This window comes from Castanea sativa, chromosome 7, assembly GCF_040712315.1.
Source record: "Castanea sativa cultivar Marrone di Chiusa Pesio chromosome 7, ASM4071231v1".
NCBI lineage: Eukaryota > Viridiplantae > Streptophyta > Magnoliopsida > Fagales > Fagaceae > Castanea > Castanea sativa.
This window is the reverse complement of record NC_134019.1, coordinates 38,893,779-38,965,867: the sequence shown is the minus strand read 5'-3', so window position 1 is coordinate 38,965,867 and position 72,089 is coordinate 38,893,779. Positions and strand designations below refer to the sequence as shown.

General features: G+C 33.5%; 5 protein-coding genes and 1 long non-coding RNA gene across 6 annotated transcripts in view; 2 read left to right on the top strand and 4 right to left on the bottom strand.

Moving 5' to 3' along the window:
• The window catches only part of LOC142643011 (epimerase family protein SDR39U1 homolog, chloroplastic), a 5,826-nt gene extending 2,670 nt beyond the window's left edge, over positions 1 to 3,156 (bottom strand). The window contains exons 1-7 of the mRNA XM_075817532.1: positions 2,975 to 3,156; positions 2,807 to 2,860; positions 2,294 to 2,360; positions 1,572 to 1,631; positions 1,144 to 1,262; positions 459 to 503; positions 230 to 308 (exon numbers count right to left, since the gene is read on the bottom strand). Of these exons, the coding sequence (XP_075673647.1) occupies positions 230 to 308; positions 459 to 503; positions 1,144 to 1,262; positions 1,572 to 1,631; positions 2,294 to 2,360; positions 2,807 to 2,860; positions 2,975 to 3,052 (502 nt within the window). The 5' untranslated portion in view covers positions 3,053 to 3,156. The remainder of the gene's footprint in view (positions 1 to 229; positions 309 to 458; positions 504 to 1,143; positions 1,263 to 1,571; positions 1,632 to 2,293; positions 2,361 to 2,806; positions 2,861 to 2,974) is intronic.
• Positions 3,157 to 4,340: 1,184 nt separating this feature from the next.
• LOC142642362 (small ribosomal subunit protein bTHXm) lies at positions 4,341 to 4,906 on the top strand. The gene has a single exon (XM_075816717.1). It carries the CDS (start codon positions 4,409 to 4,411, stop codon positions 4,697 to 4,699), a length of 291 nt encoding a protein of 96 aa, XP_075672832.1. The 5' UTR covers positions 4,341 to 4,408; the 3' UTR covers positions 4,700 to 4,906.
• A 20,977-nt stretch (positions 4,907 to 25,883) lies between these two features.
• LOC142644430 (uncharacterized) lies at positions 25,884 to 27,924 on the bottom strand. The gene is made up of 3 exons (XM_075819047.1): positions 27,529 to 27,924; positions 26,582 to 26,883; positions 25,884 to 25,979 (listed from the first exon to the last, which is right to left on the bottom strand). Exons 1-3 carry the CDS (start codon positions 27,857 to 27,859, stop codon positions 25,884 to 25,886), a joined length of 729 nt encoding a protein of 242 aa, XP_075675162.1. The 5' UTR covers positions 27,860 to 27,924.
• A 2,247-nt stretch (positions 27,925 to 30,171) lies between these two features.
• LOC142643084 (NADH dehydrogenase [ubiquinone] 1 beta subcomplex subunit 9) lies at positions 30,172 to 34,714 on the bottom strand. The gene is made up of 6 exons (XM_075817629.1): positions 34,414 to 34,714; positions 34,210 to 34,251; positions 32,754 to 32,835; positions 32,183 to 32,238; positions 31,271 to 31,350; positions 30,172 to 30,380 (listed from the first exon to the last, which is right to left on the bottom strand). The coding sequence occupies exons 1-5, from the start codon at positions 34,543 to 34,545 to the stop codon at positions 31,303 to 31,305; spliced, it is 360 nt and encodes a 119-aa protein (XP_075673744.1). The 5' UTR covers positions 34,546 to 34,714; the 3' UTR covers positions 30,172 to 30,380; positions 31,271 to 31,302.
• Positions 34,715 to 38,012: 3,298 nt separating this feature from the next.
• LOC142642689 (uncharacterized) lies at positions 38,013 to 40,400 on the top strand. The gene is made up of 2 exons (XR_012845709.1): positions 38,013 to 38,147; positions 40,064 to 40,400. It is a non-coding gene; the product is annotated as an uncharacterized LOC142642689 (long non-coding RNA).
• A 1,143-nt stretch (positions 40,401 to 41,543) lies between these two features.
• Positions 41,544 to 49,383, bottom strand: LOC142643257 (kinesin-like protein KIN-7E). The gene is made up of 16 exons (XM_075817801.1): positions 49,013 to 49,383; positions 48,605 to 48,828; positions 47,619 to 47,866; positions 47,000 to 47,089; positions 46,806 to 46,906; positions 46,588 to 46,701; positions 46,433 to 46,514; positions 46,295 to 46,362; positions 46,126 to 46,191; positions 45,882 to 46,006; positions 44,871 to 45,207; positions 44,069 to 44,170; positions 43,500 to 43,982; positions 43,003 to 43,386; positions 42,231 to 42,550; positions 41,544 to 42,116 (listed from the first exon to the last, which is right to left on the bottom strand). The coding sequence occupies exons 3-16, from the start codon at positions 47,836 to 47,838 to the stop codon at positions 41,795 to 41,797; spliced, it is 2,814 nt and encodes a 937-aa protein (XP_075673916.1). The 5' UTR covers positions 47,839 to 47,866; positions 48,605 to 48,828; positions 49,013 to 49,383; the 3' UTR covers positions 41,544 to 41,794.
• Positions 49,384 to 72,089: the final 22,706 nt, after the last annotated feature.

Below are 72,089 nucleotides of genomic sequence, written 5' to 3'. Positions count from 1 at the left end.
ATAGGGTGCAGTATAGAAATTATTTTGAAACACAAAAGAATAACATCAATTCCCTGGGAATATAAGTTCCAGATACATATCAAAGAATGATCTATAGTTGGGCACTTGGGCAACCCCATACATGCTTTAATCACTGATAATATATGCCAAATAAGTTAAAGCAGAAGAACAATAAATGCATCTTCAATAGAATCACACAAAACTAGAAAAATTGGTGGTTGACGCAGACCATAATAACCAACAGCGGTTGCACTAACTAAAACTGTAGGCCGAACTGCATCTGGTGCATCATTTATTAAATCTACAACCTTCAAAATTAATTGAAATGGTCAGATGAAGAACTGAAAATGAGAAATTGTAACTACTCATCACTTTTTGCATTCACCCCAAAGAAGACAAAAAAAAAAAAAAAGACTCTTCACATATGAACAGATTGGCACTGGACAATGACAGCTGACCTTTGAGGTGACTCTAATCCGGCTTTGCTTTATCTCCTTCTTGATCTGGAGCAGAGTAAGAAATTAGCAGATTTTTCACTGGCTTCAAGGGAGATATGATAGACTATGGTTCTATGATCAATATCATTATGAGATATGATGGCACTAGCATTATTGCTGAGTGAAAGTAATCTTAAAAAAATATAATTGCATTACAGGCCACAAGAATGATGGCCACCGCAAATAATATTCAGTAAAATACATGACAGGTTTTCACTTCTATAAAGGCCATGGAAATCCCAATTTATCAAGTAGACGTAACTTGTTCTCTCTATAAAGCCTTTTTGAAAAAGATGTGATCTAGGTCTCAAATGCAAGGAGATAAGCAAGATAGAAAGTGGTAGCAGACCTTACAATTTAGACCCAAAAACAAATTATGTAAAGATAGGTAAGCAGCAGATATTTTAAAGTAGCATGCAGCCTCTCTTAATGTATCTACCACTTATGTGTAACTCAAAAGGTAAAAGGTCATTTACTAGCCACACTAATAATTCTATTATCCTCATGAGAAGGATCATGCCCCTCATTAAGAGCTTGCACACATGCTTCTAGAGGCATTGGATTAGCTACAGTACTAGGACCAGGGGCATCTCCCTAATGATTCCCTATCATATGAAATCAGGTTGCATGAGCAAGTCATACTGACCTCAGAAGACCATCGTGTACTTATGGGCATTCCAGCCAAGTTCACAACACCATTTGAACCTTGAATGCAGTCTTTCCAGTCTGGCTCCTCAGCAATCACTATTCCTGGAAAGTCCCTGACTACAAATGCCAGGACATATTTCAAGAATTAAGCCAACATATTCTAGAAAGAAAATATACTCAACCTTTTTGTTGTTACAATTAATACACAGATATATGTACATGAAACAATAAATAAGAAACGAAAGCAAAGTTTATGTTCTTCTGAAAATGAACTGAATATAAACAAATAAGAGCATTTCCCTCTCTATTGTCAAAAAAACTTTTCTGTTATACAAGTTTTTAAAACATTCATCATTCAGATATTTCCTGAATTTTACAAATTTTAAGCAACAATCAACTGGCTTCAAATATTCATTACCTTCTTACCCGGAAAAATTAACTCAGCCTTAGATCTTGAGCGTGTCAAGACATGAATGCGATGATTATCTGCATTGAAAAGTATATTAAAGGAAAGATTATAGATAGCCTGACTATAAATATACATATCACGCAGAAGCTCAAAATGATATAAGTAGAAAGAAAAAATAACCAAACAGATCATCTGTAGTTTCAACATTGTAGACAGAGTTAGGAAGCAATGTAGCCTATTGGGTGAAATCAAGAACCAATTTGATGCAACCCAACCTTGAATCGCGTTGGTTTGTGGTCTAAATGCACCTTGTTCCCTTCTAGTTTAGAAAATGAAAACTTGAACATTCTATGAGATATAAGAAAATGTGAATCATATGCCTATCCTATATGTGATGTGCATGGTAATAATATTTGGGAGTTTAATTAAGGTACACAATCAAAAAAAGCATTTGAATAGTAGTTTACTTTCACCAATCAGCTACCAACAAAAACATTCAAATCAGGTGCTTTTAAGTGCCACATAAAGCATGAAATGTCACAAGGTCATTTAGCCAGATATTGCATAAATACTATAATGGATGAACGTTCATAACTGCAAGTAGAAATGATCATCACACAATGAGTCACTGTGGACAAATAAAGAAAGGAATTGATCAAAAAACACAATCAACCAAGGTCAATGCGCCTAAATTTGAATATAGATGTAGGATTACAAATACGTCAGATATATGTTTTACCCGCATGCAGCCTTTGCACCAATCTTCTACCAATAAAACCTGTAGCTCCGGTCACCGATACAGTCATCTGATTTGCCCACAACAAGCTGTAGAAGGTAAATTATATCTCCAAAGAACCAAGATAAAATTGCTAAACATATAATTGTTGCAACTCAAGTATATTTTACCAACCAAAAAAAAAAAAGAAAAAAAAAAGAGAGAACTTGCTGAAGTGTGTGAATGTTCTCACTCACTTTAAGCTGTTAAGGCCATCACAAACCCAACTTGCAAAGTGTAATTATGGGAAGTAACTATATCAATCACAACTTTTATACCCAGTATCTAAATGAAAATGGTAATGCAAATTATTGAAAATTACAACTGCCAGTAAAGAAGAACAAGTCCAATTCTCAATAAATCAGAATATAACTTCCACACTGAATAAAAAACTAGGACAGTGTGACATGCTATAATACTTTGATTCTTAAAGTAACAAACTTTTAATACTTAAAACCAAATATTCAAACAGTTTACCTTCTGGGGTTGATCAGAACCACACCAAACCTTGAATCTCTTAGTCTCACACATCTTAACCACCAAATAAATAAATATAAAAGGCATTGTATGAGCAAATAATAAGTGATAACTAATAAAGTACAGTGAATAATGAAAAAACAAAGAAATGCAAATATGGGTACTCACAGAGGAGGGTTGAGGAATGTAAAGAGAGGTAGAGACTGTGTGAGTCCATGAGAAAGTAGTAGCTCTGCAAAGCTCCATTATCGAAACTGACTTTGAAGTTTGAACTATGAAGCTCTCTGAGACTCAAAAAAGTTCAAGTAATATGCTTTCTGTGTATAATATAGACAGCGAGGTCGATAAGATAGAAGAAAAAAGTGATTACTTGTACACGATTTCTGTGATGTGTTTTATTTGGAACCACAGCACTCACAGCCCACATGTCCATCACCCATTTTGTGTTTGAGTTTCTACTTTCTACTATGACATATACAACTATGCAAGTCGTTTTTGGCTCTTACAGACTACAGTATAGACTGTATATATACATACAAAACAAGTCGTTTCCTAGTCAAACTATGAAACTGGTTTGAGTTTGATTTAAACCAACCTGAACCTGAACCTGAACCTGAACCTGAACCTCAATACAAAAATGACAACTTTATAAACATGGTTGATTTAAATTCTGTTAGTAACTACATGGCAATCATGTTTAAAGTTCTAATAGAAATTCTATGTACTATTTTAGAATAAAAATAAAACATTAAGAACACATTTTAGTTAATTCAATTAGTAAAAGTATCTCTATTTTAAAAATAAAAAACAGCGAAGATCATTAAATTAAATAAAGAACATATATTGTGTTTAAGAAAAACATTTAACCGTCCTTCAATTTTTTATATAAAAAATTAATTTTTATTTATTTATTTTATAGTAACACATAAGTTTATTAATTTGATGAGAAATAACAATCATAAATTCGAAATGAATATCCTACCTTCAAATGCTATCGTATTTAACTATTTGTAAAAATAAAATCGACAAAGTATAGTAAAGAAGATAAAAGATGACAAAAAATTAGGTGGCCATCTTTTATGAAGTAGCATAATTTTTACAATATAGTTTTAGTAAAATGACTATCTTTGTTAAGAACCTGACATCTTGGTTTTTGTTATAAATTGATGTCTTGAATATAAATCTTCTATTATATTTTTGTATTCCATTTTATACTTCAATATTCTGTATGCCATATTTTAAAATTTTTTTTTTTTCATTTGGAAAAAAGGGGAAAAAAAACACTCATAAGTTGATTGAGAATTGAGTTTGGGCTACCACCGCTCCCCCTTGGTGCGGTAGTTACTTTTCAAGTATAAATATTTATGAGGTGTGGAGGTAAGGGTCGGGTTCACACGCATATATGTAGAAATTCTTTCTTGTAAAAAAAAAAAATTTGAGTTTGGGCCTTTGGTGTCAATTACAAAAAAGTACTAGAATAAAGAGAGGCCTAGCCTGGCCCATAACACAACCCCTACCGTTTCGTTTTCAGTGTGTGGAGGAGAGCTACAACAACTGTGAAAAGTGTAAAGTGTGAAGTGTGAAGCTTTCAGGACAAAGAAAATGGCTATGATGCAGTGGTGCGGCGCACTAGCACGGCGAGTGATGATGACACATAGACCACCTTCGAGCTCCCTAACACCACCACCACCACCATCATCATCATTATCAGGATCGGGAGTAGGAGTGCCGATTGTGTGTGGGCGTGGGGACAAGAAGACCAAGAAGGGAAAGAGATTCAAAGGCTCGTACGGAAACTCGAGACCCAAAAAGGAGAAGAAGATTGAGCGTATCAAGGACCGAGTTGAGGTTCCCAGGTCCACTCCTTGGCCTCTCCCTTTCAAGCTCATCTAACTTTCTCTCTCTTTTAGTTTCTGGGTCTTTGAGTTTAGGGTCTGAGGGGTTCTTCTATTATAATCTATGGTTTTCTGTTATCAGATTCTGTACATTTTGTCATAAAGTTGTGAAGAATCCATTAATGAATGTTTCATATGTTTCAAACTTGTTTTTTTGATATTGGGTTCTCTTTGTTTTAATGAGATATGATGCTTTATTGTTCAAGTTGTCATTTTTATTCATACAGTTATGAGAGACTTCCATGTTTAGATTGCTATTGGTGCTATTAGAATTGGTGATTCTCCTTTAGTTCTTTACTTAGTTGTTAAGTGGTATGAGTAAGAAACTAGGAAATGAGGTGACAATGAGTACGGTCTTGGGTAGGATAGAATGGAGAAAAAAGAATACATGGGGCCGTGGCAAGGGTCGATCGACCCTAATTTGCCTGTTTAAGAGCCATAGTCATCAACCCTAAAGTTTTGGGAATAAGGCTTGGTTGTTGATCTTGCTGTTGTATAGTAGTAGGTCAACAATCAAGAGGAGGTTAACTAGAATTTTTTATTTGCATTTCATCGAACAGCTGAGGAATGATGTGGTGAACTTGGGAGTGCTATATGAGATTATGAACTGGGATAGGCTCTATGTTAAACAATTTTAGAGGGAGTGGAAATAGAATCTTGGTTAATGAATCATTGATCAACATTGATATGGTCCTTAAAGTGTGGAATGGGAGAACAAGATTTGTGCTGTTAACTTTTCATAGTAGTGGTAGGGTTTAGTTGGCTTAAGCAGTTAGGATTATATAAACATCCTCTAAATGAATTTGGAAAACTATTTTGTGGTGCATCCTTTCTTCTTTTGGCCAACTATATATATATAGGAGTGGAGAGAGCCTGTATATACTTTGTGCTAGACATCATATGAGGACTATTTTAAGTAAAGTTTGGCTCTCATCTTGTAACCGTGATCTGATAAGTAATTATAAGGTCGTGTATGTGTAAAGCTACAGCAGTCAGAAAATAGGTTGGGATGCCCAAACAAAATCTGAATTTTCTTTATGTAAGATAGTTTCCCAAACCATGGTTGCCAAGAGCCTTATAGCTCAACTGGCTAATCTTGGTGTTTCCAATAGAGACATCTAGGGTTTGAATCCACCTCCCTTGTTGTAACTATCAAATAAAAAAAGTTTCCCAAACCATGGTTTGACTTTGTTTTGCCTAAACTCATAATTGTTGAGAAGTGCAAAATCGTATGGATACAATCTTCATTGTGCATCTTTATCAATTGGATCGTTTTGTTGTATATTCCAATAAGAATTTGAATCATAAGGAAATAAATCAAGTAAGTATAGCATCACAATAATACAAGATGCTGTATAAATTTGCTTGTCAATTGTCAAAGTCAAACCAAACATTTAACATTTGTGTTGTGGCCTTTATCGATGCTGCTTCCCCTTCTCTCTTTCCCCTTCTCTCCAATGTTATTGCAAGTCCAAAGATGACATATATGAAACCAAAGACAATGCTGATAACTCCAATCGAGAAAGTTAGGAAATGGTATTTGCTGTCTCCTCTAGGTTCCATTGAAAGTCTAATTCCGGTGTAAACACCCCCACAAAAGTATGAAGACTGCGATCACATTCACAAGGATACAGCCAGTCATTTCATGGTTTGTCGTCTCTCTTGCTGCTTCGTTGTTCATGTAGTGATATTTTTGTTAAGAAAATTTGAAGAGATATATGTACAAGTTGGGATGTGAATGCAAATAGTGGAAAAAGCTCACGGGATATACATATGGAAATGATACTTTGTTTGGTTTCATTAATGGTTGGTCTAAAATGTCATGAAAAGAATCCTACACAAAACTCTTGGCTGCTGGTTCTGTTTCATTTATGCTTCTACCAACTTTTCTATCGGTGAGGTTGTACAGGACAATCCAAACTAGATCTACATTAATGATAATTTTGGTAGTAGGGAATTCTAAATCCCACAAAAGTAAGCTTGTGGTATTTATCTTGGCTCTTTTGACCTCTTCTGACCTAATCCTTAATTTTTCTTTCTGGATATTTCTCAATGCAATTCATTTACTAGAAAATTATTGTAAAAACAAAAAGGTTGGACAAAATATATGAGGCTCCTGTTTATGCGGGATCTGAATTTACTGATGAAGGGAGAGTGAAATGAAGGGCCAACTTAAAATGGGGCTCCTATGAGTCCTGACAAACTAAAACAGATGCCAGCTTTTCGAGTTGCTACCTTGATGAGTGCCATTTTCCTCCTCTTTTTGCTGCAATTGTTCTGTCAAATTTAGAAACAAGTCTGCAAGAATGGGAATTCCAAGAGCCAGAAACGAAGCCAAAGAACATGATTACAACTCCTAACATGGAAAGCCCACTAGCTATACCATTCATACCATTGCATGACTTCATGAGCACTTACTCTGGAATTAGGGCAGCCTGAGTTCTAGAACAAAGGCTAATGATCTCCTACACTAGTTTCTTTGACTGTTTTATAAAGTATGTTATGTAAACTGCATTACATAATCCTGTCACCAATCAAAATTACTCAAATTTTAGATTCAAACTAATAAAAATAGAAACACAAAATGGAAAACCAAAACCAAAGATATATATATATATATATGGGATAGTGTTGACATCTAGACAAACAACACCATAGATGAAGCGAAGTAGGTAACACAGATTAGACAATTAGAACACAGTGGCAGATCAACCAATAAATCTGGTAATGTATAGGCAAATTATTGCCACCCTCTCTCAATCCAGAAAGTAATTTTCCTGCTAACTATATTCCTCTATCCTGTTTTTACCACTGTTCTGATCATCGGAATTAAGCAATAACTTTTGTTTTCTGGCTCTTCTAACTCCTCACCCTTGTTAGTTTTCACATTATGTACAACAAATTGATTCTTTAAAATTCTAAGGATTACTCGCAAGTAATATAACACGAATAGGAATCCACCAACATATGTTGTCCCGGCCTAAGAAAAAAAAAAACCAACCCTGTAAGCTTTTCAAGCCAAATTATGTGCAAATTTCAGTTTCTTGCTGTGCCATATTCTGATATGGTGACATTTTGTTGTAACAATATAATATATTATGTTATATCAGTTAGAAGTTATGTATCCAATGGGATCTTGAGTTTCTAAGAGTTAAACATTAACGCCTTAAAAGAGTCTTTTAGCACGAAACTCGTATAATATGTTAGACGCCACTATGTTTTTTTTTTTTTTTTGGTTGAGGAAAAGATCATTGCATATATAATTAAAGAGCTAGTAAATCAGCTACAAGAATATTATTAATGTTTGGTGGAATATCCTCCATCTAAACTGAAAACAGAAAAGAAATTCTTGCTCTCTTGTCTAAGGCTTAAGGGATGTGTGTGTGTGTGTATGTATATATGTACACATACACACACATATAGGATTGGGGTGGGGTGGTAATGGGCAAACCTGAACAAAGTACAGTTAGGTGGGTTTTGGACTAAACAGTTTATCATGCTATGGAATTTATGTATAAAATGAGGTTGTTAACGTTCTTTAGGACAAGATTGAGGTCCTCAAGTTCACTCCTTGGCCCCTTTCAAGCTCACATATATATATATATATATATATATATATATATATATATATATATATGCTTGGAAGTATTGGGTAGTGGAAAAGCTTGATCTGGACATTGGTGATAGGGTACCTGGCCCATTCTAAGGGGTTGGTCCATTGGTGATAGGTTACCTGGCCCATTTTAAGGGGTTGGTCAAAAGTTTATGATGAATGACAAGACTAGGAGTTCCTATTTGAAGTGCAATATTCGTTTGAATAGGAATATGTTTTGTACTAAAGTTTTTAACATAGGGTAAGTCAATAATATGTTTCTTTCTATGCCAAAAAGCATTAGAAATATAGGAGCAGTCATCATTTATTAAGACTTTCTGAAAATTATTAATTTTAGATTTTAATAAGTTGTCAGAAAGTTGTTCAACAATTTTCTTGTATCTAACTTCTTGCTTAAGGAAGTTAAGGTGTTTAACTTTAGCATGAATAAGATTAAAAGCATCATCATTATAAGTTTCAAACTTTGAACAAAATTCAAATTTCTATCCAAAAGGATCAGTAGTAATACCATCATCTTCAACAAAAAAGGGATATAAAGAAGCAATAAAAGGCAGTCTAAGTATCACCTTATTAGTCATGTTTTGATATATATATATATATATATATATATATATCATAGCAATTTCTTTTTCAAATGTTGCGGACTCGTTATTTGTTTTTGGGTTCTCTTTGTTGAAATAAAATATTCATTTTCAAGTGATTTCCTTGATGCTCTTCTTGGTTGTGAAGAAATTTGACATGGTCTTTTTATCCCATTCTTTTGGGGAAAAGATTGATATATTTATATGTTGCAGTTTAGTTTGAAGGCGTATAAATGAAAATATCAGTTTCCTTCAGCTTCCTTGGTAGCTAAATCAGATGTAAGGAGATGAAGTATGTCATGTTTTAAAAAAACAGGTAACTATTTCTGTGAAACCTGGTTTGTTTGGATTTGATTAGATTAGATTGTATGTGTGTGTGTGTGTTCAAGTCTCACATTGAGTGTATACTAAGGTTGAACAGAGCTATATAACAGATTATAAGGACCTCTTATTGTAACTTGACTAGTCTTTTTAGGATATAGTGTAGACATGACCTATGCTTTCCCATTGAGTCTCTGCACGAGAGCACAACCCTTAGTCATAAGTGATTGATGGAAGTCACTGAAGCTTGGGAGGACAATATTGAAAGCTACTATGCTACTATGTGCTCGACATAGAGAACTATTTTATGTATGGATTTGCTCCCATCTAGTAACAGTGATTTGGCAAGTAATTAGAATTTTTTGGAAGCTAAATACAGTTGATCATAAAATAGGAAGAGATTCCCAAACAAATCTAGAATTTTTTTAATGCAAGATAGTTTCCCAAACCATGGATTAACTTTGTGCATGGCCTGAAGAGTGAAGTCATAATTTAATTAGTATTTCAATAAGAAGGGAATAGTTCAAGTTTAGCAATCACAATAATACAATATGCAGTACAAATTTGTGCTGTCAAACTTTTCTTGAGAAACGTTAAACAAGACACTCAACATTTGCGTTGTGCCCTTCATGAATGCTGCTTCCTTTTTTCTCTTTCTGCTGCAAACTGCTTGAGAAATCTACTGCTAGCACAAACATTATTAGAATTACAATCGAAAAATACAAGGAACACTAGAACAAGGTGACAAATCCAACTAAGACTCTTATTATGACATGGTAGATAGTGTATTGGCCGTCTGGGTCTCCTATAGGTACCGGTACAAGAATAAATGCAGTGTAAATGATCCACAATAGCGTGAAGACTACGATCACGACCACAAGGAGACAGACAATAAATTTACGGATTGTCATCTCCCTTGCTGCTTCATTGTTCACACAGTAATATTTTCATTGAGAATACTTGAAGAGATAATTTTTTTTTTTTAATAAAGTACAAAGTAAAGCAGATATATGAGTGCAGATGATGGAACAGCTTACAAAATATACCTATGGAAAAAAGACTTTGTTTGGTTTTGTTAGTGCTGTGTATAAAATGTTATGAATAGAATCCTACACAAAACTCATTTATGCTTCTACCAACTTTTTTTTGTATCGATGGGGTTGTAAAAGTAGACAATCAAACTAGATTTCCTTTAATGATAATTATGCTAGTAGGGGATCTATATGGTTCTAAATCCCACAAAAATAAGCTTGTGGTATTCATCTTGGCTCTTCTGATCTATCCAGAATTTTTCATTCTAAATATTTCTCAATGCAATTCTTTTAATAAAAAATGATTCAATAATACCTAGTAGATAACTATATAAGGCTCCCGTTTATGCGGGATGAGAATATAAGAGCCCACTGGACCCACTAGAACTATATATATTTGGGCTGTTCAAATACACCAAAGCTTAAAAAGGATTGTTTGCAGGATTTGTGGGTTTCACCGAATTGCCATTGGGCTATTCAAGTTTTGTACCAATTAGTTGGGTGGTCTTGGTCCACCTCTTCATGCGGAATAGTTCAAAGATGAGACAAAGCAAATGTATTTTGCCTTCTCTAATGAGGTAGCTTGGACAAGAAGAAAGAGATGAGAGAAAAAAGGGAAAAGGCAGCAATGGGGCGATAATATGGTATGCATTAGGATCCGTTTGAGATTCGTTTATTTTGCTGAAATTGAAAACTTTTGCTGAAAGTACTGTAAATAAATGTAAAAATTTGCTAAAATAATACAGTGAGACTCATGAATATTACCAAAAAGTGCAGTGAGACCAATGAATAATACAAAAAAATAAGCTGAATAATAAAATAAGTTAGCAAAAATAATCTTTGCCCAACAAACACTTAATAAGACAAATTATAATCGGCATAGATATTTTTTTTTAAAAATGAATTATATATACACACATATATAGATTAGGGTGGGGATGAGTAAATGCTAATAATGTACAGTTTGGTGTGTTTTGGACTAAATAGATTATCATGCTATGAAACTTATGTATAAAAATGAGGTTTTTATGTTCTTTAGGATAGGGCTGAGGTCCTCTAGTCCACTCCTTGGCCCCTAGGGGTGTGCACCCAACCCATCAACTTGCCAAAACCAACTCAACCCAACCCAACCTGGCGGGTTGGGTCGGTTTTTAGGCCTTAGTGGGTTGGGTTGGGTTGGGTTACAAAATTTTTTTTGATAGCGGGTCGGGTTAGGTTTGGGTCATAAAATTTCAAGCCTGCCAAACTCAACCTGACCCACCCATATATTTAATATATATATATATAAAATATATTATATAATTAATAAATTTTTTAAAATAACCAGCTCTTCCTATCCTATATAAAAGCCAATTAGTTCACACAAACCCTAGTAAATTACTATTGTTGTTTAGTCATTAGTGTTGTTTGCTTTTAAGGAGTTACATTGATACTAATCTTTGGGTTTTTTTTAATATATTTATATTTATATTTTTTTCTACTCAATTTAATAATAATAATAATAATAATAATAATAATAATAAATTTGTCCAACTCATAGGTTCAACCCGACCCATGTGGGTTGGGTTGGACTTATGTAATGGGTTGGATTGGGTTGATTTTTTTTTTTAACCCACCATGATAGGTTGGGTCAAAAAATCCCCTTAACCCGACTCATGCACACCCCTATGCCCCTTTCAAGCTGCTCTCTCTCTCTCTCTCGTAACAATTTCTTTTTCACATGATGCTGACTTGTTATTTGTTCTTGGGTTCTCTTTGTTGAATTAAAATATGCTTTATTTTTCAAGTGATTTCATTGATGCTCTATTTGGTTGTGAAGAAAATTGACATGTATTATAAGTTAGTGAGTCTTTTTATCCTATTGTTTTGGGTACATTTTATACATTTATTTGTTGTAGTTGGTTTGAATGCGCGTAAATGAAAACATCAGTTTCCTTGGTAGCCAAAACAGGAGACCCCAACAAAAAAAAAAAAAAAAAAACAGGAGATGAAGTCTGTCATGTTTTAAATCCGGTAATTGTTTTCGTGGAACCTAGATTGCTTGGATTTGATTAGAGCACTCATACCAAGATGAAATAGAAGTGAGGCTGGGACAGTGGGGAGTGAAGATATATATATATATATATATATATATATATATATATATATATATATATATATATATATATATATATATATATATATATATATTATTTCCTTTATGATTTTATTGTTGTGTTAAATTTTTAATAGAGTAATGCAAAAAATACAATAAAAATTCTTCTTAACGAATTACAAAAACCAATAAGTTATCAAAATCGAGTTGAATTGTTAAATAAAATAATTGAAAAGAGTAAAGACAAAAAAACTGAAAATATTATAAGAAATAATAATTAAAGTTTACTTAAAAACAATAATTAATAACTTTATTATAGTAAGAGATAATTGATGATTTTCAAAATTTAATCTTAATAATGATAATTAATATTTTCTCATTACACAAAGAAGCAATATGCCCACCATCTCACACCCTTGGTGAAATAGTTATTACACAAGTATAAGTTATTATGGAATTTGGGGGGTAAGGGTTAGGCTTTAAGTCTCTAGAAAAGAGTTTCATATGCATATACACTTAAATTGAGGTAAAAGTGGGATTTTTATCTTATAGTTTATACTTTATTCCCTTGCTAGTACTTTGGGTAACTTTTTGATAAGAAAATCATGTGTACAACAAGATTCATCTCTTACCTAAGATTTATCTTCTAAGAGAACTCGTGTTGACTTGAAAAATCTTCTTTTGAATCATGACTTACAAGAAAAGATATATCCTATTATCTTAACGATCAAGATGAAATAAATAAATATTATTTATAAAGAGGTTATTTTCAACATGAATTTGAATGACCCCTTAAAAAATATTTCTAGAGCCACCACTTGTTGTTTGTGAAAAAAAAGAAACAATAAAAAAAAAAAATCAAGAAAATTGACATTTTAATGAAATATTGTGTAAAATAGATAATTTAATGCGGGGTGTTTTAAAAAGTTAGTATGTAAAATATAAAAAGTAAATTCTTATGTTAAAATAAACAAATTTTTTTTTTCCACGAATTGATGTGAATGCTTTGAATACTAAGGTTGAACTAAGATTATAAGGGCATCTAATTGTAACTTGACTAGTCAGGACATAGTGTTTTTCTTTTTCTTTTTCTTTTTAGGATATAGATGTGATCTTTGCTTCCTTATTGAATCTCTGCATGAGAACACAACCCTTAGTTGTAATTGATCAGTGGATGTCACTGAAGCTTGGGAGGACAATATGAAAGCACTATGTGCTAGACATAGAAGAGCTATTTTATGTACGGATTTCCTCCCATCCTGTAACAGTGATTTGGCAAGTGATTATAAGGTTGAGGATGAGTATCTTTAGGAAGCTAATACATTTGATCATAAAATAAGAAGAGATTTTTTTATTCAAGATAGTTTCCCAAACCATGAATTGACCTTGTGCATGGCCTGAAGAGTGAAGTCATAATTTAGTATTTCAATATAAGACGGAAATAGTTCAAGTATCATCACAATAATACAATGTGCATTACAAATTTGTAATGTCAAACTTTTTTTGAGAAACGTTAAACAAGACACTCAGTAATATTTGTGTTTTGGTCTTCAAGAATGCTACTTCCCTTCTTCTCTTTCTGCTGCAACCTGCTAGACAAATCTAGTGCTAGCACCAACATTATTGCTAGTCCATACATCAAATAGCATATACCGGGGAGCGTGGTGACAATTCCGACTAAGTTTCTTATTAGGAAATGGTATAAATCGTCTGGGCTGTCGCCTGTAGGTTCCCCCGCAAATTCAAGTGCAGTAAAAATGATCCACAATAGCATGGAGACTATGATCACGTCCACAAGGATGCTGACAATAACTTCACCGATTGTCATCTCCCTCACTGCTTCATTGTTCACATAGTGATATTTTCGTTAAGAATACTTGAAGAGATTAAATAATAAATGTACCAGTAAAGCAAAGATATGAGTGCAAATGGTGGAAAAGCATACAGGATATACCTATGTAAACAAGACTTTTTTGTTTGGTTTTGTTAGTGCTGTGTATAAAATGTCATGAAAAGATCATGCTACTGGTTCTATTTGCCAGCAGTTATTTATGCTTCTACCAACTTTTTTGTATCGATGGGGTTCTAAAAGTAGACAATCCAAATAACTAGATTTCCTTTAATGATAACTATGCTAGTAGAGAATCTATATGGTTCTAAATCCCACAAAAATAAGTTTGTGGCATTCATCTTTGCTCTTCTGACCTATCCAGAATTTTTCATTCTAAATATTTCTCAATGCAATTCATTTACTAAAAAATGATTCAAAAAAACCAAATATATAAGGTTCCCGTTTATGTAGGATCTGAATTTAATATAGGATAAAGGGAGAGAGAAATGAAGGGCTAAATTGATATGGTGATCCTATTTGTATGGTTAATCTTTGCAAACGAAATAGATGTGTCAGCTTTCAAGTTGCTACCTTCATGATTGCCATTTTCCTCCTCTTGCTGCTGCAACTTTCCTGCCAATTCTAGATACATGTCTCCTAGAATAGGAATTTCAACAAATAGAAACACGAAACCAATGAGCATGGTTACAAATCCAACATGAAAATCTAGCAAACTAAACAGATATGTCAGCTTTCAATTTGCTACCTTGATGGGTGCAATTTTCCTTCCCTTGTAGCTGCGACTGTCCTGTTGGAAATTGTAGATACATGGTTGCTAGAGTGTGAATTTCAACAAACAAAAGGACGAAACCAAGAACCATGGTTATAACTCCAACATGGAAATCCCACTCGCTACCAGTATATGTTTTAGTTTGAGTAGCAAGTTCAAGTCCATAGAGAATGCTCCATATGAGCAGGACATTGGTGATCAGATACCCGGGAACACGCAGGGTGATTGCACGAATAGATATGGTATTGTCTTTTCGGATCATCATCTTCACCTCGTTCCCTGCTCCTTCACCATCCATCTTAGCCAAAAGAAAGAATAAAGCACAAGGTAAATGAATCCTAGAGAAAAGAAAAATTGATGGAAGCTTTTTGGAAAAGCCTGCTCTTTAACACAAAATGAAAATGGGACTAAACTATATGGTTATCTGTGAATACTAAGTTTAAACTAACCATAATGGTAATGGTCATCCCTTCTGTTATTGAGTCTTTGTAAGGCGGATTACCTTTCTTATTCTTCTTGTTTGTAAGGCGGATTACCTTTCTAATTCTCCATGTTTGGTTTAATGTTATTGCAGATTATATATAAAAAAAAGTTTAGACTAACCATTTAGGTCTATTGTTATGAATATAGTTTGAGAATTGAGATTGAGCAAGTGTATTTTCAAAACTAGAAATGTCTTGGTCCATTTCTGTTTTCCATCTAGAATGATATTACTATTAATGGTATTTAGTTTTATGAGATGCAAGATATTTGGCACAATTATGATTATATGGGGTAAAGCCTTAGTGAGATATTGGCTCAAAGGGGTTAAGGAAGGAACTGCATTGGAGGGAAATTCTCTGACTTCTTCTATGCACCAATTTGGCATGCGGTTAGGCCTCTCTCTCTCTCTCTCTCTCTCTCTCTCTCTCTCTCGGGACACAACAAATTTAATTAGAACTGTTGTAAAATAAAGGAAATATAATGAAAAGAAAAATGAAATATGAAGGTGAGATTATATTTGAATTGCTTCTATTCTAATAGTCATTCTAATGGTTATCCACCACAACATATTATTTTTGAAACTGATATAGAATATATATATTTCCCTTTGCTCTCGGCGTTTCTCAAAACGCCTCTAAGTGTGTCCCATAATGACAGTAGTAAGAAAAAAGCCTTAGAAGTCATTTCTTATAAGGACATCCTCATATACTTCCCTAGGTGATATGAGATTTCATGGATTGCAAGACCCCCTTTTGGGCCACTACAATCCACCCCCTTACGGGCACGTGCGTCCTCACATGTGGGCTCACACTTTTGAGGTTGTTACACTAGTTTTTTCTCTTTCTTTTATTCTATAGAGAATCCAAAAGCATGAGGGTTACATGATTCAACTTGATGGCCTATGTCCATGGAGGAATAAGAAGACAAAAATCGAACATAGAACCTCTTATACGTGAGTTTGTTGAGCATAGTGATCCATCCAATGATGTGGGTGTGGGTGGGGGTGGTGGGCTCTTCACTACTATAGTACTATTTAATGCTTTTAGGCATAGCTAGCTGAGAATATAAGAGTCCATTTGGCCCAATAGAACTAAATATATTTGGGCTCTTCGGAAACACCAAAGCTTAAAATGATTGTTTGCAGGATTTATGGATTGCAACAAATTGCCATTGGGTTATTCAAGTTTTGTACCAACTGGTCACATATCCCCTTGTTGCGTGTAATAATTTTTTTAAGATGATCTCATTAAATATTTTATTAATACTATAATTTTAAGTTAATAAAAACTTTAAATATACCTTTTTTTACCTTCACACACACACATAGTGAATATTTACACATACCTATAAGAAAACTCTACATATTCCACTATTTTTTTATGTATAAAATTATAGACTATTACTCCTTAATGATAGTAGCTAATTAATTAATTAATTAATTCTATATATATATATATATATATATATATATATATATATATATATATTTAGTGATCTTATTTGTAATGTTTCTTACCATTATCATGTATTTACTAACTGATGATTTGCATAACAAAGACGATAATTGAGAGGTAGCATTATTCATTAGATTTTTGAAAGTAATAGTGTATGAAAATTATATATATATATATATATGTATGTATATTATAAATAAAGTTAAAGGAAATATCAAAAGATGATTTTTTAAATTTTATAACTTTATTTCTTATGTAATTTCTACTACTATCAGAGAACATCTCTTTTTTAGTTATGATTAATATGGTTTCCATAGTTAGAGTTTGATTAGTTTTAAATTTAAATTTAGTTATATAATTGTATTTAATTGTTAATTGTTGATTTAAGTTTTTAAGTGAATTTAACAGTTTATGTTCATCTCATCCTTCTCTATTGAACCTTGTTACAATGGTCGTTGTTGTTCAAGGAAGTCGGTGGTTGTTGAGGAGGTTAGTGGAATTTTTTGGTCACTCGTTTTTTGCCATGCCCTTTATCTATTGAATTTGCAAATCACTTTAGGAAGTTCATCCTAGATTCTACTATTCAAACCCTTATTATCAATTAGAGTAAGAAGAAAGAAAAGATTAAAAAAAAAGGTAATGAACTCATAGGTTTATAAAGAAGTGGTTAATGATTCCCTTCAAGTTCAGCAATTAAAATTTTGTTTCATAAAGAGTATGATCAAAATGTCATCAAGTTCAGTTTTTTTTCTTGTACTCTTTCTTCTTTAGAACTTAATGAACTCTTAGGTGCATAGTTTGTTAGAAATTAGCCAATGATTGTATACCACAACACTCCTCTCATTTGGGAGAATTTTATAGTCTTTTACGGTTTTACCCATAAAACTCTAAACCTTGCATACAAAACACATTTTAATTCCTACTAAAACCATTTCTTCAGGAACCTGGTCCAAAGCTTGGTGTTGTTTCCAACCAACCCTACGTGTGCGAAGACCTAAATGTCGCTTCTACCACTCACCTTTACCACTGCCGCTACATACACATCCATTCTCAAACCTATCACATCAAACTTATCTACACACTATACCATACCATCTTCGACAACCCCATTAGAACTCTATTTTGACAAATCGATGCAAATTTCATAGTATTTTATCAAAACATAGAATTTCTTCACCTGTAATGTGGAAAACACCACCCATGTGGCGGAGTGCATTGAAGATATGGCAAAGTGCTACCGTTTCCAAACAAGTTCCAATAACCATGCAAATTACGAATTGTCGAGTCAATAATTGCAGCGGAAACCCCAAGAAAGAGATTATCGAGCTCCGAATCAATAATTTCGTGATTAATTCCCCCCTAAAAAAATCATTGTCATATTACACTAAAAATTGAAAAAATACAACATAACAAGGGTAAAGAAAAACATACATTCTCCAAAAGATGTTCATGAACATTTCTGATGTAAAGTGGCAAAGTACAGCTATTCAGATGGTTAGAATATAGATTTCCATAATTCCCTGCATAGTGCAATGTATTGTAAAAAGCACCCAAAACCTTTCCCTCTACAAATCTAGAAAGCATGGGTGCGGCTCCAGGGCCACCACACCCGCACCGAACACTCGGCGACATGCCGATTCGCACTCAACACATCAATTTGCATCCTTTTTTTCTTTTTCTTTTTTGTTTCCCAATTTGCATCAATTCGATCCAATTCGCACCGATTTAGGCTGAGTCGTGCCAGTTCAACGTCAATTTAGGCCGAGTCGCGCTAATTACGACTGAAATTGGCCAAAATACATGTTAAAAAAATAAAATAAAATAAAAACTTGAGTTGATTTTTTATTTAGTTATTAACTTATTATATATTCATCAAATTATTTGTATGTTAAACAACTTAAATTGAAATTACTTAATTATTTGTAGTTATTATTGCTCTTAAATTGGTATATATTCACCATTCTATGAAAATATATTTGATAATTTGTAAATAAAAATATATTTAATAATTTGTTAGTAAACGTATCTTATCACACCCGCACCCACACCCTACTTTTTCAAAAAAATACCGAGTCCCACACCCGCACCCAAACCCAAATCCGTACCCGTGCTTCATAGCTACAAATCTTATTCTTGACCACCAATTTTGAAATTTGTAAAATTCAAGTGTAAAACAACTTGTAAATATGTCTGGATTTAGATCATACAAATCCCTCATCATGCGAATGAGACTGCATCTATCTGAAGAGTTAAAAACAATGACGTGGTACAACTGGCTCACAAAATAATTTCTAAATCCTTCCGTAACAGTGAAAATTTCAGAAAAAATAGACGAAAGTAAAAAGATACTTTGTTAGGGTAAACTTTTGAAAAAGCTGTCCTGACTAATGTTGCTACCATCCACCGAAAGTGGTCTATATCACTTTTTTGACCACCATTTTCAAATGCTTCTTTATTATCTAGAGGGGAGGATTCATGGGTCACATTCAAATCGGGTAGAACGCAAATTCTTTGAAATAAATTACCAGAGAATTTCCCATTTTCATGAAAAGAAATGACAATACCTGCGATTCCTAAAAACAATTTCCTATTCTTTGACTTGAAGCAAATAACTCGATTCCATCTGTTGTATTTCCACCACAAATTTTCTTGGTAATTGTTGTTTTGCGATTCATTTAGAAATTCAAGAAATGTCTGTAAATAAAATATGTAATTAATCAATTTTCATAAAAAAAAAAGTTAGAAACAAATCCTAAAAGAACATAAAACTTAAAACTTACCCATCCTCGAGCTCCTTCTATCATGCCGTCAATGTTTTCAAAAGGGACTTGGCCTAAATCAACGTTGAATTGGCGCGACTCGGCCTGAATCGGCACGAATTGGCCTGAACTGGCTCAAATCAGGAAACGAAAAAAAAAAACGCAAATTGAATTGGCCTTTCAAGCTCATCTCTCTCTCTCTCTCTCTCAACAATTCCTTTTTCACATGTTGCTGACTCCTTATTTGTTTTTGGGTTTTCTTTTGTTGAAATAAAATATGCTTTATTTTTTAAGTGATTCCCTTGATGCTCTCTTTGGTTGCGAAGAAATTTGACATGAATATATATATATATATATATATAAACAGAGACCTCATGTGAGAGTGCATGAGGTCCTGCACGTGGCACTCTAATATTGCATTTAACATTTTTTACCTTTTTTCTTTAAGTTTTTTTTACTGTTACTCAATAAATCATAGTAACTTATTTTTATTATTATATAAATTTAGCAATTTTTACCTCTTTTTATTAAGTTTTTTTTTTTTTTACTATTACTCTATAGATCATAGTAACTTATTGTATTTAACATTTTTTTACCTTTTTTCATTAAGTTTTTTTTACTGTTACCCAATAAATTATAGTAACTTATTTTTACTATTATATAAATTTCGCATTTTTTACCTCTTTTTATTAAGTTTTTTTACTGTTACCCAATAGATCATAGTAACTTATTTTTACCTTTTTTCATTAAGTTTTTTTTTATTGTTACCCAATAGATCATAGTAACTTATTTTTACTATTATATAAATTTAGCATTTTTCACCTCTTTTTATTAAGTTTTTTTTTTACTATTACTCTATAGATCATAGTAACTTATTGCAATTAACATTTTTTACATTTTTTTCATTAAATTTTTTTACTGTTACCCAATAAATTATAGTAATTTATTTTTATTATTACATAAATTTAGCATTTTTACCTCTTTTTTATTAAGTTTTTTTTACTATTACCCAATAGATCATAGTAACTTATTTTTACTATTATATTGATATGAGCTGTTCTTGACAATTAGACCAACTAAACCAAAAGTTATTCACTATAAAATTGATTACCTTTTAAAAGTAGACCAGACCTTATGAAAAACTCAGGCCCAATTCTTACCTTACATATAATGACTCAAGTTTAACCATTCCCACGTGTAAATTAAAGCAAAAACTCTTACCCTTTTACAAACTCTTTTCTTCCTCCCCACGTATAAATGATACTTATAGAAAATCTCATTCTCATAAAATATCTCTTCATTTTTTCCCAATTTCAATTCAATATGCTTTTGTCTATTAAGAATATTCTATGCAATTTATGCAGACAAATTCTATGTCATCGACCAGTGCAACAAAAATATATATATATAAATCTTGAGATCCATCAAGTTGCTGAAATAATTGACAAGTGCATATTTCTAAAATTTATAATAACAAAAAAGTATAATAAATAGAATATACTATCTCACAAAATGCCATTAACTTAATATTTTCTTTAAAAAATTCAATGATAGGAATGGTTAAAAACATGATCCTATACAAGAAATACCAAAAATACATGCAAAACAATTTTCATGGAGGATTTATCTTTAAATAATATGAAGACAGTAAAGATAAAATGCATTGAATGAGATCCTACAAAAAAGGTTTGTTAATACATATTAATTTATGTAAAAAAATAATAATAGATCATATTATTTACATTAAAAAACTAATGCATATTAATTTCAAAGTTCATTGCAAGATGTGAATTGCTAGGGTATTGCAATAATAAGTAACATTGAGGATTGGTATTACATTTTGTGCCTACTTTGTAAAAGGAATGTCAAATTACAAAAAGGATCATTTTAGTGTGCAAAATGTAAAACAAAAATAAAGTTTTCTATCCCAAAGTTAGAGGCACTCACATTAATTACATACTCTCCAAATATTTATGATATATTTATCTCACTATAACTACTATGTGTGTGTGTATATATATATACACACAATTGCAAACTACTTTAGATACAAGATTCAAATTGAAGTTTTTAATGCAACTAACAAAAAAAAGTTTGTGATATTTGATCGAGATGCCGAGAAAATCCTAAATAAATCTACAAGATTGAGATCTTGCTGAAAAATAAACTAAGGTATACCTTATTTAAATTATTGTAAAAATATTGATATTGGAGAAGGAATCCCATGTGATTTCAAAAAAAAAAAAAAAGGAAAAAAATGGATTTCTTTACTCCATTTGAATGAATTCAATCTAAAAGATGGTTTTGAAAATTACATAGTTACTAAGATTTTTGATGCACATTCAAATGATAAAAAGGTATGGAAGGAAAAAAAAAAAAACACAATTCAACATGTTATGTTAATTCTTTTTACCGCACTATTCCAAAATTAACAAAAATAAAAAATTTACAAAAAAATGTCACATCATTGAAATTTAATATAAATGCAAATACCTATGAAAAATCTTAGCGACAAAGTCCAAATTTTGTAAGATCTAATCAAGAATCTCTCAGTGCCAATTCATTAGTAATTAACACAAATGATGCAACAAAAGAAAAATATAATGAAAGCTCAAAAATTGAACAAATATGGATGGACTAAATTTCAAATGTTAAAGATGGAGAAACCGATGATGACAACAAGCGTCACCATACCACAATAACAAAGCATTGAAGAAGAAAAAAAAATCGTAATGAAGTTTTTTATTACATCACATAATAAAAATCAATAATATAGAATGAATTAATATGTTTTTATCAACTTTTATTATACAATATTACTCCAAGTTGTTTTCATTATTGCTCATTACTTGAACAAAATAATTATAATAGATATATGTGTATAATTTATAATTGTTACTTTTTATGATGAACTCATTACTTACAAAATTTTATAATAAATATACTATAATATGTATAATATTTTTCAAAAACAAAGTTACATAAAACATTATAACATTATCCGTGCATCGCACGGAAAACTTACTAGTGTATTATAAACTAGTGAGTCTTTTTATCCCATTGTTTTGGGGAAATTTTGTACACTTATTTGTTGCAGTTAGTTTAAATAATTGTAAATGAAAACTTCAGTTTCCTTGGCCATAGCCAAAATAGATGTGGGGAGAAGAAATATTTCATGTTTTTAAAAAACCGGTAACTGTTTTTGCGAAACATGGTTTATTTGGATTTGATTAGATTAGATTGTATGTGTGTGTTCGACTTACTTTGGGTGTATACTAAGGTTAAAATGAGTTATATAAGTAATTATAAGGACCTCTAATTGTAACTTTACTAGTATTTTTTACGATAGATGTAGTGCAGATGTGACCTGTACTTTTCTATTGAATCTCTGCATGAGAGAACAACCCTCAGTCGTCAGTGATCACCGGATGTCACTGAAACTTGGGAGGACAATATTGAAAGCTACTATATGTGCTAGCTTGACATAGAGAGCTATTTTATGTATGAATTTGCTCCCAACTTGTAACAGTGATTTGGCAAGTAATTCATTTGATCATAAAATAGGAAGCTAATACATTTGATCATAAAATAGGAAGAGGTTCCCAAACAAATCTCGAATTTGTTAATGCAAGATAGTTTCCCAAACCATAAATTGACCTTGTGCATGGCCTGAAGAGTGAAGTAATAATTTAGTATTTGAATAAGAAGGAAGTAGTTCATTAATACAATATGCAGTACAAATTTGTAATGTCAAACTTTTTCCTGAGAAACATCAAACAAGACTCTCAAGATTTGTGTTGTGTTCTTCATGAATGCTGCTTCCCTTTTTCTCTTTCGGCTGCAACATGCTAGACAATTCTTCTGCTATTCCCACCCCAAACGCAAAATAGCAGAAACCGATGAGCGCAGTGACATTTCCAACTAATTTTTTTATTAGGTAATGGTGTATAGAGTATTGGCCGTCTCTTATAGGTTCCAATGTAAGTCCAAGTGCAGTTGAAATGATCCACAATAGCATGAAGACTATGATCACGTCCACAAAAAGACAGGCAATAACTTCACAGATTGTCATCTCCCTAATTGCTTCATTGTTCACATAGTGATATTTTAGTTAAGAATACTCAAAGAGATAATAAAAAAGGTACAAGTAAAGCAGAGATATGGGTTCAAATGGTGGAAAAGCTTACAGGATATACCTATGGAAACAAGACTTCGCTTGGTTTTGTTAGTGCTGTGTATAAAATGTCATGAAAAGAATCCAACACAAAACTCATGCTAAAGCCTATAGGTTCAATTTGCCAGCAGTCATTTATGATTCTACCATCTTTTTTTGTATCGATGAGGTTGTAAAAGACAATCCAAACTAAATTTCCTTTAATGATAATTATGCTAGTAGGGGATATGTATGGTTCTAAATCCCACAAAAATAAGCTTGTGGTATTCATCTTGGCTCTTCTAGCTAACCTATCCAGAATTTTTCATTCTAAATATTTCTCAATGTAATTCATTTACTAAAAAATGATTCAAAAATACCTAGTATATAACTTTATAAGGCTCCCATTTATGCGGGGTTGAATTTACTATAAAAGGATATAGGGGAGAGAGAAATGAAGGGCTAAAATTGATATGGTGATCCTATTTGCATGGTTACTCTTGGCAAATGAAACAGATATGTCAGCTTTCAAGTTGCTACCTTGATAAGTGTCCTTTTCCTTCTCTGGCTCTAAGTCCTCTTGTTGCTCCAAATTTTCTGCCAATTCTAGATACATTCCTGCTAGAATGGGAATTTCAATAAACAGAAACATGAAACCAATGAACATGGTTATAACTACAACATGAAAATTTGGCAAACTAAACAGACTTGAAATTTTTCGAATTGCTACCTTGATGATTTTCCTCCTCTTGTTCCTGCCACTGTTCTGTCGCAAATTCTAGAAACATGGTTGCAAGAATGTGAATTTCAACAAACATAAGGACGAAACCAAGGACCATGGTTATAATTCCAGCATTGAAATTGCACTCTTCACCAATATATGTTTCAGTTTGAGTAGCAAGTTCAAGTCCATATTGAATGCTCCACATTAGCAGGACATTGGTGATCAGAGACCCGGTTACACGCAGGGCAATTGCACGTACAGATATGGTATTGTCTTTTTGGATCATCATCTTCACCTCATCCCCCGCTCCTTCACTAACCATCTTAGCCAAAAGAAAGAATTAAGCACAAGGTAAATGAATCCAAGAGAGGAAAATTGAAGTAAGATTTTTGGAAACGCCTACTCTTAACACAAAATAAAAACGGTACTAAACATTATGGTTATCTGTGAATACTAAGTTAAGCCTAACCTTTTAGGTTTATTGTTATGGATACGGTTTGAGAATTGAGATTGAGCCATTGTAGTTTCAAAACTTGAAATGTCTTTTTGCCATTTCTGTTTTCCATATAGAATGATATTACTATTAATGGCGATTTAGTTTTATGAGATGCAGTATGTTTGGCACAATTATGATTAGATGGGGTAAAGCCCTTGTGAGATATTGGCTCAAAGGGGTCCAGAAAGGAACTGCAATGGAGGCAAAATCTCTGACTTCTTCTATGCACCAATTTGGCACGCGGTTTAGCCTCTCTCTCTCTCTCTCTAGCGTGATACAACAAATTTAGAACATATGGTTTTTCTGTTCTTTATTAATTCCTGGTTTTTCTCTTTCAAAGCATCAACCCCCCAAAAAAAATTGATCATATATGATTTTCCTATAAATTTTTCCGCTGGGATCTCTAAAAAGTGATTCATTCTTAAAATTTATTACCTGCTTCGTCAATACCAAGAAATATTTTTAGAGTTCTATTAGTAATGGGTGAGAAGGAGTTGAGATAAATTTTTATTTGATATGTCAAGTTCATCTAGTTATTCGATACATTTACTAGTAGCCTTTAAGACTCATGAAACCCACCAAAAGTAACACTTCAATTGTTAATCAAATCAAATATAATTTAAAGTTAGCTTTTGTTAATGGATAAGACTCGGATCAATGTAGCATTGGTGTCCACCAGGATCGGAAAATCTTCTTCTGGAGGGGGAAGACAAATAATAGAATTAAAGTTATTCATTAAACAAATTATGCTGAACTTGAAATTATGAAGCATGTTAAGCTAAAACTTTGGTTCTTTCAATAATCCATTTCAAGGGAAAACCAAATACACATCAATGGGCATCTCAATGCGTTCAAGGTTCAAAACCACCATTTCGCATCACATAAAAATACATCAAACTTAAAAGACACTGGCATTGATCATCATCATCGTCATTGATAATCTCAATCTGCATCAGTAACAGAATCACAAAGCCAAAATCAAAACAAAAATCTTATGCAAATGAGAGAGAGAGAGACCAAGTCCTTCCATTAGACCATTAATTGTGGTACTACATATAGGATACGTTTGTGTGCGCGCATGCTAACATAAATTCTTAAGGAGACTGAACATCAACACACATGTATATCTAACATTATACACTTCCCAAACACTTCAAAGATTATATTAACATCTTCTAGATTAATATATATGAATAGCTATTTTACAGTGCATCCTTTCTTCTTTTGACCAACTATTAAATATATATTAATATATCTGAAATAGGAGAACTGAGATCCTGTATGTAAAGTTTTGCTCCCATCTTATAGGAATGATGTGGCAAGGAATTATAAGGTTGGGGATGCATATCTTTAGAAAGCTAAAGCAGTCAGAAAATAGGATAGGATATGGTTTTTTGTAATGTAAGATAGTTTCCCAAACCATGAATTGACTTTGTTGCATGGCCTGAACTCATTCTTTATCGAATCAGAAGTAAATAAATTGAGAAGTATATATTGGCAATAATACAAGATGTAGGATAAATTGGTAATGTTAAACAAAACACTTAACATTTTTTTTGTGGCCTTTATGAATGCTGCTTCCCTTTTTCTCTTTCTGCTGCAACCTGCTAGACAAGTCCAAAGCTAGCTCCAGTGTTATTGCGAGTCCAAAGATGAAATATAAGCAACCGAAGACAATGGTGATAACTCCAATCGAGAAAGTTAGGAAATGGTATTTGCTATCTCCTCTAGGTTCCATTGCAAGTCTAATTCCAGTGTAAATTCCCCACAAAAGCATAAAGGCTGTGATCACATTCACAAGGATACCACCAATGACTTCACGGTTCATCATCTCCCTTGCTGCCTCGTTTTCTATGTAATGATATTTTCAATAAGAAAATTTGAAGAGATAAATGTACAAGCAGAGATGTGAGAGCAAATGTTGGGAAAAGCTCACAGGACATACCTATGGAAATGATACTTGTTTGGTTTCGTTAGTGCTTGCTGTATATAAAATGTCATGAAAAGAATCCTACACAAAACTCTTGCTGCTGAATTATCAAAAAAACAACTCTTACTGCTGGCTAAGTTTGTCAGCAGCAGTGACTTATATATCAAGAATATTTATAATATTATCTAATTCATTTATGCTTCTACCAAATTTTCTATCGAATAGAGGTTGTACAAGACAATCCAAAAAATCCTATATAAAATTATAAAATATAAAATAAAATAAAATAAAATAAAAGTTCTAAATCCCCAAAAGTAAGCTTGTGGTATTCATCTTGGCTCTTCTTTCCTATCCAGAATTTTTCTTTCTGGATTTTCACAATACAATTCATTTACTAGCTATGGATAAATAGAGAGAGAAGTAGAGAGAGAAATGAAGCGCTAAATTGATATGATGATCCTATCTGCATGATTACTCCTGGAAAACTAAATATATATGTAAGCTTTCAGGTTTTTTTTTTTTAATATATATACAAGGATGTAAGCTTTCAAGCTTCAAGTTGTTACCTTGATGAGTGCCATTTTCCTCCTCTTGTTGCTCCAACTGTTCTGTCAATTTTAGTGTCAAGTCTGCTAGAATGGGAATTCCAAGAGCTAAAAACACGAAACCAAAGAACATGGTCACAACTCCAACATGGAAAGCCCACTGGCTATATTCATAATCCATAAATGCTTCAGTTTCAGTAGCAATTTCAACCCCAGAGCGAATGGTCCATAAGAGCAGGACCATGGTGATTAGAGACCCTGTTATACGCAGGGCTATTGCACATACAGCTGCAGTATCTCTTCGGTTCATCTTCATCTTCTTCACCTCGACTCTCAATACTTCATCATCCATCTAAGCCAAAAGAAAAATGAAAAAATTGAAGTAAGCTTAATTGAAAAAAGCTTAACTTATGGTTATGTATGTATATTAAGTTCAAGTATGAAAAGTTTTACGTTTATGGATATTGTTTGAGCTATAGACTAGTTCCAAAATTAAGATGTCTCGATCCATTTCTTTTTACCACCATGAATGTTATTAATGGTGAATTTAGTATTATGAGATAGATGTTTTGGCACAATGATGATTATATTTACATCGTGTCATGTGAGTATTGGCTCAAAGGGGCCAAGGAATGAACTGCATTGAAGGGAAATTCTTCTACTTTTCTATGTACCAATTGAGGTTGATAGGTGATACGACGCTTGCACTCATCTTTAGCGTGCGGTTCAGTCTCTCTCTCTCTCTCCGTGGAGTAGAACATATTATTTTCCTGTTCTTTATTCTTTAATGCCTAGTTTCTCTTCTTCCAATCATCAACCAAAAAAATTTGGTTATATATTTATTTTTTTCTCGGTAAAGTTTGATCATATTCTATTATGACCAGGGATGATGGGTTAGATAAATTAGGCTTAGTGATAGAAGTTATCTCAATAAGTATTGGTTGCTAGCTTTTAGGATTAGTGATAGGTATTATCTTAGTTTGTTTTTCAACTAGTAATTGTCATCATTGGCCTTAATTCCTATTGTATTTAAGATGAATAATAAAAGTTAAGAAGAAAATTAATCTCAAAAATTTTATTTTCCCTAGTCACCTCAAATTGACTAAATTACTATCAAACACAACTCAACTTCAATTTTATAAATTATAACTTGCTTTGCTATAAGAGTCTTGTGGTTTAGTGGTATTGCTTGGTCTCTCTCATGAGAGAACTTAGATTCAAATCCCCATTTCTCACAATTCTTTTTTTTTTTTTTCAAATATATCTCAAACTGCCAACACAACAACACCACCATACTTGATCTTTTTCTTCTTCTTCAATGGTTTCTTAGTTTCCAGTCTCTGTACCACTAAGAGTAACGTCAAAATTTAGACTTGAGAGGGGAGAGATAGAGATTGGTGAAAGTTGAGATTGAGGGAGCCAGTAACTTTCTTAATTCTGTATGTGCATAGGAGGAATAGATAAAAATAAATAAATAAATGTAGTGTGTTTTAAAGTAAATGAAATAATTTAACTTTTTATATGTCAATTGTCAAATTCTAATCTTTATCCATCCCTCACGCGATTACAATTTATAAGTGAATTTCAAAAATATAAAAAAGAAAGAGAATCTAGCAAATTCCAAAATGCAATCAACAAAAACAAAACATCCATCTAAAAGAATACAAATCCGCTATCTCATTTTTTATATTCAACTTTATATTTTTTATCAATCATAACTTGCTAATTGCTATATATATATATATATATATATATATATATATTTTTTTTTTTTTTTTTCTTTTTTCTTTTTTAATTCTCAATAAAATAACTAAAGTTTAAAATAAAATAAAATAAAATAAAGTGAACAAATAGAAAAGCATTCTTCGTCATCCAAATTCAAAGTTCAAAAGTGATTAAAAAATATCCCCGAATAGCTTTCATGATTAAAAGAAAATCAAAGCTTTCATGAAAATCAAAGACAAAATAAAGATAACAAAAAAGTCAACAAGTCAATCATGGGTAATGAAGACTAAAAATAAAATTTCAACAAAGTATACTTTTATAAGAATTGCACCTCTTGATAGAAGAAGCACCACCATTTTTCTCCATAAAATCTCTAGTAACCTTTCGTTTTCTCTCTCATCTCTTTGTAACCTTCAATCTAGATTACTGCAAGCTTGAATCTCAAAATTCTATTGAAAGTGTTTTAAAGTACAATAATAGCATTCCATATTTCAAATTCATTACTTTCTCAACCAAAATATATATATATATATATATATATATATATATATGTATATCAAATTCATAACTATTTTTTATTTAATGCTTTATGTGTTTTATAGTTCAATTTATGTGATTGCCTAATTTTATATTTTATCCTTTATATTTCTAGTTAATTAAATATTATTTATATCCCTCCACAAATTTTTATTGTCGTTCTTGCTTGGGTGTTCTCTAATATGTAATCCCCGTAACGGTACCAAATATACTTCATAACAAACTACGTTGACTATGTGAAAGTTTGATTTGATCCGGTAAATAATTTAATCGCTTTTTTTGCTTCGGGTTCAAGGTCAATGACCAAAGGTTTTCCTCATCATGGTGGTATAGACCTTCATCAATATTGCACAGTTACCCACCTGGGCCGCAAAATCTTTCCTTCAGAGGGAAGAAGACAGGTTCGACAGAATTGAACTTGAAATTATGTAGCACGTTAAGCTAGCATTTTGGTTCTTTCAACCATCCATTTCAATGGAAAACCAAATACACATAAATGATCAACTGAACATCTCAAAGCATACAAGGTTCAAAGACTCCATTTGGCATCAAATAGAAATACATCAAAGATACCAGCATTGACCATCATCATCGTCATTGATAATCTCAATCTGCATCAGTAATGAAATCACAAAGCCAATATCAATACAAAAAATCTTATGCAAAGAAGAGAGAGAGAGAGAGAGAGAGAGAGAGAGAGAGAGCAAGTGCTTCCATACCCCATAGTTCCATTAGACCATCATGTGTGATACTACATAAGATGTGCTTATGTGTGTGAACCGGCTCATGGAACACATTGCTAACATTCATTTTAAAGATACAATAGGATTTGTACCAAACTACCAATGGTGTCTCCTCTAAGATGATTGCTCTTTAAAATCAAGTCAAAATGCCAATTGATTTTGGTGTAATACGAAATTTCAACCTAAGTCCCTTATTAGATGACGAGATGTTACCAGTTGAGCTAACATAAATTCTCGAGGGGACTGAACACACATTGCATATCTTACATTATTTATATACATACATACATACATATATATATATATATATATATATATGAGATGTTACCAGTTGAGCTAACATAAATTCTCGAGGGGACTGAACACACATTGCATATCTTACATTATTTATATACATACATACATACATACATACATATATATATATATATATACATACATATATATATATATATATATATATATATATATATATATATATATATATCTTTCTTACATGTTATTTTTCCCAACAAATCAACATCAATCATCCCTAATGCTACCTCAAAGAACATGATCCATGTTGACCTACAATCCATTGCTTTCGTTTTCATGTTCATTTAAGTCTCTGGCAATGATGCCAGCATTCATATTTGAAAAACATCAATAATTCACAACACGCTTAGGTGGTTCAAAAAGCTAATTAACTTACAAACTCAATCCTAAACTAAGAAAAACTGCAGAATAAAATACGTCAAGGAACTAATCGTATAACCAACCTTTATTTATTGCTGAAAAAAGGATGCAGGTTCTAATCTTCTAGATGATCTTCCCGACCAAAGTTGTATACTATCTCAATCTGCATGAACAACAAAATATCACAAAATAAATCAAAACATATAGAAATCACATTGCCCAACGTGCAACTCTGGTGAAGTCTAGAGGCTACTGAATGCTCTGAAATATCTACCAATACACGGTACTAACACTATACTTTACAAACTGAGCAATTATGGAACATCATTGAAAGGTAAATAGTTAAAACAATGCATGAAAAGCACAACCCTTTTCTGAAACACAATGAACTTCCCTCTTTCCTTTCCAAATGTTCTTGCACTATACATTCCAGTATTGGAATGCCATGTATGAGGCAGAGGGAGAAACACTCATATATAAGAAATTGCCCAAGTGAATGAATAGCATTTTCTATGCCCACAGTTGCACAATCAACATAGGTAGAAAACACGTCAATGTTTTCCAGCAAAAGAAAAAGACCAGGGAGAGAAAAAAAAAAAAGGGGGGGGGGGGGGGGAGAGAATGCCCAAGTTTAAGAATAGGTACCCATTTCCATAAATTCAGTATTCCTAATTCTCCCATTTACATGACATATCACACACACACAGAAAGATTTAAAAAAAAAGTCAAATTTAACCACAGTTTGGATGATTAAGTGATGTTAATTTGCTTCTTTTGGACCTTATAATTACCAGGGTTAAATTTATCACTTAATAAATATATAGGATGCTATGTGCATACCTAGTAACAAGAATGCAAGTCATACAACACATAATGTAAAAAGCGAATAAGGAAGTGATTCGATATCATGTCCATGAAATGAGAAAATAAAAACTAGTGGGAAGATGTAGGAAAACAGAATGATAACCAAATAATGAATTATCTTGATAATTTACCCCAGATGGAGGAGTTGGATTTCGAGTGAACTTGGAACCACCAGGAGCCCAAGGGACTGTACATAAAGAAGGAAAATAAAATTGAAATTAGAAATAAGTGAGCTGCAAACTGAATGGGTAGACTTAAAAGTATAAAGATTAGCACCACTTGAGAGTATTTTCAAAATCACATAAATTAACTGAGTCCATATAATAGAAATAAGAGCAACACCAAAACAGTCTGTATATAACATAATAGATTTTTATAAATATTTGCAAATGCCTTAATCATCATGTCAAAGCATGTAAATTTGTCTAACGTCACTAACATTATATGAACTCCATTTTTACAAGGATCATAAACTTGTTATACATGTTAGAATCCAAGCGTATGACACATGGACTTCCTATTTTGTCCATAATTTTTGGATCTTTTAAAAAGTATGGTCAACATGCCAGAACAAAACGCTCATGATCTCTCAATGAGGTGCGACAGTTCAAGTTCCTGTATTTTTAACCTCTGCATTACAAACACCAACAAACTGTGCCCTACAGGAAATTTAAATCCTGGAGCTTCCACTGTACCGCTTACCAATGTAAGGATCAGGGTGTCGCCACTTATTGTACTGTGCTTCACCATCTTCTATCATTCTATCAATTGTGTCAGGGTCTTCCTGTGAATCCACCACCAAAATAAAAATAAATATCAAAAGACAGAGTAGCAACATAAGGAACATAGTTAAGTAACAAAGATGCGTTGTCAACTCCCGATATTTGAATAGAGTAATGGAAATTGTTGTCGTCATCATCATATTACTAGTGTTATTACAATTGTCATCATTTATACAATTTATAACAGACCACTGCTTCACACAATACACATTAGTGTATCAAGCAAACTAGCGCAGTTATCTGTGTTCTATATTCATATAAAAACAACAGTAGGATCTGAAAAATTAACCAAGGAAAAAATGAAACTAAATATTGTATATACTGTGAGCAAAAGATGTTGCATAGCTCACATCACCATTTTAGTTCAAATCATACACAATTGAAATATAACAGAAAGAAAACATCATATAGTTTTTATTCTTATAGCATTTTTTTCAAAATTGCTATCACATTATTTTATGATTATCAACCAACATTAATGTAACATCTCGAATCAAAAATGAGCTTCTCACTTCAATATTTACAGTCATAAGACAGATGAGAAATGTCACGAAAGGGAGGTCAATAGTTAGAATCTTCAATTCCCCCTCTTCTTGGAGCCGGAACTTATAATAAAAAAAGGCAGTGACTTTATATTTAAAACCGTAAACAACAATTCTTTTGAAAGTGTAAGGAACATTTCTAAAAAAGGGCCCTTTGGACTTGCTTTTAGTCTATAAAACCTACGAGCAACTAACCCTACCCACAAGAAACCAGTTTCCGAGTAATTCAGGGACACGCACCCCTGATGGGCTAATCAATTAAATAACAATAAATTCATAAAAAGATTGGTAAACTGATACACTATCATACAGATTATAACCAATTCCAAATGTGCCCACTTATTTATTCTTTTCCGGGTGATTCCTAATAAATTTCAAACAAAAAAGACTCATGCTTTAACCATAAAAACACGATCACGTGTTCAAGACCCACTGGTTGCATGTGTAACTTATCAATTAATACAATCTATACTATATATATATTTGCTCCAACAACAACAATCAAGCCATAGTCCCAAATTACCCAAAATAAATCTATTAACCAAAGTTTAGAACAATGCAGAATCTCCTAAATCTCCAATTAGGGGCCAATACAGCATTTAATTTATAAATAAATAAATAAATCAAAGCGAAAACTAAATTTACACGCATAAGTTCCCGTTAATTAATCATACAATTTCTCATTCTTTATTTTTCGGCTATAATTTTGGTTTTTTTTTTTTTTTTAACAAATATAGTACTACATTATGAGCTAAAAATATCAAATTCCTAATCGAAAAAATAGAAATTGATTAAGATATAAAAATAGAAGCGAGAAAGAGAGAGAAAACGAACCACGTGTTTGTGGACTTCGAAACGTTCTCGGAGCTCCGAAGCCTGCGAGAGAGAGAGAGAGAGAAAATTTTCAGAATTCACAAATTGAAAAAAAAAAAAAAAAAAAAAAAAAGCGAGAGAAGCTCAGTGATTAAGATTGAAATAAAGAAATGAAAAATTGAGGTTTTTTTTTTATAAGAGAGAGAGATCGATCGTGGGGGGTACATCTTGGTAGAAGAGATGGCGATGAACGGCCCAGTTGAGAGTGTCTTTGAGGGCTCGCCTGTAGAGGATCCGAACCCTCTCCCTCTGTGCTGCTCTCCGAGCTACGTACCCTGCTGTTGATGTCAAGCTCATTTTTCTCTCTCTCTCTCTCTCTCTGCTGCTCTCTGAGTCAGGTTGTGAGTTACAAATTTGTCAAATCCACAATCGGAACGACAGCGTTTTGTTGCGTTTTTTGTTTGGCCCAATGGGCTTACTATTGGTCTATGGATAGGCTTAAGATCCAAAGCTTGTACAGTTTGACAAATAGACAATTCAGGTATGGTTCATTTATAGTCTGTTTCTAGTTCAACCAACAGTTTTTCCCCCCAAAAAAAAAAAAACACTCTTTAGGTTGCGCTTGGATAGATTTTTTTGTCGACTTATTTTACTATAGTCAACTTATTTTTGATACTATTTATGACCCCAATGTATTTTTTGATACTATTTATAAGTTTCACTATACTTTTTGATACTATTTATAGGTTTCACTGTATTATTTCAACTAATTTTTCCCTTTATCTACCATACTTTTAGCAAAAATTTTTCAGTTTCAGCAAAATAAGTGGATCCCAAACATACTCTTATTCATCCCAACTCAAAAAACCCAAAAAAAAAATCTCCTTTTTTTTTTTAAGTACTCATATTATCTTATAAATTTTTGTTTTTAAGAGAGAGAGAATGAGAGGTTCAAACTAGTGACTTCCACTTCATGAGAAGTGATCTCCATGTACAATCCCTTACTCTTTTGCTATGAGCTTTTTGTATTTGGTTGTGTTTAATTGCAACCAACCAATCCATTGAGTTAGTATTTCATAAATCTACCAAAATAATACCCTATTAATAGTTTAATACAAAAACCAAGAAAGTAATTTGCACTTCATGCTCTCTTGTAAACCCCACACATTCAAATCTTGCTCTTGTTTAGGTTTAGGAGTGAGGTTGATCCTCTCTTAAAGCAAAGACAATTTCATTTTGAAGTTGGAACCAATTTTCGTATCTAGCCAACTTCACAACCCTTTAAGGGTTAGTCAAAAGCTAGTTACCATGAGTTTTGTAACTCAAATCGTATTTCTTAATGTTTCTATTTGAAACAGCCAAAGTTCAAAACTTCAATCCCTTTCCGCTTATAACTATCGAATTATTAAAAATTAAAATAAAATAAAAACTATCAATTTACCCCAAAAAAAATGTAAGAAGCTAGGGGTTTTTTTGGGGGGGGGGGGGTAAGACAAAATTGGACAAAGAAAATATAGTTATCTTCTATTTTAGGCAAAGATTTGCCAAAAAGATAAACAAGATAAAAAGGATAGTTTTTGACTATTTGACTTTCTTTGAAGATTTTTTCTTTAAAGGCAAGGTAGTCATGTGTGATCATGGATACCACATGAGCAATGGTTCAACGTTTAAACTCTACATTAGGAGACTCGACTTTTATCTATCTAATAAGGGTACCAACCTCTCGTATGGTAGCCTTTTTCCCCTAGATCCAAAATACTTTGAATATGAAGAAATAGCAATTAAGCTATAAGACTCTTGGCTATAGTTATATGTAGTAAAAAAACGTAAGCCAATAACCATCTTATAATAACCCATAAATAGTCCTCATATCAATAGTTATTTACTTTTTTGATTAATAGGCTTATAAAAAAATAATATTGCTCTCTTTTTAGTTCATAATGTAGTACTTTATACTCTATATTTACTATTTTTTTTAAGAGTTTTTTTTTTTTTTTAGATTGTTTCAACCTATGACGTCCGTTTCTGATGACAGCTCTTTATCCTCAAATCAAGACACCAATCGGTTTTGATGTAGTCAGGAATTGAACCTCAGATCTCTTATTCAACCATCAGAGACTTTACCAGTTGAGCTGTAATACTTATTCACTGTGTGTATAAGACGCACAGCTGAAACATTTCACAATTAAGTGAAATTGTGTTTTTAAAGCATAATTTCAAGTAGAGCATGAACTACATACTACAAGAATAACTTAAAGTATACAACATAATTAGCTTCTTTTTTTTTAAAATGAGAATAATTATAGTTTATTAAGACCCTAACCAATTTCACACTTGTTTTCACAACTATCTTATGTAGTAAATTGTATTTGGGTGTATATCACTTTTAAATGAACTTATCACTTTTTTTCCACCGCTCACAATCCACCACATCATATAATTGTAAAAATATGTGTGTTAATTGACTGTAGTAGTAGAATTTTTCTAAAACTAAATAATGTCAATCACTAAAAAAAAATTAAAAAAGAAAAAGAAAAAGGAGAGAGAGAACAGAATGACAAAAACACCCACTCTAACTTAAAAACCGACCCCCACAACCGATTAATGTAATATTTATCTGCGTCATCATTTTCGCCGTGTCTCAGTTTCTCAGGTCTCAGCTAAGGTAAGCATCTCACTCTCTCCTTAAATCCTTATCTCTCTCAAAATTTTGCGATCAACCCATGATGTTGTTCTAGCGTTAATGGGCTGAAGGGACTGTTTGTGTTTGTGTAATTATCTTTAGTATTTTTTTTTAATAGTACGTATGAATTGTATCTAGTTATTTTTAGCTTTGTATTGATAGGACTTTTTCTAGATTTATCAGCTTTATAAATTAAGCATTTTCACATTTGCATTGGATTTGACTTATATTGGGGTTTGTAACTAGAAATTAGGACCTTGAATTGAAGATCCAAAACCTTAAAATGCATCTATGTCTATCATGAATTGGGATTTTTTCCCTTCATTTTATTTATATCATACTGATTTTTTAGGATATGTTCAGTGAAAGTAAAGTTCTAATATTATATGGGTCTGAACATATATGGTGTTTTTCGAGTTGGGTTTTGATAATTTCTGTCTCATCTCATCCTATATCATTGTATGCTTAATTTTTGAAGTAAAAAGGGTCCTACCAAGTGCACAAAGATCCCATTTTGCGGGGTCTGGGACAGGTGATTGGTAGGTACCCTTACTAGTTTACCCCAAATTTTCTAAAATTAATTATTATTATTATTATTTTTTGGTTGTCTTTGTTAAATTTTTTGATAAGCATTAATTGGTTTTGGTAATACCTCAATTGCCAAGGTTCAACCCGAGGTCCGAAGTTGGACTGTTGGATAGGCTAGACAATAGCTTTTGTACAGTGAACAGTTTTTGTAACTGATATAGTATTGTTTGAAGCAGTATCATTGTCGTGTGGTGAGTGGTGATGCAGAGGTTCCATCTGTACTAAGTGTGTAATAGATGAATGCTGTGAGTGATGTGTTCATGGATCAAAACTCAAAAGTTTATTATGTATTTATGCTTGATGGTGAACAAAATGATTGGTGATTAGATAAGACTGCAAGTTCAGACTGGTTTGTCATTGTTTTATGTGGTTGTCATAAAAATTGTGTTAAATATTTAATGTTATTATTTCATACAATTATTATTGTTATGATGTTTATCATCACCGATATTTCACCGATTTACTAAATACTTCACTAAATTTTTATAAATATCCACTTCATATAGTGTTTTATCCAAATCACTAATTTTTCAAAATGCATTTTTTCAAATACTTGTCCCAAACAGACTCAAAGAAGCAGTAGAAGAAGATGATCTACAGGAAATGGAGTCTACTTACTGGCCCAGCAGCAATTCTTGGTGGCATTGTCGGTGTTGTGGTCATTGCCAACTATGTCTTTGTTGAGAATGTATAAATCTCTATCACTTTTGTTTTATATATTATTATTATTATACCTGACATAAAAATCTCTACCAGAATTTTTTTTGTTTGTATTAATTCTGTGCTTGTGTTTGTGTTTGTTTTTTTTTTTTTTTTGAGTTGGTTATAGACTGTAAGTTGGTTTACATGACAGAGGATCTGTTATTACTGGGTTAAACTGGGATTATTAGTGTTGATTAGAAAATTATATTTTTGAAATTTAGTTTTGTTTACTAGTTTTTTTTTTACTTATAAAAAAGTACAGTTTATTTAACAAATTCTGGAATTTGATTGAATTTGATTTTGATGTTTGGGTCCTAAAATGTAAAAATATCACACTTTTACAGAGTACTTATTTGGCATAATCAACAGGTAAAATGATAAATATTTTTATTTTACCAATGTAATATGATCACACAGATATAATGTAAAATCTTCATTTCTTCTGGTCCATATGTGGGTTAGAGCATTTGCTCACTAAATCAGTGACCCAATGCTAATTGCACCTTACCATGACACCTGCAAATCTCTTATTTGATTTTAGTGTTAATTTAAAATTATTAGGTCAATGGTGGATTAGTTTTTGTATGTATTTCCCCAAAAGATGATTACGTCTAAATTATTGATGATGGAGCTTTAGTGGTTGGTAGGATCTAGAATGCTCTTATGTATTCATATTCACTTGCTACTTTGTCAATGGATAATGTTATTTAGTTGGGTTATAAAATATACCAAGTCATTTATCCCAACTGTTTGATTTTGGAGATAATGAGATTACCTATTGTTGTTTGACCAGCTCATGCTTTATGACTTTGGTTACATACACAAACATAGGATGAAAAATTTGTCAGATTTCTTTTTTGTGAAATTTAAGGATTTCTCGTGTTTTAGACTATTGGATTTTACATTTGATAAATCCCTCTCATCTCTCATGGAAAAGGAATGACGGGTTACGCCGTTATGGGTACAGGGTACTTTCTTGATAGCAGTACCACACTTTGGAAACAACAATAGAAAGTGACTTTGTTTGATATGTTTAGGATGGTACTTTTGTCAATAAAAATGATATTTCCTAGCCTTATCCATTTTCTGTTCTGGGATTGTATCTTCTCTATTTTATATCTCACAAACTTCGCAATTAGAATGATGAATTGATTATCTATCTTGTCTGACTTGATGGTCACATTTCACTTAAAAATTCTGGCTTCCAGGAAAGTAAGTGGAGTCTCATATGCTCTGTTTCGTTGTTAGAACGCGGGAAGTTTTAGAAAGTTGGAAGAAATTAAAAATGTGAATGATTTTGTAGTTTCCTTAAGAAGAAGAACAAAGTAGTTATATCAAGCTGAACTTTAGGGTGGTTTCTTGAAATATTAATAATGAGAAGGCCAAGATTTTACGTCTCTCTATCAGCTAGTTAGTCAGTCTGTCTGTCTGTTTCTCTCTCTCTCTCTCTCTCTCTCTCTCTCTCTCTCTCATTTGTTTTCCTACCTTTTTAACTGATGGAAAGTGTGAGCTTCTATCCAACTCACTGGTTTACATATTCTGATTTTTGAATTAGAACGGAAATGTGTCAAAAAATAAACTCCCTAAACTACTGTAACAGAATTCTGAAAGATGAAATTTAGGACGAAATTGTTGCCTTCAAATGATAAAATATTTTTTGTTTCCTTGTATCAGGAATACTTTGTTATGAGTCATAACTTATGACCTCTTACAAATGTTTTAACAAATCTTGAAAGTTTATTGCCATAGCGTCTTAATTGGAACTGTTAAACTATAAAGTTGGCCTTAGCCGCTCATTTTATTTGTTGCCACGTTGTTTATGCTAGTTGGTGATTTAATTTTGCTGAATTTGATTAGAGGGGGATTCTGATCAGTATTACATTTCTTCCATATATTTTGCAGAATCCGTTTCTTAAACCAGAACAGAAGAAGCCCGAAAGAGCAGAAGCAAACAAATAAAAGAAAGTTGATGCACAGTTGGCATTTGATGTGATTTAAGGATCCATCATAAAGGCTCTGTTGAGAATGTTTGTTAAGCAAACATAACATTTGGTTGTTGTTTGAGATTCTGAATGAAATTTTGAGCAATGGTTGATTAAGAGTTGATATTTCCCCGCTCTTATTTTATTCAATACAAAAGGTCTTCAACATTGATTCTCTTGATTATGTCCAAGTAACTTTAGTAAACAACTAGCCAGCCTTAAGTTGAAGTAATTTTACCAACTGGGTTTTGGTTTCCTTTGATTTTGTGGGTCTGATGATTTTTAGTGTATTTATAGTTTTTGTAGCTTCATTATCCAAATTTGTTTCATTGGTTCAAGTAATTTCCAATTGCAAGTAGCAATTCAAAACCAACAAATTGACTTTGGACAACTGCTCATTATTAGTTCACAAAATTAAGATTGTAAATCTCAATGGTTAGAGAAGATATCTCACGGAACGGCTTCATGAGACCAGCAAGATGATTTCCGCATTTTAGCTCAGTAGGACTGTTGAAGTGTAACATTTTGTCAAAGGCAATAATCCCACGATGTCACTGTTTCTGTACATCCGTTGTTCATTTTATTTTTATTCCTCATTGTTTAGTCCAATTGGATGGGCTAAGATCCAAAGCTAGTAAACAGTAGACACCTAGAGAATAGAAATAGAATTCATAGCTTCTGTGGATTTGGTGTGCTCCAACCAATTCCAAGCAACCAAATCTACTAACAAATCTGTGAAAATTAAACAAGATGTAATGCTAGACATATAAATTTTTTTATAAAATTTTTTACAAACTGCTGATGTGGTGGGTGATTATTGATATATGAAAAAATGATATTAATAATGAGTTTAGATAAAAACCAATAAAAAATTGGTCACATCAACAATTTGTAAAATAGTTTGTGACTGCAGCATTACTCATTAAACAATGTCTATTTTATTTTATTTTATTTGTTGGTCGATATTTGGAGAAGTTAATTGATGTCAGAAGATGAGATTATGAAATCAAGACTATTTCTTGTGTAACTAGGTCTTTGGATTGGACCAATTAGATAGGGGCCTCATTTCTTTTAGATTCTGATGTGTGAAGATTTTATTTGTGTAGTCAATTTTGATTGTGTTACTGTTGTCCAGAAGCAAAAACCTCTCATTCAAAGATTCTATTAGATGGGCAGCATTTAAACCACAAAACTATAGTATCATTTACATTTTCTTTTTTTCTTTTCTTTTTTTTGATAAATATCATTTACCTATTCAATGGGCCGGACAGAGTGCCATATAATTTGGTATCAAACCATCTTTTAAGTAATTGGTTGTGTGTGTGTGTGTGTGTGAGAGAGAGAGTGAGAGAGAGAGAGAGAGAGAGTGATCATAGGTTACTAGAGTTCAACTTTGCAGATAGTAGAAATTGACACGAATAGATTATAAGCACAAAATATGTTCATGAAAGATACAACAAACCCAGAAAACCAGATTTTCAAAACCCAATGTAGCTTTCTAACCTAAGCAGGAAAAGTGAGATTTTTAGACTTATATTACAATCATAGACAATCTGTCTCAATCTCAATCATTAAAAGAATGCTACTATCAGGCCAATCTATTCCAATAAATCAACTCTACAGTTGTATATCTATGGGCATGAAACAAGCTTTACAAAAGGGATGCCTTACTGTTTTTCCAGCTAAAGGATCTCCGCCTTGCATTTGAAGGTGTAAAGCTAAGTCCAAACATCTCCTTGAGGGCCCGCCCCTGCTCTACAAACCTGATCAACTTCGCAACAATGGCAGCACTCTCTATGATGTGATTCATATCGTTTGTGTTACTCCACAGTTGGTTGGCCAGCTGTAGCCTCCTGCGCTTTGAGTCCAATGCAATACCCCACCTGTGGAAAAGCCTCTTTCTCTCTTCTTCAGAAAACCTTTTCTGCATCAGTTTGCTCAGCATTGCTCTCTCACGACGAAGAGCCTTCATGCTGTCCCTCCAAACAAGCATGTTAGTTTCATCCACATAAAATATTCCCGGAACAATGTGTGTGTGTGTGTGTGTGTGTGTGTGTGTGTGTGAGAGAGAGAGAGAGAGAGAGAACCTTGAAGCCATTGTAAGAGTCTGACCACCTTCCACAATATGATTTCCATGAGAAAATGTTTCCTTGAGGAAAGATAGTCTCCTTAGTTCCACTCCCAAGTAAATGGAATCCGTTGGATCACCTTTGAAGAGCAGGAAGAAGTAGGTTCTGTGGACTAATGATACATTGCAAGTTTTCCAAAGCTCAAGTATCATTCTCTGCTGCTTCTCAAATTCCACAGGCCAATCTTGGGGAGTTTCCAGTGCCGGGAGCTTTGGATCAACTCCTACATCTTTCACATCCTTTCCAAACTCATCAACTTTTGGTCCTGTTTCCTGGACCTAGCAGCCACGTACCAAAATGGGGGAAGCAAAATTCATGAGACATGCCACATTGCCCAAAGTTAATAAAATATGCATTTTACTGTTCTAATAATATTTGTCAAGACTGTACAGGCATTATATAAGTTGTGATGACATGCTACTTTTTTCTCTTCCTTTTTTTTGATAATTGACATACTACTTAATGAGTATAGTAATGCATAATTCATATGCCAAGCATGCTATGATGCTATACTCTACATGTACTTCTTGTCATGTATAATCATTCATCAAAGCGATTTTCTACATTTCACCCCACTCCTTTATGATATAAGTGTGATAAACTCGAAGTGATGTGTCAAAAGAAGACCAAATGACATAATCCAAAAATAAGATGACACCTCATAAATGAAGACCGGTTTCTGAGAAAAGTAATATTAAGCCAGAACATAAGCAAATAGGCATGTTCTTACCTGCCCATCAACAAGCTGCTTCTCGTAATCAAGTTTGGCCATTTTCTTTAGTCCTGTAACAAAAGTTTGGATGCTAGTAATTTCCCCATCTGCAGAAGTTCTGATGCTCTGTGATCTTAGCTCATCCATGGAAGCACTCCCAATAGAGGACTGTGAATTATTTCTTGACAAGCTCGTTGCGTTGGAACCATAAGTTAATAAAGGGAACTTCCTTTGAAGACCTTCTGGTCTTCCAGGGAAATCTTTCTCAAACCCATTAGGTGGGGTGCGCTCAATTTGTTTTGTCTTCTCAGGAGAAGACGAACCAGCCATTAAATTTGCCCCACAACTCCGGCTCCTAGTTAACTTGAGGCTTCCAGAACTCATCATACCAGCTTCCATGACCTGCAGAGATGTTCCACTAGGGTTAGAACTGTTAAGAGAATCAATACTGATTTGTACATTGTGAATTTCTGCTCCAGAGCACCATATGGAAGACCATTTTGGATTTTACTTACTTCTCCATTCCTATTCACAGGAGTCAACATCATTCCCTGTCCAGTTACATCCCCATCCCAGGATGATCTCAAAGCCAGTGTTTGTTCGTTTTCGCCAGGTCTTACGGCTCGGAATTCAGGATTTTTGCTATTTCTTGACTCTCCCATCTCAATGCATTGAACTTCCTTGCAGTAGTCATCAGGATCTTCTGAAGTCACCCCTTGATTTTGACTTAAATTAGACCTAACAAACTTCTTTCTAATTGACAGTGAAGAGGTAGCATCAGAGAGAGAATTGTCTTCAGTGTTATCCCCAAGTTGGCAGTAGGGGTCCTCAGAATTGCTCACACTATCTCCATCAAAATAATGAGGATTGTTGAACTTTCTGACACCGCCATTTGAATAATTAGGATCAGCCACACTTGGGGACTCTGATTCTGATACTGAACAATCATCATCCCACATATCTCCCGCTTGCGATGTAGGATGATCACTGATACTGGCCTGAATGAGAAGAAACCAAGATTTAGCAGTTGGAACATCATGCTGAACATGCAATGGAAATCTAAAATAATTAGGCAATTGTTTACTTGTCTTGAATTTTTTTCATTTCCAACCATGCGTAGCAAATCCTCAATCCGAGATTCAGCAAGATCTCTTTGCTTAGTTAGCTCTCTAATCTCCTTCTCCATCTGCATGATAGAAAGCCATGTAATCCATTAGTCAATAAGGAATTATCCTGGTTTGAATGCTTGAAGTTGTATGAATACATATGTATCTTTCTGCAAAACCTGGAGAGACACCTGCAACTTAGATGAGTGCCAGAACCCTAGTAACATAGCTCATAGTCTTATGGGAGGAACAAAGTTCTGTGGTTAAGCTTTTGTACATGTAACAGGTATGTTGAGACTTGTTTCCATGAAAAATTGCATTTACAGGTAAACTTATTCAGTGAAAAAAAAATAAAGGATACAAATTTTTTCCCTTTGAAAAGAATATCCATGCAATGTCTCATGAAGCAGGGGCCTCTTAAACCTACAGACAGCATTTCGTATGTTGCTTCTCTATCTCTTATGAAATTTTTCACCCTTTTTTTAATATAAACATTTATTAAAGAACAAGAGGAGCAACTTTAGCATGAAATTTCTTACTCATATCACCCTAAATTCTTCATTTAATTCTTGTTTCCTACACTTTCAAGCCTCTTAAGTCACAAATCCTGCTTTTTAGCTTTAACCACATAAGAGAAATATTCCAGATTATATGTAGTAATATGGAAATAATTCTTTTGCTTCTAACATAGTAATATGTTTAAATTTATTAGGACATGGAATTAAACAGCAATTGTAGGGAAAATTATAAGAGAGAGACAGAGACAGAGCAAGGCATAACCTTTTCAATCTGAAGATCTTTCTTTCTCAGTAGTGCTGAATAATCAGAAGTAGAGGTAGGAGGCGCAGGACTTCTCAACTCACTCTCCAATCTAGCCAGCTCTTTTTGTAAATGCTTAACCAAGGCTTTATCGGACATGACGACATTGACCTGGGCTTTTGTTGTTACTTCTTTTGCACAACAAGCAAACAAAAGAGTGTTTCTTGTTTGCTCAACATGGCTTCGTGCAGGACTCAAAGTGCAAATGATGGCAGTTCTAGCATTGCCACCCAAGCAAGGCTGAAGTATGCGCGTAAGCTTAGAATCTCTGTAATTGATGTGTCCATGTCTTCCCTTACTGCACCCAGTCATATTCCACATTAACGTAATTATCTCTATGCATGTCAATCACCATATGACTAAATTAAGGGAGGAAAACCAAGCAACTTAGCTCAAATGTGTGTGTGTGTGTGTGTGTGTGTGTGAGAGAGAGAGAGAGAGAGAGGGTGAAACAATGATAGGTGAACAATGTTTGTGTAACTATGTGTGACATAAGACAATGATAAGCAAACAAGGTTACAAGTAGTTCCCTATAGAGTAAAAATTTGCTTAATTATCCAGAACACATAGAAACTACTCTCCCTACTAATAGTAATTATAATTGATCTCCATCACAATGCACAATTAAGTATCTGAACGAGCGACAAACAGACTATGAGATGGCAATAGTGTTACAAAAATTTATCTTCCAGAAATTTCAATGTATGTCTTACTGCAAGTGACATCCTAAACAACATGCTAGAAGCAGCCAAGTTTCAATATCTGTGATAGTTAGTGAACTAAGAAGTGTAATCAAGCCAAAGTATAGCTATTGTTTCAGAAAAGTGAAATTATACATGCAGCACAGTAAACACAATCATTAACTACCAAATAACTATACCCACAACCTTAAGTAATGATAGGTTAAAAAATTCCCAGGCTGATGAATGACTTTGCAGGAGATTATTGTCCAGAAAGGAAGAATAAGACAACCTTAGCTTGCGAATAACGGTTCCCAGAGTAAGTAAACTACGATTTATGTGGCAACCTTCCTTTAATCTTGCCCCAGCTGATAATGCTTGAGATGCACGCTCACTACCCGCCAAGTCTATAAAATTCTGCAAACAAACAAGGACTTATATTTGTTATCAATTTTATTATTTTTGAATTTAAATTTCAAGAAAGGCAATGTTTTATCCATTTAACCACGGATTGGAAGAAAATAATCAGTCCCTACCACACTTGCTGCAAGGGTGGTTGAATTGCCTTTGCCTAAGAACTCGCGAGCAGAACTTTCAATTGTCTGCAAGAGTCAATTCCCAAAGAAGTTTAAAATTAACATTCTAGAACAATATATATAAAAGTTTAACACTCTAATGAGAGACGGGAAAGGACGAGGGGCAAACCAATCTGATAATTTGATGAGATCTGGAACTTCTCTCATTCAGCAAGGTTTCCCCAATCTGTCTTTGAGCTGCAATATTATACTAAATTATACAAGGGAACAAAGTCATCAAAGAGCAGAAATTTGTAACATTCTCTACCTTCACAAATGGACAGGAGCTCCTTTAGATGGTTCCAGTCCCTCAAAACTTCTTCTGTGACTTTCTCCACAACAGTCCCTTTCTGATGACAACGATATATCACTAGGTCAATTCATATATGCATTGGATAAATTTACAAGAAAACTGGCATTCACCTCAGGATCATCTAGCAGCCTAAGAGGTGTATGATCTGTGCTAAGAAGGTCTCTGACAGCTTCATTGTAAATCTCAATTGCAGAGAACTTCACAGCAAACGCTCTTTCTTCATGCTGAAATAACAACACCAATTTTTATGTTACCAAGGTCTATAAACAAGGATATTTGTGAAGTATAAAAATGCCAATGGAACAAGCACTACTGTAATTTTTAGTACCCTATGTATATAGTCAAATATGTCTGCTACAGTATACTCTGTTATTCCAACCATGGTATATGTCTTTCCACTGCTTGTTTGCCCATAAGCAAAAATGCTTGCTGAAAATACAAAATGGTACAAACAATTCACTTGTTGTTTAGTAATAAGTGGCTTATGGGAAACAGATAGCCAGCATAGCAAGTTATACTTACAGTTAATACCATTGACAACTGAAAGAGCAATTTCTTTGGCTCCTTCCTCATACACCTGCCTTGTAGCGCAGTCACCGCGAAATACTCTGTCTAATACCAAAATGTGACAAAACAAATGAGATAAAATACAACAGTCCTATGAACGTATGAACTCTAATAAAAACATCTTTTAACGAAAAAAGCTCCAAAACCTAACTCAAAGAGAGAAGCACCTCTTTTGAAGTTCGATGCATTGAAAAGATCTAAGACTAGTTTTGAAGCTTGAGCCTATTATAGAAGTTATGGTCAGGTGAACATGTATGCATGTAGAGAAAATTATGAAAGTAGTTCTGACTTAAATTAGCCAAGCATTATAAGACATAAGGAATAGAAGCAAAAAGCTCCCTAGGCAAATCACAATGAGAAAAGGATCCACCAAAAACCAAAGAAGAACTATGCATTAACCACAAGTAAAAGTGAGTTGTTTGGGTGCATATTACAGGTTTGCAGAATCAGTTCCAAAACAAGAGAGCCTAATCCTCATCAATACAGGTTACATATAAAATCATAATTGAAGAAGTAAACGTTGGATGTATTTGCATTGAACAAAAAGTAAAGATGTAGATTAAGTTGTCTTTACCAAATGAATAGGCACTTGGAAATGTGGATCCCTCACGCAACGTGTTCCGGTATAAGATTGTGGTGTCATTGATGCATTCCCAATCCGCCGCTTCACTTGACGCAACCTCCTTCTCACTCAAAGGCCTCAACCTCACCAAAACAAGAATCTTCTCCTCACGACCACTCAATCCTTGCATCTTCTCCCACTTCATTAGCTCTTCCCCACCTATTGCTCCCATTTTCCCTCGCTCTTACAATGCTTACCGACTGCTCTTCAAAAACCCGAACAACCAATGCAAATTATGCAATCAATATAAACCTACAGTTTCAAAAACTCTCAAAGAACAGGATAGTGTGTGGTCAAGTCAAGTACACACAATAGCTCTTGCTTTCCTAAAATGCAAGACAGTTTAAACGTTAAAAGCAAGGTTGTTGCACTTGTTAGAAGAAATTATTAAGCACTTAATTATCTGCAACAAGAATCTGATCATGGGTTTTAACCAACCAACCTCAAAAAACAAAAATTAACCACCACCCAAAAAAAAAAAAACTCAAATTAATTTAATCCAACAACAACCCAAAATAAAAGACAAAAGGAAAAAAATAGAAACAAACAAAAGCAAGCTAGTCAATCATGAGTATCATACAATCCAAGCACCCCCAACAAAATTGAAAATCATGGGTTAGTTGTAAAATGAGATTAAACCTACCTTAATCATTCTAAATTTTTCCTAATCTTATTATAAATAATAAATAAAAACCCCATTTTTTTTTTTTTTTAAACTTAATTTTAGTGGCTACCCACTATATGCTTGAAGACGAAGTAACGGAATTTCACATAAATATTTCAACGGCCAAGCAAGCTTAGAACTTTGCTCAGAGAAATGGTCCCCAAACCTAACGTCCTGTCTTTTTCTCTCTCTTCTCTCTCTGTGAGTGTGTCATTCTTTTCATTTACAACCACTGCAAAGCTTTACTCAGTGTAGGTGTAGCGAGTAACTTTACCTCTTTCTCTCTCTCTCTCTCTGTTTTCTCTGTCCTTTCCACGAAACCGTTACCAAACACAGCAACTCCAACTCCAATTCTCTCGGCATTGCACGCACAAGGCCAAGAGCCTCTCTGTGCGTGTGTCCCCCATAAACGTCGTCGTTTTCGGCCTCTGATCCAAAAACTCTGAACCTCTGAAACTTCGTCTCTGGACTTACTATCTCTTCCTCAAATTCCGTGCTCTGAAAAAACAAAAACAAAAACAAAACAAAACAAAAATTAAATACTTTTTTTTTATAGTGAACAGTCAGTTATATTAATTTTTATTTATATAAAATCCCTCCGAAATTCGCGCATTTTAACGGTAAATTCAAATCCTGATTTTTTTTTTTTTAAATTCATAACAATATGGTGATTTTGATTTACCTCTTGAGTCTTGAATGAGAAATTCGTAGCAGCGAGTAGATCTTCTTCAAAAAGAGAAACTGTTTTCGCTGACCTAAGCAAACTTAGTAAGAATATACATATATTTATTTATTCAACGACTTAGCTTGAAAGCTCAGAGACTATAAAAAAACGAATTCAGAGAAAAAACGGAACGGAACGGAGTTTTGATAGAACAGTGAAACTCGGCGAAATTTTCACACTCTCCACGATCTAACAATATGAAAGCTAGAGAGAGAGAGCGAGTCGGTTTCAGCTCTCATCACCAACCGTCTCTCTCTCTGTGCGAGCGTGTAAGAGAGAGAGAGAAAGTGTGAATGTACGAAAGAGTCCAGAGGAAAATATGATGCGACGTCAACGTCTTTGAAGTTTCTGTTAATAATAACTGTGTGTGAGCTGTGGGGGAGGGGGGCTATGAAATTACTGTTTTGTCCTTGCTTTTTTTGTTTATCGTAAAGCTGAGTGCGTCACGTGATAAAAGAGAGTATAGTAAAGAGAGCGGGGGGGGGGATGGGGGGCTTGATTTCGCGCGACGTGGGCTGTATATTTTTAGGTGCTTTGGTTTCTCACCGTTGATTAGAGTCCCCACCACCGTTTGATTGCTTTTTCTTTTTTACTTTTCGTGAATAACCACCGTCAAATTTTTTACTTATGAAAAATAAAATTAGATTTTTTTTTTTTTTGAAAGTAAAATTAGATTTTCTTAAACTTTATGATTTAAGGATCGGATTAGCCTGACCTACCTCAAACTCATTAAATTATCGAGTAATAATGCTACGGATACATTTATTTTTACCTCTGTTTATGTGTCAACTCTTGATTGAATTTTAGTACTTTTACGTGGGATTATATATACTAAAAGATGTTGAAATCTAATTAAGAATTAACACACAAGCAATGTATGGGTTTGAGTATGGATTGACAGTGTGATATATAAAATTTAAAATTTTAAGTTTACCGCATGTTCTTTAAAGTCATTGTATTTATATATATATCATATATGAATACACACATTTTATTTTAAGTATTTTTAATAAACAACATCACACATAAATTTTTTTGAAATTATAGGTTTAATTTAAAAGAACCTTTAAATTATCTATACTATTTAAGGAACGTCCAACCTGTTTAAGCTATGGACTCTTAGTTTACAATCTTTTTATCTCTTATCTATTTTGAAATTTAAATAGACACATTCATCTTCATCTCTTATCCTTTTTGAAATTTATAGAGGCACATTCCTCCTCATCTCTTATCATTTAAAAAAAAATTAAACAGACACGATTTTTTTAATTTAAAAAAATATAATTTACCCTAATAAATTTCATATGATGTAATCTATGGTAACACTTAATTCGTAGTCATGTTATCTAGTAGCCAATCATAGAATGATATTTAATCCTATAAAGCAAATGTTTATGATTGGTTGAACCTTAAAGTTATGTAAAAAGAGAAAGCAAATAATAAAGTTTTCAGAGGAAGACCGGAAAATATTTTAGACTGGTGGGTTGTTATTTGTTAAGGTTCGGTAAGGTTGTTGTTGTTGCAGATAGGGATTAAGTGAATATAAAAAAAGAGTTGAAATTTTTTAAAAGGGAAATCAAGTGAAATGGAATAAAGTGTTTTTATAACTTTGCGTGTGTTTGGAATTGAATGTTATGTTTTTATTTCATTGAAAGCAAGAAAAATAAATGAACAAAATATATATTTGAAAGGATGCAGATGCTTTTGAAAGCTACTTTAATTACTAAGGGTTAAAAATCAAGTGAAATAGAATCGATTTTTTAAATAAATAAATAAACGTTACTTATTTGGCAGCTCGAATTCATGTTTTTGTTCATTGAAAGCAAGAGAACTAAAAATGAATATTATATTTTTCAGAAGATGTTATTGAAAGCTACTTTACATAATATTCAATAAAAATTAAGTGATTTCCAAGAAAGATCAGTATGTTATTTAATTCTATGACATGGCCTATTAACCACTCAAAACAACTAAAAATAATAATAATAATTCTATAATGCATTTTTTAATATATATTTGATGATCATTTCTATAATGCATTTTTTAATATATAAAATAATAATAATAATAATTCCATTTCACTTAAACTATATAAGGGTTTGTTTTTTTGGTTAACAAACTATAAGGCTCATTCCATAGAATAATTAATCATCAGGGAAATAGACAACTAAAATGGGACAAGTTTTGGGGCTCCGATCCTCCTACTTCTAGACTTGTCAAAAAGGTAAACCAAACCTCAAAGTATATAATAAAATAAGAGGAAAAAGTCAGAAAATATATCCTCGAAAGTGGAACATTACCATCACATGTAAACATGGCATAAAAAAAATATGATTTTATATGTTATTTGTAACAACATTTGACCATGGAAAATTTAATAATTTTGGAGTAACAGGCACATACATGGAATGCTTAGTAAAGATTCGTATCATGAATGCACGACACATATATCAGAAATTTCAATGCAAATGCTTACAATAGTATGGTTATAATTTACATTTTGGTTTAGCATTTTCTGACACAGGTACATCTCACTTAAAAAAATACAAAAAAAAAAAAAAAAAAAACTCCAACAAAAAATCCTTTGTTGGGAGGTTGGGGGATGCTGCTTTTTCCATTCATTCTTTTCATAATCAAGCACGGTCTTACAAGCTTTAGAAATAGTATCGACAAAGACGTTGCTTCATACAAAATCAAAATCATCTAGAAATCCTAACTATTCTTAGCATGATAATAGTTTTACAAGAAGAGATAAGAAACACCCAATATCATTTGATTGAATAGTTGACTCATCCATTTCTTGTTGGGAAAAACCCTCCACTTTAATTGGTATTTTTTTTCACAAAAAACGAAAATAAGATAACCAATATCCAAGGGGATGATAAAAGGAATAAATGACTAAGTTACATTACATCGATTTGGGATGAAAAAGTTAAACCATCTACATATAAGTGTAAATCAATCAATCATTAGCACCAGAACATTTTTCTATAGTCTACCTTCATAAAAAAAAATTTAACTAAATTAAATATCCCAACCTCATGCACAAATTACGTATCTATATCATGTGTCCGTTTGGCAGAAATTATTTTTGTCAATTTATTTTACTATTCAATTTATTTTTGTTACTATTTATAAGTTTCACTATACTTTTTTATACTATTTATGGATTTTATTGTACTATTTCAGCTAACTTTTAAATTTATCTACAATACTTTTAGCAAAAAAATTTCAATTTCAACAAAATAAACAGATCTCAAACAGGCTCCATATGTTTACGTGTTCAACAAGAATTATATATATAAAGCCAATGGTATAGAGTCAAAAAACATGAAGTAGAGAGTAAATGACATATGTATAAAGATATAAGAAAGAGCCGACCACTATACATATATTTCAAACAAAGATTCTTTGTGCCTATTGGTTCATTACGTTGGCATTTTCAAATTGGGAATCTAGCGTTCGGTAGGATTTTCAAATCTTGTGATTGGGCCATGTAAACATGATTTTTGCATTTCTGCACGTTGGAGTTTGGACGCTAGGAGCAACAATACGAAAAACGTAAGAAATGCGTTAGCTGAAAACTTTATATTACCATTGAGTATTTGTTTTTTTTTTTTTTTTTCTCGTGCGTTTCAGACTTTCAGGGGACAAAGTTATTGTTTACGCACTGTACACATATTGTTTATGCACTTTTCAGCAATTTTTTTATTAAAAATAGATTCTGCAGTACTATTCACACATTTAAAAATTATTTTGTTACAGTATTTTCAGTTTTCAACTTTCAGTTGTATCTAAACTTCTTTTTCTTATTGTTGAAATTATATAGTACTTCATCAATGGTGTATTTTTACCATGAAAGAGAGATCAATTTCTTCTATCCAAACTTCTACAGAGCCACCAGGCTAATGTTAGCTTTATTGCATTTTTTTCAAAGACGTACGTGCTTGAATTCTAGAACAACTACATATATAACCTGTCAAATGCAATGTTGAAAATACAGATAATGTTAGACTGTGTTTGGTAGCATGTAAAATATTTTTAAGTGAAAATATTTTTGGAAAAGAAAAATATTTTCAAGTATTTGGTTGCATTCTGAAATTTGCTTTTGCAAAATGTTTTCAGGTGTTTGGTTGTATTCTGAAAATGCTCTTTTTCTACTAGTTTTTCATATTTTCTCACATTTTTTCAGCTTTCAAACAAATTTTATAATAAAAAATTTCAATATATAAACTTAAAAAAATAAAACTCAAAACAAAACTATTCGTTAAACACTGTCATCCTCAATCAAACTGAAAGAGGGAGGAAGAAAGAGTGAGCAATTGAGGAAAAAAAGAGAGGTAGATCGAGAAAGAGATAGAGGCAATCGATCATGGGTGGGTCGATCTAGAGGCGACGGCGAAGAGATCGAAAGGAAAAATGACAAGACCAATCATGGGTGGTGGCGATGAGATCGTGAGGAGACAATCTGACCCAAATTGTGGGGCTTGCATGCACGATAGCAGGGCTATGGGTTGAGGACAACGATCTGGCCTTCGTCGGCAACCAATCTCTCCATGCTTCGGCTTCGGCTTCGGCTTGGCGTGACTCGTGAGTTATGCGTGGAAGGGAATGGGGCGGCGTGATTTGACTGGATTCCGAGTTGGGCGATCAGAGTTTGTGACTTTCCCTTCTAGTTGTCTCTCTTTCTCTCTCTCTCTCTTCAAGTGTGAGAGTCCGAAAAATGGATTTTGAAGGTAAATGGGATTTGTAAATGGATTTATTGGTAAATGGACTATATTTTACAGTCAAAGGAAGTAATTTTCAGTTTGACTGTATTGTACATGTGCACTCAAACTATTTTCAGGGTGTGAAATATTTTTCCAATTCCATTTACACCGGAAACAAACATAGACTTAGTGTAAGATATACTATGACCCAAGTGATCTGAACCAATTATAGGCTCATGTACTTGTAGAACAAACATATTAATCTTAGGTTAGTCTATGATTAGCCTAGGATTAGTCAGATATTCTATAGTATAAACTCTTTATTGGGTTTATTGTAACACAAATGTGTAGCCATCAAGGGCTTTATCATTGTAGATGTAGGCCAAACCATGTAAACATTTATATGTGCTCCGACGGCTCTCTATTTTATACTTCCGTTCATCATTCAATTATCATACATATTCACACAATCACACTCTCTTCTCTGTAATATTAACCTCACGTACACAGCTACCTTTTATTCCTCGTAGCTCACACCCACATTAGTTTTCTTGCTTTTCATCAAAAATGGAAAAGGAAAAGAAAAATACAACCAATGACCTTTTAATTTTATATATAATATATGATCTATGTGACTCAATATAATAGCATGGATCACGGAACTTTTTAGAAGTAAAAGAATCTAGCACTAGCAATATTGAGGTAAACTAAAAGGTTTTTGAGTTATATATGACAAGGGGTTCACGCCGACTTGTCGGTTAGATAACTACCAACTATAATGGGGACGGAGGCACATAGTGCCTAACCATCATGACAATAGAAAAAAGCCTAAATGTTATTCACGACTTTTATCTTATTCTTATCTAAATTAGTCATACACTTAAATATATGAAATTATAATAAATGTTAATTTGTTATCAAATTAACAACATTTTTTGCAATTCTGCCAATTACCAAATAGCAAAGCTAGATTATTTATTATATTATTATATTTATAGGCCGGCTGGGTTGGTCGAGCTGTTTTTAACTTTTAATGTCAAATCTTATTATTAATTATGAAACAACATATATACTTTATTTAAAACTTGAAAGAGACTGAATATCTACAAGAATTAATGTATAATGAAAAAGAAAACCTATGAATTAATTAACGAATGTCAAAATTGGACTCCTTCAAGCACTTTATATCTCACCTGAATTGGGTTTTTTTTTTTTTTTTTCACACATATATATACACACACAAGAAAATGTACAGAATATGAGTTTCAAACTCTCAGTTCATTAATTCATTAAAAAATAAAAACTCAGCCTACATTTTTGTTTTTTTGCTGCTGAATACTCAATTTTTCCTTGAATATAGAAAGTTAATTTTACGATTAAGATTTTATATTTTGAATTTAACAATTTATAAATTAAGTATCATATTATTTGAAAATTTGGAGATAGATACAAATATTAACATTTTATCTAAAGTATCAAATGAATTAATATATTTTAAATAAATAAATAAAATCATTAAGAAATAGCATACATGCATGACATTGACGAGACAAAAGAATCACATATAATCGCAACAATTTGCATGTGAGGAGAAAGCTGCACAATTCTTCTTCTTTTTTTTCCCAACTTTGTCTTCAAACAATGAACACCAAACCTGCTTTAGAAGAGAAATCCAAAATGTGGAGGAAAATGTTTTGGAATGATAGTTAACAATGACATTTTTCTTGGTCTTATTTCTCTTTATGCACTCTCTTTAGCTCATTAGCATAGCTAAGCTTAATACTACTTGTGTGTGAGCACAAATCTCCTGTTTGTACTAGAAGTTTATTAATCTAAAGTTTATCTTAATTATTATATATACACATGTTATAATTTATTGTAAAACAAGATTTGTACTATAGTTTCATATATTAATAGCATCAGTACTCAGTCTTGCATATGCTATAATACACTATATTTTAGCATCAAAGTACCCAAAAAAAAAAACTCATTACTCGGTCTTGCAATTGTAAAAAAATTTGCAATTATGCTACAGTATTATCCTAAATTTATGATAGTATTGTAACTCATTTACAAAATTAAAATAATGTTTTTTATTCACCCACCACAAAATTAAAATATTATTTTTCATTGTTTTGGGTTATATATTTTATTGTATAGATATATTATTTTAATGTACGTTATATAGGAATCTAAAAGTTAGGATGTTGAATATGTTATAAAATAGTATGATATAATAGATAAAATAATTTTAAAAATGATAAATTAAATGAAATATTTGGTAGAAACTGGATGCTAACGATCTAAAGATGTAGTTGGCTTGTTAACATAAATTATTTATAAATATATGTGTAAGTTGGGTGCTAAATACCCTTCAATTTCCATTGTCAATATCAGAGCATCCCCCACATGGAGGCATGATGTGAGGGCATTATAAGTGCTGACAAAAGAAGGAAAATAGATACCACTAGAAAAAGATCAAATTCCTATCAAAAAAAGAAAAAGAAAAAAAAGAAGATCAACTACGGTAAAAGATTTTTCCAGATTATAGCTAGCTAGTCAAAGGCAATGCTTTCGTTTGGTTTTTTGTTGCACGCGTACCTATCATTAGATGTGGGTCAAATCATATTCCCCACAATGAAAGCAATTAAGCATGTGATGTGAGATCAAAATACTTTAATTGGATTACAAATTTATGTACGTGGTTGAATATTGACAGAAAAGTTTCACATTTTTCTGTCAGTTTTCTGGTTGTGGCTAGGATATGAAACTTAAGGCAGATATAATTGCTTTAATGTTTGCAAAATTCATTTAACAATGATTTTTCTCATTTAAATATGCAGTATTGGTGCATGTTTAACCTTTGCTTATGAGCTACTCTTAAAATAATTAGAAAGTAAATTAAAGTACGCTCAAATTAAGCTTCTTTTTTATGTATGGTTCATTCACTCACTGTTTTAATAATGCTCTTCGTGCAGCAAGCAAAGTAGAAAGAAAAAAAAAATTGGAATAAAGAATCTGTAAAAGAAGGAATAGATAATTCAATGGAGGACTTGCTAATCATTAACAAGGCCACTTGAAAGTATAAATAATCACAACAAACCGTATATAGGAGGACATATCATATATATGGGACCTCTCTTGTTCCCTTGTTACTTAGTATTGTTAAAATCTATCTTCTAGAATGTGAAAGGGAATGAAGGAATTGGGTCTGGATTTTAAGGCTTGTTCCTTGTTAAAAGTTCACAAAAGTTTTCATTGATCTATAATAACACAAACACTAACTAATAAAATAATTGAGAGAATGTATGGACACATGTCATAACTCCTAGAAGCTAAGCTATCTCTTAATTTGATCCCAAACTCTTTTGAGTGCGGACAATTATCACCTTAAAGAAAATGTTTCAACACACTTCAAAGTCGTTCTTTTTTACGATTGGCATCAATTTCCTCAACAATTATCTCTACATCTGCAGTCCATCACTAGTACTAGAGAGCTTATCTCAATTTATAATTTGTAGTGTTACAGAGATAATATATTGAAGAGACTTCATTTAAGACTTTAATGTAATATAGAAAGACATTACTTAATCCAAAACTTTTTTCTTTAAGAAGATTCCAATTAAGATTTTAATATGAGATAGAGGAACATCATTTCAATTGAGATTGTAATATAACATATATGGAGGGCCACCACTTAATATAATATAGTGGGTACAGTTAAAGACCCTAATACTCTGCAAATAAATGACTTTAGTGTGTGGTTGGTTTCTATTTTTTATTGAGCTTATTTTGGGTTATATAGAATTTCTTAAAACAAATCAATAATAATAATAATAATAATAATAATAAGACTTTGTTTAAAACTTAAGTACAATATGTCACAGGTTTACCAACCATTTAGCTTCCTAGGTTTAAGCTTAGGATCCCTAAACATGTCATGATTGATGAATTTCGAAGTAATCCAATATATAAACAGTTCAGCAAGACTAGGATTAAAATGATGAAGGTGAGGAATCACCAAATAAACTTTTTAACATTCTTGCTCTTAGAATATTTTATTGCTTCAGAATCACGTCAGAATCACTTGGAAAAAGTCTTTTGGCAATATGAGTAGTGTTAGACTAACTGTTGATTACATCAATTGGATGCTCAAGTCAAGTGAGCGTGAGTCTTTCAATTTCCTTTTCTTTTTTTGGCTCAATCTATTGTCCTATATATCATTAGCAATGGCTGTTATTCTTAAGTGGAATATCCACATGTATACTAGTGATGCACTAAACAAAGTTACTAGAACCAGACAAAAGATACTTCCTTCGAGATGATTATCAATCATTCAATTAGGAATTTGGGATTATTTAACATTAGCATTGTCATTATGAGCCATGGCCTTAAGACTTCTAGCTAATCTCTTGATGGGATGTATGTGGAACAAGTTCTGTTGTGTTGGTTATTTTGGAGGTTTAGGGAATTTGAGCATCCTCTAGAGTACTTTAGATGCCCTACAATCTTTATTATAATTTCCTTCTTTTTAAGTGTAGCTCAAATAATAGGACAGTACATATATATGTCAATGATTCTTATAACTCTTATTGTAATAGCCACAATAAAACTATAACAATCTCATAAATGTAACCCTAGTTTTGAGCCGTGCACTTGCATCACTATCTAAGTTTTGCCACCGCTTGACTCAGCTTTTACATCTACCACAAACTTGAATCATCATGTGGCTGTTAAAGCAAGCTAAGCTTTACACGGTTCTGAGGAAGCCAAAAGACCCTCTTTTCTCACATTTGAAGGCTCCGAAACACGTACGCCTCCCTCACTCAACTCCTCAACGTCCCTGTAGAGTGTATGTACCATGTAACTCTGTGTGTGCGAAAAAAATTTCTATTCTATTTTGTTGTTCGGATATGGATAGATTTGGGTTAGGTTTACTATTTCCAAAAATCCTTGTTTCTTCTTTTGATGAACCTAACATCCTTGTTTCTAATCATAAATAGATCATTCTTAATAATAAACATCTTATCACAAATCCAGGATATAACAGGTTGAGCCTATTGTGAGAAACTCAGAAAAGTACCTTAGAAAATGAACAATATACTTGGATGAATTCCTGAAAACCTTGGGAGCACTATGCCACCATCATAGCACTGCATTACGGAGCAATAATGAAAGAGATTGGTTGCATATTCTTTTCAAAGCCACTATTCGAGAGAAGGTAATGATGCACTGTGATTTCAATCAATTTTAGCTGAAGTTACGCCACTAACACTGGATTAGGAATAAGTAATAAACTAATAACCAACCAATTTCATTAAATTAACTTGATGAGATCCCTTTTTTGAGATTTCCTACATTGGTTGTCCTTTTATGCATGTCAGTTGTGTGTCCCTTTTTTTTTATTCCAAATATTGTGTTGCTACATTTTCTATTAATCCCCTAAAGTCCTCTAAATTGTCGTCTACCAAAAGATTTTTTTTTGTTGAAAAGCTAAATCCGTACACATATTAAAAGAAGTGGTAGATTAATTTTCACCATTGAATGACATGTTTGTCTAAATAAGTAACATTTTTCTTCACACGCTACTCAAGAGGTCGGTATCTTGAGCGTCTGTCCTATGGAGCATAGCTTTGACAAGCATGTGAGAGCCGCACTCCATAGAATGGGCGCACAAGATAATTTTTTTTGTACTCAACAGGCTACTAACCCTCTACTTGCAATTAAAATATGCATGGATTCCTATGGAGTCAAATGTATCTGCTCATCACGCCTTGTGTGTATTAGTTATGGTTCATGCTCTTTTGTTGGTTTTGTTGAGAATTTTATTTAAAAAATCCAGTTTTTGGATAGCTTTGAATAATTAATCTAGATTCACCCAGTAATCATTTTGCTCAGTTGTAAATCAATAGAAGTCTATTCTGGTAAAAAAAAGCTTGATCTTACCCTTGATATTGTAATTTGTCTAGTATAATATAAACTTGAGCCATTTTATATTTGAACAATTATGCCTAATGTTCAAAGAGTTTATATTTTAGTTGATCATTTTTTTTTTGGATGAAATATTTTAGTTGATCATGTTTAAACTATGAGTTATTTTAACAGATGCTCTTAAGACAATTGTTAATAAACCATAATAGGAAAATTTTGACACAACTTTTTTTTAAAAAATTGTCAACAATATTTATTATTTTATTATTCTTCTAATAAAATGTTTCTAAAAATAGCTCATAAACTGATACCCTTAGGTAATTAGTTAACATTTCCCTTAATATGCTACATAAAGTTAATTAATTAGTATGTGTTTATAATAACTAACAGGGTGTGATTATAATACCCAAGAATGACTTAGTGAGGAGCATTAACTTGTCTGCTGGTTGGACCCATTTTCTTAGTTTAAACACATGGAGATACCATTTTCCCAGACCTTTTGTCTGGTTTCTCAAAAAAAAACAAGAAAAAAAAAAAAAACACATGGAGATGCCATATGTGTGGGAGTCAAATTTTCATCTTCTTATTTTAGCCAAATTTAGACTCATGAGAACCTTAAAGCAAGTTCAAGGGTGTCAGTAAAAAAAAAGTCAGGGGTGTCAGAAAAGTTAAGAATCTATTCTCTCTTTTAAAAAATAAAAAATAAAGTTAAGAATCTATTTAAAATCAAGTGTTAATGTGAGCTGAAATATATTGACATTTTTTACTGTATTTGATAATTAGTTGTTTATTTGCAACTTGATGCCTTGTAATATCTTTTGTACTTCGCTTTGGAATTTTCCTTTGTATTATCCGTTGTACTTTGTTTTGGAACTTTGTTCTAAACTTCTTCTAATTCCCCAAAAAAGAAAAAAAAAAAAGGATGCAGGGCCCTTTTATCAAGTAATGAAAGGCCCAGGAAATAAACTTGGGCCGAAAGGTTGGTTTTTGTTAGATTCACTCTTATAAGAGTGAATCTAACAAAATTAGAGTGAATCTAATAAAAACCAACCTTTCGGCCCAAGTTTATTTAAAGCCCAAATTACTAGCCGAGTTCTGCACAATTTTATAACCCAAGTTCGGATGGCCAAATTTAAATTCAAGGACCCAAGAGAGCCTTTTCTTTTCCCTTTCTTACCTAAATATTGTTTAGATGGAAGAAGATTTTATTTGAAAAGTAATTTTTTTCCCATCTGCTAGAGCTTGAAGAACTCCTAAGTCTAAAGGGACCGGAATATTTAGGTCGTAGTTTTACATCCCTAAAATTTGTATAAATTTCTTCTTCTTCTTCTTTTTTCTAAACTTTGAAAAGTTCACTTTTGTGTCCCTAACTATTTACATTTTCACACTTTTTGTTCTTAAACTTAGAAAAATGTCTTCTTCTTTTTTTCTCTCGCTTAAAATATCATAAGCAATTTTTAAAAAAAAATTAAGGACAAAAAACAAAATGTATGCAAACTTTAGGGATGGAAACAACAATTTTGCCCTCTTTCTTTAGTTTCTTTCTATTGAACTCACTTTTGCTGGCAGGAGGGGGACAGATAATCAAAGGCTCTTCCAGGGCTTGGATTCAAGGTTACTTAAGTATGATTGCCTGATTGGTTATACCACATGCTTATCGGTAGAGTTATGGGCATAGAGATTCTAACATTTTTTTCCTTACAATAAATTAGGGAAATGAGATTCAAACTCGAACCACAAGATTTTTGCTCATCAAGATGATCCTCATACCTTTTTTTTTTCTTTGAAAAAAAAAAAAAAATATATATATATATATATATACACACACGCACATACCATAAGATTTGAAACTTACTATAGTGTTCATTTCATAAAAAATTGCTATTTGGCGAGGCATCAATTTTTTTTTTTTTTTTTTTTAAATTTATGAATGGAAAAGTTAAACTCAAGGCCTTTAATGGAGGAGAGAAGCTTTTACCACTTGGGGTAACCAATCGGTCCAATCCCCACACTTACAAACATCTTAGCACAATGTCTTACTTTTCTTTTCTTTTTTCTTTTTAGCAACCCAAGTTCAGAATGGCCCAATTCAAGTAAGATAGTAATCTTAGGGGAAATGAAATTAGCGAAGTAGCACTTGAGAACCTCCCATCCCCTTTTTGTGAAGGGTTGTGTTAATGGGCACCGTAAGATGTCCGTTAACACTCAGTTTATGTTAATATCTTTGCCAGACTTATAGACTATGAAGTCAACTTTAAACCATGTTCTTATTTATTTTTATTAAATGAGATCCACATTATTTTAACTTTAACAAACACCACACATTTACCTTGTTAGAAATACTGAATTCAATAGTATTGTATTTCACAATAAAATAATATACATGAGTGCCTTTATATAGGAGGCATATGAGTGCTGCACAAGTAAATATGAGTGCAGTACAAGTAGTACAATGTGTGCTCTACAAGTAAGTGATCTAGATGGGTCAAGTCCACATATGAGTGTACGTTAACAGCCCCCCTCAAACTCAAGGTGGATGTGAGACCAACTTGAGGTTATCAACCAAATCACGAAGGCGTCCCTTAGGATGGGACTTGGTAAAGATGTCTGCAAGTTGATTTTTGGAGGAGACGGAGAAGAGCTTGAGAGCACCATGAACAAGATGATAACGGATAAAATGACAATCAATCTCAATATGTTTAGCCCGTTCATGGAAGACATCATTGTGAGCAATGTGAATGGCACTCTGATTATCACAATAAAGAGGTGTAGCAGAGGATGTAGACACACCTAAGTCTGTAAAAAGCCATCGTAATCAAAGAAGCTCAGATGTGGTATCAGCAAGAGCACGATATTCTGCTTCAGTACTGGAGTGGGCCACAAAGGTTTGTTTCTTACTTCGCCAAAAAATCAAGGAAGAGCCAAGTAGAAAACAATAGCCAGTGGTGGACCTATGATCAGTGGGATCTCCTGCCCAATCAGCATCAGAGAATGCACAGAGTACAAGAGGAGATTGAGCTGAGTAGAAAAGGCCATGAAAGAGAGTGCCCTTCAAGTATCGAAGAATGCGTAGAACAGCAGCATAGTGAGTCGACCGTGGAGCAGACAAATACTGGCTGACCTAATGAACAACATAAGAAATGTCTGGACGAGTAACTGTGAGATAAACTAGGCTGCCAACTAATCGTCTGTAAAGAGAAGGATTAGACAATGGTTTCCCCCCCCCCCCGAGGGAGTCAGATGCACATTAAGCTCCACTGGGGTGTTAACAGTCTTGCTATTAGTGAGTCCAGCACGAGACAAAAGATTAAAAGCATACTTGGCTTGAGTAATATAAAGACCATCTGAGGAACGAGTGATTTCAAGACCCAAGAAATAGCTAAGATGTCCAAGATCTTTCATCTCAAACTGCTGACTAAGAAAATCCTTGAGTTCTTGTATGCCACTAAGGTCATCACCAGTTATGATCATATCATCCACATAGAGGAGAAGTAGAATGGTGCCTTTATTAGTACGACGAAGAAATAAGGCAGCATCATAAGGATTGGCAGTGTAACCCAAGCGAAAGATAGTAGAGCTAAATTTTGCAAACCAGGCTCGAGGAGCTTGTTTAAGACCATACAATGCTCGGCGAAGGCGGCAAACCTTGTTGGAGTCAATGGAGAGACCTAGAGGAGGTTGCATGTAAACTTCTTCACTCAAGTCCCCATTAAGGAATGCATTTTTAACATCCATCTGAGAAAGATCTCATTTGCTAGCAGCAACAACAGCCAGGAGGGCACGAACAGATGAGATGCGGGCAACTGGAGCAAAGGTCTCTTCATAATCAATCCCATACTCCTATGTAAAACATTTTGCAACAAGGCGAGCCTTATAGCGCTCAATGGACCCATCTGAGCAAGTCTTAATCTTGTAGATCCACTTGCAACCAACCACAGACTGTCCAGGAGGGAGAGTAACTAAGTCCCAAGTATGGTTTTTGGTTAATGCATCAATTTCCTCTTTCATTGCAATCTGCCATAAAGGGTCAGTGGAGGCCTCACGATAGGTTTGAGGCTCGTGGAGTGTAGCAAGTGCAGTGTAACAATGATAATCAAGTAAATGTGTAGGAATGGATCTTACCCGGTTTGAGTGACGAGGTGGAATGTCTTGTGGAGGTGGAAGGTTTTGTGGAGGATCTTCAGGCGGAGCAGGAGCGGGGGACCCAGGCTCGAGTTGGGGTAGCTCGTCATCAATCTGCTCATCTTCGTCCTGTCTAGAAGAGACATTAAAAGGATCGGGTGTTTGTATAGAGTAGTCTAAAGGAGGATCAAGTGGAGTTGGAGAAGGAACATGAGACTCCTCTGGAAAAACTTCAAGGACAGATGAGGTAGTGAGGGAAGAACGAAAATGAGAGAGTTCAACAAACAAGCGGTGTTCCTAAAAGACAACATTACGAGAAACACGAAGGCGATGAGAGACAGGATCATAACATCGATACCCTTTTTGTGTTTCGCCATAACCAAGGAAACAACAAAGTCTAGATCGAGGCTCAAGTTTGTTGTGCTCATGAGACTGATGAAGAACGAAACAAACAGATCCAAAAGAGCGAAGGTGATGATAGTTAGGGGGTGACCCAAAGAGGCGCTCATACGGAGTTTGATTATGGATGACAGTGCTTGGAATGCAGTTGATGGTGTGAACAGCATGAAGAGCAGCTTCACCCCAGAATGGAGGAGGAACCTTGGCAGAAAGAAGAAGAGTACGAACAATGTCAAGAATATGACGAAGTTTACGTTCAACTTGACCATTTTGCTAAGAGGTACCTGGACAAGTTAGATGATGTAAGGTGCCATAGGAGTGTAACAGAGTTTGAAAAGCATATTGAGTGTATTCAAGAGCATAATCAGAACGAAATATTTTGATTCTTTTGGAGAATTGGGTTTCAACCATTTTTGCAAAGTTACTGTATATTGGCAAAATTTCAGAACGAGATTTCATAGGAAATATCCAACTGTAACGAGAATAATCATCGATGAAAATAACAAAATATCAAGATCCACCAATACTAGCAACAGGAGAAGGTCCCCAAACATCAGAATGAATTAACTCAAAAATACTATTAGAAATAGAATCACTATTATTAAAAGGTAAAGCTGGCTGTTTTCCTAACTGGCATGAAGTACAATCAAAATTGTCTTTGGACACAGAACTTAACAGACCCTTAGAAGCTAACTATTGTACCCGAGAAGAGGGTGCATGACCAAGACGAGAGTGCCAAAGTGAGAGAGAGGGTAAGGAAGACACCGCAGCAGCAACAGATACAGGAGCAACAGGTGGAAGATGAAGATTGTCCACTAGAAACATACGCCCAACTCTAGGGCCGGTCCCAAGCTCTTGCCCCGTCCTCGGATCCTGCACAATACACCCAGAATAGTCAAAAATAAGGCAATAACCTAGTTCAGCTAATTGTCCCACAGAACACAAATTATAGGAAAGGTCAGGAACATGGTAGACCCCAGGAACAGAGAGGTTGGAGGTTGAAACAAAACCAAGACTATTCCCATGCATGGCGGAACTATCAGCTATGTGAATATTGAGGGGATGTGGAGCAGGGTCAAGTTTGGAGAATAAGGACGAGTGAGGTGTCATGTGATTGCAACAGGCAGAATAAAAAAGCCAAGTTTGAGACTTACCAGGTAAAACTGAGAGAGCAGTGGAAAGAGATGCATTACCAGCCATACGAACAGCTTGAGCTATGATCTCCTATAGGTAAGTGGGTGAGAGGTTGATAATGGATCCAGAAGACTGGGAATCAGCTGAAATGGGAGGCATTGGCGGAGTAGACTCAGTGTTAGCAACTGCAGCAGTAGATTTGTTGCAACGGTAACAAGTCTCAATAGTGTGGCCAGGGCACTTGCAATAGTTGCAGAACTTTTTATTGGTCTGTCTACAACGATTGCTGGAGCCAGAAGGATCACCTGAGTGCTGAGGTTGCTCTATGGATGGAGCAGAAGGAGTAAGGGCCAGAACATTAAACTTATCCTGGGCTCGAAGAGTTGCAAGGTGAGCTTCTTCTCTGACTAACTCATTCACAGCAGTATCAAGAGAGGGATGAGGACAATGATTCAGAAGCTGACCTCGAATGGGCTCATAGTCCTTGTGGAGTGACATCAGGAACTCATAGAGACGAAATTCATCTCTAATAGCAGCATATTGTTGGGCATCTTTTGAGCATGCCCAAGTTGGATCAGAAAGGTCAATTTGGTCCCAAATGAAGCGAAGCTGATCATAGTAGTCATTGATGGACTGCCCCAGTTCTTGCTTGAGTTGATGCAATTCAACCACTAACTGATATTTCATGGATCCGTGAGTGGTAGAGTATCTTTTGGCCAACATATCCCATGCTAATTTTGCATCATCAAAGTTGCCCAGCAAATTGGAGATGGAGGGAATGGAAGTATTTCGAATCCATGTGAGGATAATGTGATTGTGACTATCCCATTCAATCATGCGATTGAGAAAAGCAGCATCTTCTTCACTTGCCCCTTCACAGGAATAGTGATTGCACCAGTGCAATAATGCCAGAGCATGCGACCCTTAAGGAAACTGCGCATAGCTTGAGACCAAGATAAGTAATTCCTAGTCCCCTCCAATACAGTATTGATGGGGCGAGGAAGAAAAACATCCTTTTTATCCATTTAGAGACACAATATGCAAAAATAGACTGCAAAAATGAAATCTACGCGAAAAACTAAGTAAAGAGAACCTGGATGGCAAAAAGTCAACTCCAGAAAAAGTCAACGGTCAAAGTCAACGGTTACGGTCAACGGTCAAAGGTGACGTGGCGGTAACGTCAGCAGCGCGCTGGAAGGTGACGTCAATGATGATGTGGCAGGCTGACGTGGTAGGTTAACGTGGCAAGCTGACGTGGCAGGCTGACGTGGCAAACTGACGTGGCTAGGGCTGACGTCAGCAGGAGCGTCTGGCGCGTGGCAGCGCGTGGCTTCTCGGTTCGGCGCGTGACGGCGCGTGGCGGCGCGTAGATGCGTGACCTTTAGTGCAGAAACTTTGGGCGACGCGTGAGGGCGCGTGGAGGCTCCGATGACTGTGAGGTTTTCACGAAAAGGTAGATTGGAGGAAGACGATCTTCGTGGTACCTTCGGAAAATTTTTCGGAGCAATATTCACGGCGGTGCCGAAAAAGGCAGTGGTCTTTGCAGTGTTCGAACTCCTCAACGGCGGCTGCTACAGGTCCGGAACCTGAGGACGATGTCTGAAAGACTCGAAGGTTCAACGGCGAAAGGCTGTAACAGTTGTTATGACAGCGGAAGCAATATTGAGAATGAAGTTACACTAATAAAGACAAGACTGCTAAGAAAAGGTCAGAACAATGGCTCTGATACCATGTTAGAAATACTGAATTCAATAGTATTGTATTTCACAATAAAATAATATACATGAGTACCTTTATATAGGAGGCATATGAGTGTTGTACAAGTAAATATGAGTGCAGTACAAGTAGTACAATGTGTGCTCTACAAGTAAGTGATCTAGATGGGTCAAGCCCACATATGAGTGTACGTTAACATACCTAATAGAAATTATATTTGTTTGGAAAAAAATGACTCAAGCTCAAGACCTCTTGAAAAGCATAAACCGAAGCAGCCAAACTTCTAGCGACAAAAGCAGAAGAATAAGGGTACGCGTATGTAATATGCAAATGAAATATCTTAAACACGATTGCTCTACTTCAAAATGCTTATTCTCCTCATTGGTCAATATCACATATGGTAGATGAAACAAAATTAATTGTGAACTCCTCTGATTGGGTTGAAAATCATACTTTCAGGGGAGGCTAATTTTATGGCCTATAATGTTGGGAAATGGGCTCTTTTGTTAACCTTTGAGGGAAATGATCCCATTCCCATCTCTTCCTTACCAGATTTTTGCCTTAGGTCACAGGATAGAGAGGGGTTTTAGTCCCTCCCTTCGTAATTTTTTTTTTCAATGGAATATCCATGTTCACTTAGCACAAAAAAAAATACAAAGTTTAATTACCTCCCATTCAATGCATAACATTTTATAAACGTTATCGTAGCAATTTTTGCGTGTAGCCACGTGTCTTCCGCTAGAAGTGTAACTTTGCTAGACTCGAATTTGTTTTGAAAAGTCCAATCCGGAACTCGACATTAGGCCACATAGACCAATGGTTTCCGGTACATTTTAAGCCTACAAAATATATAAAGCCCAAAGTCTTAAAATCATGATAATGATTGAAATATATAAATAATATGCTTAGCATAATAGCCTTGATTAAATGATGAGTTGTATGTTATTATTACGTGTGTTAAATGATGTTCATTAAAATGTAATTAATTAAGTGTCATATGTCTAGTAATGGGATGAGTCCAATAGTGCATCTCCAACTGTGATATAATTCATGTCCAATGTCCAGTAATGGGATGAGTCTAATAGTCCATCTCTAGCTGTGATATAATTTATGTCCAATATAATAAGATATGTCCAACAATGGTTCATGTCTAAATAAGGTATGTCCAACAATATTTTATTGTCCAAATAATGTATGTCAATCGGTGGTATATGTCCAAATAATATATGTCAATAGGTGGTGTATGTCCAAATAATATATGTGCAACAGTGGTAGATCAATTTATTAATATGTATATTCATTAATGAAGTATTAGCGAGACCATGTTTTATTAAATAGTGAGATGATATTAAAGTAACTTGCATCTAGCGATACAATAATAATGAATTATCATGTACTTAATAATGTAATCTTGAAGATAGGGAGATTTTGACTTATCTTGTATGTTTTTTACTCCAGCTGTACAACATCACTTTGTTTTTTATATGATTTGTGGCTCCAGCCGTATATCACTAGTAAGCTTCACAGTTTGTAGCTCTAGCTGTATAGTGTCAATGAGCTGCTAATATTCCAGCAGTATAATAACATTAGTCGAGTGGTATAATGATAATGAATAAATTATACATAATAATATAAGTTTAAAGGTAAAATATGATTACTTATCTTCATAGTTTGTGGCTCCAGCCGTAGAATAGTTGTTGACTTATGACATTTTAACAGCATGATAAAATGAGTCCAGAAGTACAATATGATATTATGAGTCCTTCCATGGTGACTTCATGATTGAAGGAGAAAAATGGGTTCAACCGGAGGGAGAGAGAGTACGTCTGGCCATGTGCATAGGTTGGTTAAATTTATTCCCTTTCATCATGCATTTAAATGACTTTCCTAATGTAATGCTCTTTTAGTTTTAGTCAAATATGAGTGATGTTGTCTTTCATGAGAATGACTTTTAGTATTATAAGTTTTTGCCTTGCATAAGAAGGGCTTTTAGCATTATAAATATATTCTTCCACGAGAAAGAGTTTTTAGTAATAAGTTCTTGAAAGAATGTTTGATATGTTTTAAGATGTGTTTTAAGAAATAGATATTTTGTGAGATATGGTGTTTGTAATATGTATAGGAATTATATGTAGATGCTTTGTTGAACATGAATCTTGTATATGTATACTTTGTAAGACATGGAGTTTAAACATATATGAGAAGTATGTATGGGTATTTTGTAAGGATTGTGTTTGTAAAATATATGGAAGTGTGAAATAGATAATATGAAGGTTAAATATAGTAAATACATGAGATTATAGCTGCTAATGGAGTGATTTTTTGTATTATGTCATGGGTTATGTTGCTTTCTAAGAAGGGAGATTTTGCATGAGAAATAAAGAATGAGATTGAGATGTGTTTTTGGGCAGCAAAATAATGAAGTTTCAGAATATTAAAGTGTGGGAGAGTGGATAGTGTGTAATGGTGTGGTGTAAGAGGTGTGATGTAATGGTGTTATCTAAGAAGAAATATTTTTGTAAGGGAGATGGAGAAGTATGAAAATGTCTAGAGATATATGCAGCAAAGTGAATGAAGTTTCAGAATATTGAAGATGAGAGAGGGATGGATGATGTCTCATGGTGTGTGGCTTGGTCCTCTTTATATAAAGCCAAGTATGTAACTAGATTAGAACTAGTTGAAGGGAAATTTAGCAAATAAGGAAAAGTCTTTGACAAAGTAAGTGGTTTTATTAGTGGATTTTTGTTTTTTAGCCAAAAGAGGAAAGTTTGAGCCTTTAATGCTGCTGTTACAGCTGTCAGTCACAACTATTACAGCTAGATGATGGCATTTGAATGACATCTTTTGCTGGAGGAAAAATATTTGGCATTAAATTCATAGTTTGGATAAAAATGGTAAAATAATCTTTATGAGATCCTTACTTCTTTGGGTATGACAACAAGCTGCTGGGATTGGGTATTAATGGGCAAGTGATGTGATTTTAGGACATGTGTCAACCTGCTGGAGCTACTACAACTTATGCTGGAGCTGTTGCAGATTCTGTTGGAGCTGTTATAACTTCTACTGGAGCCATTGTTGGTATTTTTGGCTAAGTTTTCTTTTTTGAAAAATTATATGTTTAATCCATAGACTAGTTGGTTGATATTTGACGAAGTTTTAGAGATGTAATTATGGTCTCTTTGTATTTTGACCAAATCTTGGAGAGTAAGGAGAGTATTTAATGCTAGATATAATATATTAATATATATTTAGTCATATGCTTGGACTTAATTTAAATGAAAATAATAATACAATTTATATGAAATAATATAATTACATTTTTAAACTTATATTCTATGATGAAAATTAATTTTTATGTAAAAAGTATGGGAAGTTTTATCATTTGAAGTGTTATGTGATATGAGAAGTTTACCAAATGTTACCTATTGCACACTGACTTATCAGAGTTTTATTGAACATACTTCCTGGCCCTCCAAACCATGACTCCCAAAATTCCCCCGATGAGACTCATGAGCTTGGATCATGAGCCAAAAATGAGATGTTGTGCCATGAGTTCAAACTATGAGCTTTGATGAGATTATATCGCCATGAGTTTTGGACCATGGGTTTTGGCGTCATTTTGTGAATATGAACTCTTTAGGGCTTTTTATAAGAGATTTTCCCAAAATCCATTATAGCATTTACGTGGTGCAAGTTGCTAATGAAATAAAACCATATAGTGTGAAAAATTTGTCCTCAACAAACATCAATATTTAGTTCTATCATTTCCAACTCAATATATGACAATATATAAAACAATTCATGTATATTATTTAAATAAGTCATATAACTTATTAAAAAAATCAAATAACTAAAACCATAATGAATGGTCTCTTCAATGGCTATATAGTGGATTAGAGGAAGATAGTGTTAAACTGATTTGGAGTAAAATATTTTCATTTTATAAGACTATTTATATGTATTATTTAAACATGTTACAAGACTGATTAAAAAACAATCATATGACTAAAACTACGTCCGAATGATATCATCAATCATAAAAAGATAACCTCAAATTGGTTTGGAACTTTTTTTTTTTTTTTTTTTTTTTAATGGATAAGAAGTTGGAACACTTTTCTTTGCACACGCAGTCTTTCTATGTAAATTTTCTCACTTTTATCATGAATAGGAGGAAGCGGGAATCTTCGGGCCCATCTAGGGCACGAGAAAAAGAAGAGGCCGTAGAATTAAGGTGGGTCACAACTCACAGCAGCCTCGGCCGAATATAAAATAGGTGTGGGCCATGGCAGATATGAAGCTCATGGATGAGAATGGAGCAGGGGTAGCTTTCATTACACTATAGTAACTTTGAAGATTGTGGCTGGCTTTGGATAATTGGGTGTACCACACGACACCTGTTGGCTGTTGCAACAAAATCCTTGACTATTAGTTCCTACATACAACAAACAGATCACCTTCTTTATTTGTCCATATACTATGCTTTGCTTTCTAGAATGTCTCATTCGTGGACCAAATTATGCACCTGAGTGTGTTTCATAGGCAATCCTTTTGAGCTAGATTACACACTTTAGAAAGTTGTAGTGGTATTTACAATTGATATCCCAAACATCTTTAAAAATGCCAAAACTCAAAAGGATCAAGTAACCTCATTGCACAAGATTTTATAGAGGAATTAGGATCCAAAAAAACTTTATGATTGCAAAATCATTTGTGGTGGGCGTTTTAGTGATTTCCTATGGCATATTTGGATCCTAAGCTTAAAAACTTTATCACTCTTGGAAAGATAAGAGAAAATGGATGAGTGAAATTGGATTTTTTATGTCAAAAATTTTGTAACTCAACTAATTTTTTTATTTAATTATTAAAGAAGTGGTATCCCTACTCCGTCAAACTAATTCGTAGTCAATAGTGTGATATATAAAATCAGAAAACTCTGAGTTTGCAATGCATTTTTCAAATCCATCGAATCCACCACCTAAGCAATCCAAGTTTGTAAATATTTGAAGTTGAAAGAAACAAGGATA

What these genes read in the sequence shown, in the direction of transcription:
- LOC142642362 (XM_075816717.1), top strand. Translation starts at nt 4,409, where the DNA reads ATGGCTATGATGCAGTGGTGCGGCGCACTAGCACGGCGAGTGATGATG.
- LOC142644430 (XM_075819047.1), bottom strand. Translation starts at nt 27,859, where the DNA reads ATGGATGATGAAGTATTGAGAGTCGAGGTGAAGAAGATGAAGATGAAC. An exon ending in GGAAAATGGCACTCATCAAG is followed by an intron (nt 26,884 to 27,528) that starts GTAACAACTTGA and finishes ATCATTACATAG; the next exon opens with AAAACGAGGCAGCAAGGGAG. An exon ending in ATAAAGGCCACAAAAAAAAT is followed by an intron (nt 25,980 to 26,581) that starts GTTAAGTGTTTT and finishes TTACTGATGCAG; the next exon opens with ATTGAGATTATCAATGACGA.
- LOC142643084 (XM_075817629.1), bottom strand. Translation starts at nt 34,545, where the DNA reads ATGAGCTTGACATCAACAGCAGGGTACGTAGCTCGGAGAGCAGCACAG. An exon ending in TCGAAGTCCACAAACACGTG is followed by an intron (nt 32,836 to 34,209) that starts GTTCGTTTTCTC and finishes GTGGATTCACAG; the next exon opens with GAAGACCCTGACACAATTGA. An exon ending in ACACCCTGATCCTTACATTG is followed by an intron (nt 32,239 to 32,753) that starts GTAAGCGGTACA and finishes CTTTATGTACAG; the next exon opens with TCCCTTGGGCTCCTGGTGGT.
- LOC142643257 (XM_075817801.1), bottom strand. Translation starts at nt 47,838, where the DNA reads ATGGGAGCAATAGGTGGGGAAGAGCTAATGAAGTGGGAGAAGATGCAA. An exon ending in CCACCCTTGCAGCAAGTGTG is followed by an intron (nt 46,007 to 46,125) that starts GTAGGGACTGAT and finishes GTTTGTTTGCAG; the next exon opens with AATTTTATAGACTTGGCGGG. An exon ending in AGCAGCTTGTTGATGGGCAG is followed by an intron (nt 42,551 to 43,002) that starts GTAAGAACATGC and finishes CGTGGCTGCTAG; the next exon opens with GTCCAGGAAACAGGACCAAA.